This window comes from Homo sapiens, chromosome 17, assembly GCF_000001405.40.
Source record: "Homo sapiens chromosome 17, GRCh38.p14 Primary Assembly".
Taxonomy (NCBI): domain Eukaryota; kingdom Metazoa; phylum Chordata; class Mammalia; order Primates; family Hominidae; genus Homo; species Homo sapiens.
In genome coordinates this window covers 14,289,642-14,359,681 of record NC_000017.11, presented here as the reverse complement: position 1 = coordinate 14,359,681, position 70,040 = coordinate 14,289,642, and the positions used below count along the sequence as shown (strand labels likewise).

The 70,040-nt window shown below is 46.0% G+C and overlaps 1 protein-coding gene and 1 long non-coding RNA gene across 4 annotated transcripts, besides 8 other annotated features; both read right to left on the bottom strand.

The window, feature by feature from the left end:
- Positions 67-136: a silencer, noted in NCBI's record as "silent region_8210". NCBI's record gives its function as "represses an Ori minimal core promoter by ATAC-STARR-seq in GM12878 lymphoblastoid cells {active_cell/tissue: GM12878}" and the evidence as "EXISTENCE:reporter gene assay evidence [ECO:0000049][PMID:35858748]".
- Positions 5,792-6,618: an enhancer, noted in NCBI's record as "H3K4me1 hESC enhancer chr17:14256381-14257207 (GRCh37/hg19 assembly coordinates)". NCBI's record gives its function as "activates a minimal SCP1, AML or CMV promoter by ChIP-STARR-seq in primed H9 embryonic stem cells {active_cell/tissue: H9 hESC(primed)}" and the evidence as "EXISTENCE:reporter gene assay evidence [ECO:0000049][PMID:30033119]".
- On the bottom strand, positions 10,278-58,601 carry HS3ST3B1 (heparan sulfate-glucosamine 3-sulfotransferase 3B1). 3 transcript variants are annotated; one of them, NR_130138.2, is made up of 3 exons: positions 57,610-58,601; positions 13,980-14,654; positions 10,278-11,680 (listed from the first exon to the last, which is right to left on the bottom strand). NR_130138.2 is itself a non-coding variant. In NM_006041.3 (2 exons), the coding sequence occupies exons 1-2, from the start codon at positions 58,161-58,163 to the stop codon at positions 14,036-14,038; spliced, it is 1,173 nt and encodes a 390-aa protein (NP_006032.1). In that variant the 5' UTR covers positions 58,164-58,601; the 3' UTR covers positions 10,278-14,035. The 3 variants fall into 3 exon arrangements, 2 of the variants coding, with proteins under 2 accessions (NP_006032.1, XP_016880968.1); NM_006041.3 differs by having other exon boundaries at positions 10,278-14,654; XM_017025479.3 differs by lacking the exon at positions 57,610-58,601 and adding an exon at positions 28,690-34,841 and having other exon boundaries at positions 10,278-14,654.
- Positions 35,638-36,189: an enhancer, noted in NCBI's record as "NANOG hESC enhancer chr17:14226810-14227361 (GRCh37/hg19 assembly coordinates)". NCBI's record gives its function as "activates a minimal SCP1, AML or CMV promoter by ChIP-STARR-seq in naive H9 embryonic stem cells {active_cell/tissue: H9 hESC(naive)}" and the evidence as "EXISTENCE:reporter gene assay evidence [ECO:0000049][PMID:30033119]".
- Positions 48,856-49,376: an enhancer, noted in NCBI's record as "H3K4me1 hESC enhancer chr17:14213623-14214143 (GRCh37/hg19 assembly coordinates)". NCBI's record gives its function as "activates a minimal SCP1, AML or CMV promoter by ChIP-STARR-seq in naive H9 embryonic stem cells {active_cell/tissue: H9 hESC(naive)}" and the evidence as "EXISTENCE:reporter gene assay evidence [ECO:0000049][PMID:30033119]".
- Positions 49,377-49,897: an enhancer, noted in NCBI's record as "H3K4me1 hESC enhancer chr17:14213102-14213622 (GRCh37/hg19 assembly coordinates)". NCBI's record gives its function as "activates a minimal SCP1, AML or CMV promoter by ChIP-STARR-seq in primed H9 embryonic stem cells {active_cell/tissue: H9 hESC(primed)}" and the evidence as "EXISTENCE:reporter gene assay evidence [ECO:0000049][PMID:30033119]".
- Positions 50,066-50,125: a silencer, noted in NCBI's record as "silent region_8209". NCBI's record gives its function as "represses an Ori minimal core promoter by ATAC-STARR-seq in GM12878 lymphoblastoid cells {active_cell/tissue: GM12878}" and the evidence as "EXISTENCE:reporter gene assay evidence [ECO:0000049][PMID:35858748]".
- Positions 53,937-55,942, bottom strand: MGC12916 (uncharacterized protein). Its single transcript, NR_026880.1, has one exon. It is a non-coding gene; the product is annotated as an uncharacterized protein MGC12916 (long non-coding RNA).
- Positions 55,501-56,001: an enhancer, noted in NCBI's record as "H3K4me1 hESC enhancer chr17:14206998-14207498 (GRCh37/hg19 assembly coordinates)". NCBI's record gives its function as "activates a minimal SCP1, AML or CMV promoter by ChIP-STARR-seq in naive and primed H9 embryonic stem cells {active_cell/tissue: H9 hESC(naive and primed)}" and the evidence as "EXISTENCE:reporter gene assay evidence [ECO:0000049][PMID:30033119]".
- Positions 56,816-57,115: a silencer, noted in NCBI's record as "silent region_8208". NCBI's record gives its function as "represses an Ori minimal core promoter by ATAC-STARR-seq in GM12878 lymphoblastoid cells {active_cell/tissue: GM12878}" and the evidence as "EXISTENCE:reporter gene assay evidence [ECO:0000049][PMID:35858748]".
- Positions 58,602-70,040: the final 11,439 nt, after the last annotated feature.

The window sequence follows — 70,040 nt, the reverse complement described above, 5'->3', positions numbered from 1 at the left end:
GCAGCCAGGGAGGAGCTAACTGTAAGTGTGTCCTTTTGCAGGGTAAAGCAGAGTCCATTGCTTGGGAGAGATCAGACTGCCTCATATTAGTCACTGGCTCCTAGTTCTTCCTCTGTGACCTCAGATTTAACAACTATGCTTCCTCTTTCACAGGCACAGATTGAGTCCCAACGTGCATCATCTCTTCACACCTGGGTGACTGTGTGACCTTCTTGCCCACAACATCCCCACCGTCCTCTCAGTGGTGGGAGGGGAGTGTAGAAGTGAGAGATGCTGAGGGTGCATGGGGTGCATAGGCTGGGGAAACCCACCTGGCCGAGAGCTGGCCTCCAGGTGCCGCTGTGAGGCAGTGCCTCACCAACGCTCATGGGGGTTTAATCCTCAAGAGGTGCTCTGCATGGAGAACAGATGGCTCAGAATGCACAAAGCTGACAGGCAGCAGGATGAGGATTGCAAAGTACCAACTGTCTGTTCAGAGCTGGGCTCAAATCCATGTCTGTGGAGGAACAGAAATCACAGTGGGTATAAGAGCTGTCCAGGGCCTCAGGGACCCAAACAGATTGAAGTCTGGGAAATCTCTAATTCCAGGGGAAACAGGAAATCCCAAAGCAGGTAAACTGAGGCAAAATCTCATTCAGATGGTAAGCCAATGGCACAAGGGCAGAAGGGACTTCCACAGCTCTGAGCCTACAGAGGTTTGAAGGACTTACCCTGGACCATCAAACACCAGGTTTATAAAAATGGGACTGCTTTTAGATACTACCAAAAATGAACCCTAGGCTTTTAATATTCATTTCACCCTGATCAAAATTAACTCAAGAGGAGTGAATGAAGGAAAGCAATGTCTATCAAATATTAACTATGTGCCAGATGGTAGGGGAAGTGTTTTGCAGATGAAATCTCGTTTAATCTTTTTATACTTGTTAGACCTGTATTATGGACTCCAAGCTACTGTTAAGGAATCTTGGGTTCAGAGAGCTTCAGTAATTTTCCCAAGGCTATGCAACTAGTAAATGACAGTGCAGAGCTTCAAATCTGGAGTGGAATGGACTGAGTCTGTGGGTAGAAGGTATAAGGATCTCAGGCCCGGCGCAGTGGCTCACGCCTGTAATCCCAGCACTTTGGGAGGCCGAGGCAGGCAGATCACGAGGTCAAGAGTTCAAGACCAGCCTGGCCAACACCGTGAAATCCCATCTCTACTAAAAAAAAAAAAAAAAATACAAAAAAATTAGCTGGGCGTGGTGGTGTGTGCCTGTAATTCCAGCTACTTGGGAGGTTGAGGCAGAAGAATCGCTTGAACCCAGGAGGTGGAGGTTGCAGTGAGCCAAGATACAGTGCAAGACTTGGTCTCCAAAAAAAAAGGAATCTCATGTTGGGGGAACTGAAGCAACAACAGTCCCTTATTCTTAGACTGTGCATAGATCCCATCCTTACTGGATTCCCTTTCTCCTATTTTCTCACAGAACCAACTTTCAGACCCCAACATGACATAAGTAGAGGGTCATTTGAACCAAAGACAAAGACTCATATGGACATCCACATTCAGGTCTTTAAAATGGCACTTGCAGGCCTCCAATAGAGCTCATTACTCATACATAAATACAGATACAAAAGATAGTCCATCTTATTGAAAGAGCTTGACAGATTTTAATGAGTATCAACTAGATGCCTTAAAATCACCATGTTATAAACAGGGTTAAATTAAATTTGAACCGCACTATACCATGTCAGCAATCACCAGTTCAAATCACTTGACACCCACAATAATTAATTTTATGTGTAAGTTTGACCAAGCTAAAGGATGCCCAGATAGCTGGGACATTATTTCTGGCGTGTCTGTGACCACCTTTCTGGAAGAGATTATCCCCTAAATTAGTAGGCTGAGTGAAGAGGATCTGCCCTCACCAATATAAGTGGGCATCAACCAATCCACTGACAGCCTAATAGAACCAAAAAGTGGAGGAAGGGTGAATTTTCTCTCTTCTTGAGCTGGGACATCCAGCTTCTTGTGCCCTTAAACATTGGAGATATGGATTCTTTGGCCTCAGACTTGGACTTAATTATACCAGCAGCTCTCCTGGTTCTCCAGTTTACATGCAGTAGATGGTGACTTTATGGCCACCATAATCATGTCAGACAATCCCTATAATACACGTGTGTGTGTGTGTGTGTGTGTGTGTGTGTATAAAAATATACCCTGTTGTTTCTGTTTTTCTGGAGAACTCTGCCTAATACAACACCCCATGTAATATGTTGCTTTGATGTACAAATGCCAGGATTTGTAGGAGTCCAAGAATCACTGAAGAATAAACACTTGAAGTGGAAATGTTCTGCAACTATTGAGCATGTTATCAATGTTTATATATTTTCTGGTCCATGGATCATTAATGAGAAAAAGCTAAATTGATACAACATCAGAGTAAAATTTTATAACAAAATAAATGATTATTTTTTAAACTTAATAAAATAATACAATTTTTTCCCCAGAGTCCTCAGTTCAGCCAAGATTTTCTCTGACTTCTAAAGGTTCAACCTGATTTTCTGGGTTCCCAGACACTTAAGGACCTCATGCAATCTAACAGTGGCCATGTTAGAACATTGGGAAAGCAAACCAACTGGAAAAGCAGGGGTTAGTGAGCATGTCGGAACCTTTTCCAGCTACCATCCTGTGTAGGCCCTCATTCTTTTTTTTTTTTTTTTTGAGATGGAGTCTTGCTCTGTCACCCAGGCTGGAGTGCAACGGTGCAGTCTCAGCTCACTGCAACCTCTGCTTACTGGGCGCAAGTGATTCTCTTGCGTCAGCCTCCCGAGTAGCTGTGACTACAGGCATGGGCCACCACACCCAGCTATTTTTTTTTTTTTTTTAATAGAGACAGGGTTTCACTATGTTGGCCAGGCTGATCTCGAACTCCTGACCTCATGATCCCCCGGCGTCGGCCTCCCAAAGTGCTGGGATTACAGGCATGAGCCACCGGGCCCGGCCAGCCCTCATTCTTAAGTGAGTAATGTTGCAGTCTACATTACTGCAACAATGTGTTCCCCCTTGTTAGTTTCCCATCAAAGCTTTAGCATTAATATTCACCCAAGTGTTGAACCTATAAGCCTGTTTGTCCTCCTTCCTGCCTCCTTACCCCCTAAATTCCTTCAGTTTGCTCTATATGGTTCCCAAACTCATTGACTTCCCTCCATCTTCAACACATTACCATAGTCCTGGCCACCATCATTGCCCATCCGGGTCCCTGCAGCTGTGCCGCCAAGGGACCCCTTTGTCTCTACTCCTAATTCTTCCAATCTATTCTCCCCAGAGGCCAACATCATCTTTTAAAAGTGCTAATCTGATAGTAACTTGGGTTTTTCCTAAATTCCACAGCCTTCAGCGCTCATGCTTTTCTTTCATAAACAAATAAAATAACTAGAGCGGAACCGCAGGAAGCCCTTGCTTATCTTTCACTTCTGAGGCTCCCATTTCCTGGGGTTCCATTGTGATGGATCCCTTCCCTCTCTTACACGATTCCCAAATCTTCTCTTCATTTCCCAAGAGCAGAGCCAAGGTCTCCAAAATTCCACTGTCAAGGTTCGCAAAGCCTGTAGCGATTAAGACAGACTTTGGGGTTGCATACCAGAGTGGAATGAGAACACCTCCCAATAACAACTTAACTTAGGTGTCAGGCTGTTATGGGTTGAATTGTAACCCCTAGAAAGATACAATCAAGTGCTAACCCCTAGTACCTGTGAATGTGGGCTTATTTAGAAATAGGATCTTTGCAGAGGTAATCAAGTTAAAATGAGGTCATTAGGTGTCCAATATGATTGGTGTCCTTCTAAGAAGAGGGGGATTTGGACACAGCCCCTGGGAGGAGAATGCCATGTGAAGACACAGACACAGAGGGAAGACAGCCCTGTGACCACAGAGGCAGAGGCTGGAGTTTTGCTGCCAAAAGCCAAGGAATGCCTGGGGCTACCAGAAGCTGCCTCCCTAAATGCCTATCACCAGAGTTCATCACAAGAAAATGAGAATCCCTTAGTTTACTTTTTTTCTGCCCAAGGAAGTCACATTTTACATTATTTCTAGTACACTTTTAACCTCTCTCTGTCTTATCCTTTCTCACCCAAACTATGCCCAAAGTCTTCTCATTTCAGACCCCAATGATCTTATTGTTTCTAAACCATGAGAAAAGCTCTCTTAGAAGCATTGTGCCCTCATTAAAAGCTAGCTTTCCAAATATCATTTTTTTCCTTCCCTGTAAAACTATCTTGTCACTCATCTGTTTAAAACTCTTATCCTTTCCCCCCCAGGATATAATCTAAACGCCTTATTCTTTCATTCAACAGATAATTAAGCAACTCTTAGGTGCTGTTGAAAATACCTTGCTGGCTAATAAGAAGCCATGATCTCTTCCGTCATGGAAATTGCAGACTAGTGCTGAAGAAAGACAATAAGAAAACACACAAATACATACATAACCACAAATGTGACAATTGGTCTGAAGAAAGGGGATTGGATTTTCTGAGCTAAAAAAAAAGAGCAGAAGTTAATTTGACTGGGGATTGTTCCAATTATCTATTATTTGAATTTCAAACCACCCCAAAATTTGGTGGCTTAAAAGAAAAATCAGTTATGATGTCTCTTGATTTTGTTGGTTGCCTGGGCTCAGCTGGGTGGTTCTTTTGTTCCATATGATGGAACCGCAGTCAACTGGGTGCTTAACAAGGCTAGGACACCCAAGAGGGATGATTAATATGGTGGCAGTTGATGCTAGCTGCCAGCTGGGAGCTCAAATGAGACTATTGACCAAAATGCCTATACGTGGTCTCTCTATGTGGTTTGGGCTTCTCAAAGCATAGAAGCAGGCTTCCAAAAGGGAGCATCAGAAGAGAGGAAGCAGAAGTGGGCAGGCCAATTAATGGCTTGTCCAGGAGTGGGCTCAGGAGTGATTCTGTTGTCTTCTGTCACAAGCCCAGCAACTAGATCAGTGTTGGAGAGGGTTACCCCAGGGTGTGAATGCCAGGAGGCAGGGTTCATTGGGGTAGCAGTCTACCATAGGGAGTTAAAGAAGTCCACACTGAGAAAGTCATGGGCAGGCGTGGGGAGGTGTCAAGATTGGAAAGCAGAGTATAAGTTAGCCAGGCAAGGAGTTGGAAGAAATGCATCCAACATGGGAACGTGGCTCCTTCTAGGAGCTGAAAGAAATGATGTGGCTGGAGCAGGGGGACCAAGGAGGCATAAGTATACAACAATGAGCCTGAGTCGAGCCTTCCCAGACACATTAAGGAGTTGACATTTATTTGAAACATAATGGGAGGCTATTTAAGGGCTGATAGCAGGAGGAATACACAGCCCAATTTGAGTTTTAAAAGATCCTTCCAGCTGCTGTGAGTAAACTTGGTTGGAGGAAGTAGGAGGAGGACATCATGGGAGGCTGGGGTAGGCTACCGCAGTGGCTCAGCATATAGGACCATAGCTTATACAGAGCGATAGTGTCAGGGGAGATAGAAAGAAGTGGATGGATTTGGGAAATTTTCTGGAAGTTGTCTTGACAGCACTCAGTGATGGATTGGATGTAAAGAATGTGGGAGAAAAAATGTCAAAAATGACTCCAAGTTTTCTAGCTTGAGCACTCCCAGAAGGAGAGATTAGTGGAGATTTAGGGACGAGAGCTGAGAGTTCAGTTCAGGGCATGTTTATATTTCAGATGCTTAAGGAGACATCCAAATAGAGATGTCAGGTGGGCAACTGGAGAAAGAAGTTGGGAGCTCAAAAGCAGCTGGATTGCTCTTAATTTGCCTGCAGTACGATTTTCTGGGTTTTGTTTATTGGTTTGTGTGTTTTTTGAGACGGAGTCTCGCTCTTTCGCCAGGATGGAGTGCAGTGGTGCGGTCTCGGCTCACTGCAACCTCCAACTCCCTGGTTCAAAGGATTCTCCTGCCTCACCCTCTCGAGTAGCTGGGATTACAAGCGCACACCATCTCGCCCAGCTAATTTTTGTATTTTTAGTAGAGACGGGGTTTCACCATGTTGGCCAGGCTGGTCTCAATCTCCTGACCTTGTGATCCGCCCGCCTCGATCTCCCAAAGTGCTGGGATTACAGGCGAGAGCCACCGCGCGACCGGCCACAATCTTCTGTTTATCCCCTCCAGAGCCGTCCTCCACCCCTCCCACCATCCGCTCCAGGCTGCTTCCCTGCTGAACGGCCTGCAGTTTCCTACAGGCAGTATTTTTCTCACATCTAGATCTTTGCATGGGATAATGTCCCTCTACCACCCCATCCCATGGCTACATCATACCAGATTTATAGGTTTGACCCTTCCTCTACTGTGCACCCCCACCCCCCACCTCTCACCCCACGGCACCTCTTCACGGCCCTTGTCACACTGCATTGTGGTTGCATCTTCCCTTGTCCTTCAACTTCCCCATGGAATGCAAATTCCTTGAAGCAGGAAGTGTTTCTTGTTTAGGGTTGTGTCCCTAGCAGCAGCAGACACTCGGTAAATAATGCTGGATGAATGAATTGACCTCTGACTTCAGCTTCTTCGTGTTCCAATTCACAGAGAATATCATAACGAAAGTACACTACTTTGGACATCCCTCTCCTAAGATGCCTCCCTTCCTCAGCAGCTCTGGAGGCTTCCTGTTGTTTACTGCTTCCAAAAGAGGCTTCATGCCTCTCTCTTCTCTTTTCAAATATATGGAAACAGAAAGCCTGCAAGGCCTGTTTGTTTTGAGGTTACGGTTTCTTAACAAGTGAGGAATTATAGACAGCTTCTACACATCCAAGGAGCCACCAGAGCAGGAGGCGCTGGGGATCAACAGAGAAAATGTAAAGGAGCCTCTAACACCTTCTTTTTTTTTTTTTTTTTTGAGACAGAGTCTCGCTCTGTCGCCCAGGCTGGAGTGCAGTGGCACAATCTCAGCTCACTGCAACCTCCGCCTCCTGGGTTCACACCATTCTCCTGCCTCAGCCTCCCGAGTAGCTGGGACTACAGGTGCCCACCACCACGCCCAGCTAATTTTTTGTATTTTTAGTAGAGACGGGGTTTCACCATGTTAGCCAGGCTGGTCTCGATCTCCTGACCTCGTGATCCGCCTACCTCGGCCTCCCAAAGTGCTGGGATTACAGGCATGAGCCACCATGCCTGGCCCCCTCTAACACCTTCTTGTAGGTATAAAGTCAGGTCCAGGGGGAGGAACTTCAATTCCTCATATGCACCTTTCTCAGGAGACATGGTACGTTGACATCCTTGAGCCACTTTTAGTTCATTAACAAAAGTCTGTTGCGTAGAAGCAAAACTTCCCAAACTCTCAAATGGGGAAGGCTGTCTGTGAGACCACAGATATGTCATTACAGCTGACTTTGTGCAATAAGATGATTACTTAATCATCTTTTGTACATAATAGTAAGTATGAATGGAAAAATGAAACTAGATGCTAATGATAGCAACTGTAGGTTCACATGAGCTTGTTATAATTGAGAACAAGATGGCCAGATGGCCAGGCTAAATCTTTGACCTTGAATGGCCAGCCAGTGTGCTTTAGGTAGCCAACTGTGGGTTCGGTTGTGAAGGATAAGAAGAAATAATGGTTAATCAAGTGCAAAACATTGGGAATACATTGTTGGAAGTTGAATCTACGTGAGGGGAAATTAGGGATGTAAAAGATTTTTTAGCTCTCTTAAAAGAAATGCCTTATGATATACAAGTCTATCGTTTGATTTTCAGGCACTTCCAGAAACATATTACAGATGACAGTTAGAGGCTGACTGATAAAAGTGGGCCCAGCGTCTCGGAACTATTTGAAATGCTGCAACAGCAACTACGCAGGAGTTTCCTTAAAGGAGATCTAGCGTTATATGAAGAGACAGCTTCATAGCTGATCTTACTGGTGAGAAGCATGGTACAGAGGAAAACAGCTGTCATCAGCAGTCCAAGCTCTCTAATTTTAAAAAAATAGGAAGTCTACGCTCTAGCTGGGTGGTTCTCAAACTAGGTGTGAGTCAGAATTACCTAGAATGCTTGTTAAACCCTGTGTTTCTAATTCAGTGGGTCTGAGAAGGGCAGGAATTTGCATGTCTACCAGGCTTCTATGTGATGCTCTGTGGTTCAGGAACCACAATTTGAGAACTACTCCAGACTAATGGCTTTTAACCTTGTATATACATTAGAATCTCTTGGGGAGCTTCTTAAATATACCCAGGTTAAGGCCTCAGCCCTGGTGATTTTAAATGTAATTGGTCTGAATTGTGTTCAGGCTTCAGAATTTTTTTTTCTTCTTTTTTGAGACAGGGTCTCCCTCTGTCACCTAGGCTGGAGTTCAGTGGCACGATCACAGATCACTGCAGCCTTGACTTCTAGGGCTCAAGTGGGCGCCTCAGCTTTATAGGTAGCTGGGATCATGGGTGTGCCACCACACCCGGCTCGTGTTTATATTTTTTGTAGAGATGGGGCTTTGCCATGTTGCCCAGGCTGGTCTTGAACTCCTGGACTCAAGCCATCCACCCACCTTGGCCTCCCAAAGTGCTGGTATTACTTGCGTGAGCCCCCCAGCCAGGCTTTGGAATCTCTTGAGGTTTCTTCAGGTCATTCGAATATTTCCCCAAGCTTGATGACCACTGCTCTAAACTGTGCCATCAGATTAATAAGTAGATTTGTGCCAGGTGTGGTGGCTCACGCCTGTAGTCCCAGCACTTTGGGAGGCCGAGACGGGTGGATCACTTGAGGTCACGAGTTCAAGACTAGCCTGACCAACATGGAGAAACCCCATCTCTACTAAAAATACAAAAAATTAGCCAGGCATGGTGGCACATGGGAGCCTCCCAGCTACTTGGGAGGCTGAGGCAGGAGAATCGCTTGAACCTGGGAGGTGGAGGTTGCGGTGAGCGAGATCACACCATTGCACTCCAGCCTGGGCAACAAGAGCAAAATTCCATCTCAAAAAAAAAAAATAGATTTTAGGTCCATTTTAGTACCTTTCTGTAGAAAAAGCATAAAATTGATGAGTTGGGGTGCAAAGTAAAGTCAACACTTCTATTTCACACACCTATTTCACTAAGTGGCAAATTTCTAGCTTTGAAGAAACTGATCTCCGTAGAATGCTAGCTTTTGAAAACCAAATCTTAAGTAAGGCTTGTTTTCTGACTGACGAACTTACACCCTGTTCTAGTTAAGTCAGGGTTTTCTTTCCACTGCTTTCCCACAATGCTAGACTAATTTTCAACTCCATGCCTCTCCGAGGCATTTTCTTAGTATGAGGCACTGTGTTTCCAAAAATGTCAGAAAACCAAGAGAACTGCGAGAGATGATTTGGAGGTGGGGAGTGGGCGCCCACATTTTAGGCATACATAGAACTAACAATAAATAACATTGAGTAAGTCATTCCTTCACCAAGTCCCATTTATTCTTCATGGCAAGATGCAAATCTCACTTATGTGCCAGTCTTGAACAGTAGAATCTTTGCCAGGAGCAGCGAGTGAGCCTAAGGTAAGGCTAGTGTGGCTTTAGTGATACTACCTGGGCTAGAAATTAACAGCATTGCTTTGCTTTCATTGTGCCTTTTAAAAATGATGATCTCCTCCTGTTGGCAAGACATCATGGCTTTTTACTTAAAATATGTTTCCTTTTAAAGTTAAGTAAAATCAGAGAGTGAATCAAATGGTTAAAGTAGCAAATACTAATTGTACAGATGGTGTGCCAGGTAAAAAGTAAGCAGAAGGTAGTTTGAGACGGATTAAAGACACAGAAATGCTGCCTCGTCTGAGTCCTTTCTGTCTCTGTCTTACAGATAAGGATCTCCACCTAATAGGAGAACACTCTGCAAAAGTGAGAAGAGAAGGCACCTATTATCAAAATCCATCCAGCCATAGGTGCTGTGCTCACATTGCACCTGTCGTGTGACATGTGGCTGCCCATGCACACGAACCTGTGGCACTGAAAGACCGGGGCAGGCAGCGGCTTCAGTATTCTTGGAATCCTGTGTAATAGACAGCACTTCCTGGGGGCTGCGGGGAAGCTCCACCAAGACACACGAGCCCCTCTCGCCGATCTTGTCTTCAGAGTCATTTATAAAAAAAAAATCCACCCTAAATGCTTGTGGATTAGTTGTATATTGGATTGGACCCTTTAAAATCTGAAAGATCAGCTTGCCCTCAGAATGACTCTGTGTGTGTGTGTGTGTGTGTGTGTGTGTGTGTGTGTGTGCGCATGCACGCACATGGGATTATTAAACAAAATATTGCTACCTTGTCCTTCTGTAATACTTAAGAAAACATAAAGGTACCCACATGTTGGCAAAATATATTTTATTTGTTCATACAAAGAAATAGTATGAATTACCAGAATTTCACTTGCCTAGAAACATCTTTCTCTGTGTAAAATTAATTTGTGTTATACATAGGACAAAATACTTGATTTAATTTTTTGTACATATTGGCTATCCTAACATCCAAGTTATCGAAGACATACTGCTAGAATTTGCACAGTATTTTAGATTACTTGGTTGAATGAGACTCAGTGATAAATTAATGTCACAAAAGTGAGAAAACATCTAACCACACCTTTAAGTTTTATTGGCCATCCTCTTGATAAGCTGAAAAGTCACATTAGCTTCTGTGTCAGCATCTTAGATACGTACTGTTTCTAGTTTATTGGAATCTTCCATTTTCCTTTTTTACAAAAATATCCTGGCAGGATCTGAAACTGTTTCTCCAAATGTCTAAAATATATCTGTCACACAAAATGACCCCCAAAGAGAATCCTGGGAAGAAAACAATTTCTCCTCCTCCATCATCCAATTAAGTATTTATTAAACAGTCACTATACTTAAAATACCTTTCCAGGTACCACCTACTAAGTTAACAGACTACTGTTCAAACACCGCAAAGAAAGCATGAACTAGATAGAAACAAGAAAAACCTCAATTTTTTTTTGTTGACCTTTTTGTTTGTTTTTACATGAGAAAAGAAACAAAACTGAGGAAAAAAAATAAAGTACTCCAATGAATATCAGAGCTTTTCGTGTAAATCGGAGGAAGTCCAAAACACGTGCCAGGACAAATTGCCGAAACAGAAAAGGGGGTTTGTCTTCTGGCAGCTAAAAAGTTAAGCCTGGTGGTCTTGCAGATTGCTAGAACAGGAAGAAATCTAAGTCTTATGTTACCTAACTTCTGCAGCAGGAAGATGACCGTCCGATGATGGGGTGCAAGCTCCGGCAGATGCTGCAACCAGATCTGTTAGGAACTTTAAACCATCAGACCCTTGCAGACCCTTATGAGGAGATGCACATGATGTTTGATTTATTTGTCTTACATAGAAAAACTTGCTCTATTCCATCAGTACTGATTATGGACATCTGTTTGAATTCAAGGATTTGACCCAGAATAGAATTTTGACCCACTTCAGTGTTCGTGACTAAATGACCCTCCTTCTACCAGAAAATTTCCTGTTTCAGTTTTAAGGCAGGGAATAAACAACTTAATAAAAAATTGTCCAGCTTGGAAAGAGGGCGGGGACCTGAAGGGGAGGGAAAAGCTCCTGTGTGTTTTCCTATGGCTTTGTTGCATACTCTTCTCTGAACTCTTCTGCAGTTCCACATCAACAGCCACATCAGACCATCAGAATGATCAGAAAGTAGACAGGGCAAGACCAGGTGAAGGACTTGGATACTGCCTTTTACTTCAAGCCATGTTATGCTGTAAACCGAAAAGAGGTGTTCTCAGTTTGATTTCAAATAAATGAAAAAATACACAACCAATTAGCACCCTTATGCAGGTGTTTTTCACAATCACTCATCAAGAAGGCAGAACCACGCTATGATTCTGGTATTCCCCTAAGTGCAGGTCCCACACTACTTTCTGGAGACAGTAAAAAAGCTACGAAATGGATAAAACATTGGAGAACAGGGAGAAACCTAAGAAATACACAGATCCCCCATGAGCTTCCTCCAAAACAGAACCTACACAATGATGGTTTGGCTGCTAAGTGTAAGCTAGCTAGATGTAGGCTAAAACTTTTGGGCAAATACATACTGGATTTTCAAGACATCACTTAAAGACCAGTGACATCTCTGATCAGTTTCTAAAAATGAAGTATCTTTTCATCTTTTCATACAATGTTCCTTATACTATCAGGCAAGTGATCCCATACAACATACAAAAGTGTCCTTTGTAACTATCCCATCCCAACCATTTTGACAATATGTATATCTTCCCACATATTCCTTGATGGAAGTATAACTGAAATCACAATTCTTTTATGGTAGAAGCATTCTGGTTTAAAAAACTGAGGTTAAATTAAACATATCATTATGTGATATTGCTATATGTTTAACCAACTGCCCCTGTATTACTATATGGCTACTCAATTGCCACTATATTGCTATCTGGTTACCCAACTGTTATAAATCAACAGAGAGGCACGGGGAGAGCATTCTGTAGAGCAGTGACAGTGCTGGTAACCCTTCTGTCAAGACCTGGCTAAAACAAGGGACAGCTGTATGAGCATCAGGCTCAAGGGTTTACAGGCAATATGGGCCCAGCTTTCCCAACCTTTTTTTGCAAGGGCCACTCTTAGTTCTTGCTGTTTGGCCACTGGCTACCACCCATATTATCACTCTAAGATATAATTCTGAGATGAGCTAGGAATTCCAAAGACGCATCAAGCTGAGGTGTCAGACTCCTTCCTCTGTCAGGCTGCCTGTCATTTTGAGGCCTTTGTCTTTTCTCCCTATTGAGGCTGTGAGCCTGCTGCCCAACACTGGCTGGCTCTGTACCTAGCAGCACCTTGGTAGACGCTGATGCCGAGGGACACAGCTGACCCCTCTGAGTCTCGACACCCAGCGCCCTTGGTTTGTGCTGGTGGCTCTGCTAGCCTACGGGATTCTTTGGTGTGTCAAAGCAGAACTGTCTGCCTGGGGAACGCAGCATGGTGTAGTTTCATGCAAATTAAAGGAGATCATCTTGATTTCTGAAGCAGCACCCAGGCATCTCACACATGTGACCTGGGAAAGACGGGGCAACAATCTACATACACTTCAAACTGGTTAATGAACCAGGGAATGGGGCAGAGGAGGACACAGGGCCATCCTGCAAAATCAAAAGCTGAAGTCAACAGACCCTACCATTCTGACTCTAGAAGGATGTGGATAGCGGGCGCAGTGGCTCACGCCTATAATCCCAACACTTTGGAGGCCAAGGCAGGCGGATCACCTGAGGTCGGGAGTTTGATACCAGCCTGACCAACATGAAGAAACCCCGTCTCTACTAAAAATACAAAATTAGCCAGGCATGGTGGTGCATGCCTGTAATCCCAGATACTTGGGAGGCTGAGACAGGAGAATCGCTTGAACCGGGAGCCAGAGGTTGTGGTAAGCATATATCACACCATTACGCCCCAGCCTGGGCAACAAGAGCAAGACTCCATCTCAAAAAAAAAAAAAAAAAAAAAAGAAAAAAAAAGGATGTGGATGTCCCTGTAAAGGGAGTGAGAAATTTCCCCATGTGCTGAATGGAGGGAGGGACAGAACCCTAGGGCTGTGGCTTTCAGGCTACATCATTGGACGGGACACCACATCTGCAAGGAGGCTGCTGCATGAGGCCTGCCCTTCAGAATACAGCCCTGTTGAGGCAGCTCAGCGTTCCTACGAGGTACACAGGCAGGAAGAGACAGGGAAGCTGGAATGGGAGACCCAAGACAAGACAAGGAGGCAGCAACTGGAGAACTCAGACGGTGACTGAAGGCTGAATACCCGTAACAACAAAAATCTCAAGTTGTGCTTTTCTTTGTTTTAAATATAACAGGTAGGGGAGAAGAAAAAATAGAAGCACCATCAATTGTGAAGAAGAGAACGAAATACTAGAGTTAAACACTTTGGAATGTTAACAGATTATGAAGCTAACTCTCTAAAGAGTGTGGCTAGGCAGCTTAGTGAATTAATTGCTTATGAATTAAAAATAAATTATTATAAAATAGATTTCTGTACATTTTACATACATATAATCTCTGTCAATAGATAAGCCACGTGGGTAAGGTACATAGCCCGGGTCTGCTCAATCCCAGCCAAAGTCGTGCCCGGTCATCTGGTAGAACTTGAGGTTGAAAGGCCGGTAGAACTCGCGCAGCCTGCGCACCACCTCGCGGTCGATCTCAGGATGGGTCCTGCCCTTGGTCTTGCCCAGGCAATGGGGCCGGCTGCTGCCCTCCGCCTTCTTCAGGCAGGGGAAGCCCTTGGTCTTGTTGAAGTAGAAGTGCTTGTCCGTGATGATCCTCTTGAGGCCCAGGAAGTCTTGCACGCGGCCCAGCTCCCCGGCCGGGTCGCTGATGAGCCGCTCGCCGCTCACGAAGAGCATCTGGCGGATGGGGAAGTGGCGCAGCCAGTGCTCCAGGTGCTTGGCGTAGATGCCGATCTGGATGGCGCTCCACGACGTGTCGATGAGGCCCGCTGTCCTGTTTTTGAACGTCAAGCTCTCGAAGGTGGGGATGTCGGGCCGCTTGGACAGCGTCTGCGTGTAGTCCGAGATGGCCCTGGTCACCGGGTCCCGCACCACCACGATGAGCTTGGTGTCCTTGGACATGGCCGAGATGCGCGCAGGGGCCTCCCGCGTGACGAAGTAACTGGGCGTCTTCTCCATGGTGATCTGCCCGTCCAGGGTTCTGGGCATCAGGTCCCTGAGAAACGCAAGCAAACAAACCGGGATCAGAAGGTGACGCCTCTCTGGCCACACGTCTTAAGGTCACGACTTCTAATCCCAGCTCCCTCTTATTTCTGGAAGCAGTGGTAGAAACATGTAAAATGCAAGTAGAACTTTAGAGCTGAAAGGTAGATTAGCATCCCACCTGGTTTGGAGGGCAGGTACCATCTACCGGAAAACACGAAGGCCCCTTCATGCAAGGTAGAAAGGGCAAGCTATCTGTTTCTCTAAGATCCTCTTGTGGGTATAACCTTTCCCTTATTTTCCCAGCTTTCAGATTGCCCCAAGCATCTGAAGCCAAAATACAAAAGCCTTTGGCCTCTGATAAGTGCCTTTCCTAAAACTATAGCACCCGGGACTCCCAGAGATTTCACTGTCCATGAGTCCTGCCACTAGTCTGCCTTCTCACACTTACCAAACCCAGGCAGATGTGCCATGGGCACTGGAAGGAAAACATCCCTCGGGTCCCGCCCAGTTGTTCCGGCTTTAACACAGTGACTGCTGACAAAGCCTTTACTTCACAAAGCAACAAAGCACACAGCAGCCAAAAAATCCAGTGAAATCAGGTAAGTAAACTGATACAAACATGCCACGAGGAAATTCCCAAGACACAACTCTAGAAGCCTCCAAAAATACTTTAGAGGGGTACTATGCTCACTACCTGGGTGATGGGATCAACGGTACCCCAAACGTCAGCATCATGCAATATACCTATGTAACAAATTCCTGCACATGCATCCCCTGAATCTAAAATAAAAGCTGAAGTTATAAAACAACAACAACGATAATAATAATAAAAAAACCAGGCTGGGCACAGTGGCTCACGCCATTAATCCCAGCACTTTGGGAGGCAGAGGCGGGTGGATCACCTGAGGTCAGGAGATTGAAACCAGCCTGGACAAAATGGCAAAACCCCGTCTCTACTAAAAGCTAAAAAACAATTAACTGGGTGTGGTGGTGCATGTCTGGAATCCCAGCTACTTGGGAGGCTGAGGCAGGAGAATTGCTGGAACCAGGGAGGCAGAGGTTGCAGTGAGTTGAGATGGTGCTATTGCACTCCAGCCTGGGCAACAAGAGGGAAACTCCGTCTCAGAAAAAAAAAAAAAAGAAAGAAATTAAGTGAGGTTAGATCCAGCAATCCCATTTCTGGATAGATATACACAGGAATTGAAATTGGTATGTCAAAGAGATATCTGCATTTTCCTATTCATTTTATAATAGCATTATTCAAAATTGACAAGATATGGAAGCAACTTAAGTGTCTATCAATGGAGAATAGATTTTTTAAGTGTAGTATATATGCACAATGAAATATTATACAGCCTTTAAAAAGAAGGAAATTCTGCCATTTGCAATAACATGAATGCAACTGGAAGACATTATGCTAAGCGAAATAAATCAGGCACAGAAAGACAAATCCTGTGTTATCTCATTTATATGTAGAATCTAAAAAAGTTGATCTCACAGAAAAAGAGTAAAAAGGTGGTTACCAGAGGCTGGTTGGGGGATTAAAGGGAAGATGATGAAAGACAAGATGTTGATCAGGGGGTTCTAAGTTTCAGTTAGACTGGAGAAATAAGTTGTAGGGATCTATTTCACTGCACAGTGACCACAGTTAATAATAATATGTTGTGTATTTCAAATCTTCTTCAAAAACAGATTTTCCAGTTTCTTACCACACACAAAAAATGATAAGTTGGTGAGGTGATGGATATGTTAATTTGCTTGATTGAATCTTTCTTTTCTTTTCTTTTTTTTTTTTTGAGACAGAGTCTCGCTCTGTCACCCAGGCTGGAGTGCAGTGGTGCGATCTCGGCTCACTGCAACCTCCGCCTCTCGGGTTCAAGCAATTCTCCTGCCTCAACCTTCTGAGTACCTGGGACTACAGGCGCCCACCACCACACCTGGCTAATTTTTGTATTTTTGGTAGAGATGGGGTTTCACCATGTTGGCCAGGATGGTCTCAATCTCCTGACCTCGTGATCCACCCGCCTTGGCCTCCCAAAGTGCTGGGATTACAGGCGTGAGCCACTGCTCCCGGCCATTGATTAAATCTTTCTAGAATGTAAACGTAGATCAAAATATCATATTGTACCCCCAAAATATGCACAATTATTTATCACATATATTCTTTTAAAGGAAAAAAATTAAATGAAATTCATAAAGCTGACTCAGTTTAGCTTAAATTAGCTTCTTAAATTAGTTAAGGAATTTGGGATCTAAAGTCAGACTGCCTGGGTTTAAATTCTGGCTCTACCACTTATAAGTTATGTCACTTTGAATACTTTATTTAACTTTTCTGGGCGTCTTTTTCTCATCCACAAAAATGGAGCCACCAATACGTATTCATGGAAGTTTAATGAGGATTAAACAATTAATAATTATAACATGCTTAGAATACACCTGACATATGGAATATACTTAACAAATATCAGCCACTACTACTGTCATTATTATTATCATTATTAAGTTGCTCAATACACAGTTTACGGCATATCATATGACCAAAATTCAGCATATGTGTATAAGCGCTAGTTTGTATACACCAAAAGGAGGTGTGTTAACTAAGTGGATACTAAGCTTTGATCACAGATCTACAATCAGAAAGTTATTATTTACAAGTCGGACAATTTATTGGGTGCCTGCTATTATTCTAGATACCATGTTAGAGGCTATATCATCTATTAGCTATCTACTATGGAATAGAGATTTCCAACTGATTCCTGCCTAGGCACAGGAATTAAAAGGAAAAAAAAAAGAGAATTTCCACATTATTTTTGACCAAATATTTACCTCTCAGTAAGGCATTCTAAGCTTCAAGCCATCTTAATCCACTGAGACCACAATTCCCCTATCTAGCACCGATACGGAAACCATAGAAACTTGATCACAGGAGCCAGAAAAGGCAATTCCCTAGAGGGCGGGCACTCCTTCTTGCAGACTGCCAACAGGGAGTTAGAAGAAGAGTGCTTTTCCCTTAAGGAAGACTGCCTCAGCAGCACTGGAGTCAGCCTTGATTTAAGCTAAAGCTGGATTGACCCACTTTGTCCATTAACCACTTAAATTAATGTAGCAGTGTCATCAGGCTAATGTGATTGAGGATTAAAGAGAGTCTCGGCTCGCAACTTATTTTGCATTTGACTAAAAAGCAGGTCAAGTCAGATAAAGCCCAAGTTCTTTTTCCCCTGTGTTAAGCCATCTGCAACTAGACAGTTTACAAGACATTAATATTCAGAATCAAAGCATTATCACCACGATTGAAGGAATACCAAACCCCAAGGTTCTTCGGGGCCATTGCAGAGAAGGGGGTTTAGGGGTATCTCGCTGTCAGTCTGACTTAGCCTGGGCTTGGAAGTCAGGCCACCGAGTCTGACTCTCAGCACCTCCATTTACTAACGTGTGTGAACCTGGGGAACACATCACTTAATCTGTCCATGCTGCAGTTTTCTCATCTGAATAATGAAAAAAAAAAAAGATGATGTCTGCCTCCTAGGGCTTTTGAAAGAACTGCAAAGTTAGCTTTGGTACCCAGCCTGGTACCTAGTAGGCTGTTACAAAAATGTTATCAATTATCTTCTGTTGACAGGATCTTGGAAAGGATGTAAGGAAGCAAGACTTGTGCACAGGGGACTTGTCACTCATTCAGTTCTACCCCACAGGGGGGCAATGAGGGAGGTTTGGCTCCTGGAAGAGGCTAAGTGCAGGAATGCTGGATTCTGCTCTCAGCCTGCCTGGGGTCCACAACCTTCCCTGAACTCTGCAGCCGGAATTTCCTCACTGGCCCTAGAGAAGGGCTTGTCAGTAGCTGAACAGAATGCTAAATCGGCAATTGTGTATAGGAAACCACATAATAAAGCTAGTAAAAAGGAAATGAGAGATCAACCATAAATAAAGATTCCCTGAGCCGTGGGCAGATTTACTGTGCTCGACCGCCTGCTGGTCCCACAACCCATATGAGGGCCCCTCTCCCCAGGACAGTCTGGTGTTTGTCCACATGTGTCAGAAAGCACTCAAGGAGCCTCAGAATTTATTTTGATTATTGTCAAAATAACTGAGCCAGGGGAACTACTGCTGTGATAAAGAGACTTGGCATCTCCCAAGATGCCAAGAAAAAAATTACTCAGCCGGGCTTGGTGGCTCACGCCTGGAATCCCAGCACTTTAGGAGGCTGAGGTGGGTGGTTCACTTGAGGTCAGGAGTTCAAGACCAGCCTGGCCAACATGGTGAAACCTCGTCTCTCCTAAAAATACAAAAATTAGCTGAGCGTGGTGGCACATGCCTGTAATCCTGGCTACTCGGGAGGCTGAGACAGGAGAATCTCTTGAACCTGGGAGGCGGAGGTTGCAGTGAGCTGAGATCGCGCCACTGCACTCCATCCTGGGCAACAGAGTGAGACTCTGTCTCAAAAGAAAAAAAAGAAAAGAGTAATTAATCACGCTTGTTAAATCACAGCAGCAAAGACTTTATTCAGGACCATCATGATAGGTATAGAGACCCACTGCAGTGGAGTCTTGCAGTGATGGGGAGACAGATTGGCCTCAACTCGGAATACAGCATGGGCAAGTGGGGTTTAGAGCCAAGGAGCAGGGTGGGGGTCAGTGGATAGAAACTTACTACGAGGCGCCATGAGGGGTAAGGGGAATTCTGGCTAAACCGATCTAATAGGACTCTCCCTGAAGACTGGCCAAAGTGACCAGACATCACCTGGGGGCTGGTGGAGGCTGAGGAACCTGATAAGATATCAAGGGTGAGGAGTTCATGCCAAAATGACTTATCAGGGGCCTTTGCTAAGATTGGGTTTTACAAGGAAGTGCACAGGAGGTCCTGGGAGAAGGTTCAGGAGGCGGACTGAAGTTTGGTCAAGCAAAGAACCTTTGTGACCCCAAGTGAGAAGCATGGCAGGCCTGAGAAGTGTGTGAGCGGCTCCTGGCACAGAATCATCCAGGCAAGTCCCTCTTTGCCCCTTTGGCTGCTCTTCTTCTGCCACCCTCACCCTACAACCGCGCAGTCCTGGAGTCAAGTTCTTTCCATTCACTAACTGGGCACACCTTCCTCTTCCTCTGCCCCTCCTCTGGGCACACTTTCCTGCCCTCACTCTCAGAAACCTCTCTGATCTCAACAGTGGCACACAGAAGAAAGGATGAGGATGTGGCCGAGGGTAAGACCCCCTCACATGGAATCTGTGTGCCCATCCCAGCAACCTCAGCAGCCTGTCCAGCCCCAGGCTGGCCTCCAGAGTGAGCACATGATGCAGGTTAATTGAGTCACTCATTATGAAAACCAGTTTCTCAAAGGGATAGTCAGAGCTCATAATTATATAGCGCCCTGGAGCTTGCAAACTTTCACCTGCTTTATCACCTACTTTAACGCCTTTGTGGTAGTTATTGTAATCTCCAATTCAAATGAAGACACTGAGTCTAAAGGAGAGAGGGTGACTTGCTTGGAGATGGGTCACCAGCTGCAGGTCAGAGAGTTGGGACTTGTAGTCAGCTCTCCTGATGGGCCTTCTTCCATTCATGATGATCCTCTCTTAACCCTCCTTTGCTTCTTCTTAATATGATTTAGAACATGTAGAGCTACACACCTGTCCTCTCTTTAAATAGATTCCTGTATTTTTTTCTTTCATTCATACATTAGTAGCCTAATAGGTATTTCAGTGTTAATCAGATCACTGCCGATCATAATTGTTCAAATAGGCGTCCAATTTCGAAACAATAAGGCTCTTTGGTTTACATGATCCCATTGTTAACTGCCTTCTATGAGGCCTGGAAAATCACCAATCATTGCAACAGCACCTCCCCTCCAGCAACCCTGGCCCCGCCTCTTCTTCCCCTCTTTACCACGTGGGCAGGAAGGGATACCTTTTTGAAAAGCACGTAAACCTGGCACATATCACTAATAGATGTTTGTGAGGCTGATGGGGCTAGACAGCATCTCCAGTCCAAAGCTAAGGAAGACACAATGCTCACAGCCCACAAGAGTATTCCTTGGGACAAGCCTAGGAGATACTAACCAGGTATGTGTGCCCACATGAACACAGGGTGACAGAACCCAAGAAAGATCCTACTTCTTTAATTAAACCTAAGGGCAAGGCAGGCTTGTCACCCCATTAAGATTTGGGGATGACAAGCACAATGAACTTCCAGGACCACCAGTGGCCTCAAAAAACTGGGCCACAGTGCATGATTCTGAGAACCAGGAGGATTTGGAGTATTTCAGGCTTTCAATTTGTTTAAGGATATTTCAAGAAAGGTATAAGCCAGGCTGGGTGTGCTGGCTCACACCTGTAATCCCAGCATTATGGGAGGCTAAGGCAGCTGGATCACCTGAGGTCAGGAGTTCGAGACCAGCCTGGCCAACATGTAAAAACCTAATCTCTACTAAAAATACAAAAATTAGCCAGGCGCAGTGGCACACACCTGTAATCTCAGCTACTTGGGAGGCTGAGGCAGGAGAATCACTTGAACCTGGGACGCAGAGGTTGCAGTGAGCCGAGATGGTGCCATTGCACTCCAGCCTGGGCAACAAGAGCAAAACTGCATCTCAAAAAACAAACAAACCAAAACAAAGAAAGGTATATGGGCTGGGCGTGTTGGCTCACATCTGTAATCCTAGCACTTTGGGAGGCCAAGGTGGGCAGATCACAAGGTCAGGAGATCGAGACCGTCCTGGCTAACATGATGAAACCCCATCTCTACTAAAATACAAAAAATTAGCCGGGCGTGGCGGCACGCACCTGTAGTCCCAGTCACTCCGGAGGCTGAGGCAGGAGAATCACTTGAACCTGAGAGGTGGAGGTTGCAGTGAGCTGAGATTGCACCACTGCACTCCAGCCTGGTGACAGAACAAGACTCCGTCTAAAACAAATGGTATACGCCACCTCTGTGGCACTCAGTTCCATCCCTGGAAGCATTTTAAATCATGCAGGGTGCTTTTAACTGGCGTTATATGCCTGGCCCCTCCCCACACCCATTGAATCAGGCCCTGGATGGGTGGGGCTTCAACATGGGATTCTTTTAGATGATTCTAATGTGCAAGCAGGACTGGAAACCATTATGCTGTGGCATCTGTGGGCCTGGAACTTGTCATAATCTAGTCATGTATTCTGCTGATATTCATGTGCACCTAAGTGGAGATACTATGTGGGTATAGAGGTCCACCTTCGTGGGGGGAAAAAATGAGAAGACAACATTGTCAGCAGAACTGAAAGTTGTTCAGCTAATCCAAGACTAGCTATTTGAGTCATGGCTAGAGGAGTGAAGGTCACACGCTCAGCTGCCTGTAGATCACCTCCCAGGGCCAGTGAGGGCTTGTGTCCTGATGGTCTACAAACTGCAGAGAAAAGAACAAATCCATTCCAATCAGGCAGGTCAGGTGCAATGGCTCACACCTGTAATCCCAGCACTTTGGAGGCTGAGGTGGGCAGATTACCTGAGGCCAGGAGTTCAAGACCAGCCTGGCCAACATGACGAAACCCAGTCTCTACTAAAAATACAAAAAAAAAAAAAAATTAGCCAGGCATGATGGCGGGCTCCTGTAATTCCAGCTATTCAGGAGGCTGAGGCAGGAGAGTCACTTGAACCTGGGAGATGGAGGTTGCAGTGAGCCGAGATCCTGACACTGCACTCCAGCCTGGGCAACGGAGAGAGACTCCATCTCAAAAAAAAAAAAATCCAATCAGGATAAGATACTTGTTGCCCCTAAACACACACACACACACCCCTCTGAGAGTTGGTTACCAGATATGAATCAGGCTACCAGTAAAACAAAACAAATGAAAGGAAACTAGAAGAAAGATAAGTCCACCTCTACTGGTGTGATAAAGAAAAGCTAACAGAGGTATCTAATTCTTTCATCATCAAAAGTTAAATAATATTACCCTAAGCAGAAGAAAAACAGACAGGTAAAGAATAATACTAGTATTAGATTGTCTAATTTATGCTTGTATAAGAGTTTGTGGCTGCAAATGAATCTCAGTGCTCTTTTAGAGCATATGAATGCACTCAGCCTCTCGCCATCGGATGCCTTAAGCAGCCTCAGGACTCAACAGAGTCCCCACCAGCAAGAAGGCCCTCACCAGATGTGTCCCCAAAATCTTGGTCTTGTCAGCCTCCAGAACTGTAAGAAATAAACTCCTTTCTTTATAAATGAAAGAAAGAAAGGATGGAAGGAAGGAAAAGGAAAGAAAGACACTAAGTTCTCATTTAAAAGAAAAAAATTCCATGAAAGTAAGATGAATTAATGGCATAAATTCCTGTTTTCCTTTTTCCCAATATTGAGGCAGGATGCTCAGAATCACATTTGAAGATTTAGAATTTTCATCTGCAGTCGGAGATAGCCTCTGCCCCTTGCCTTTCCTCTCCAGAATAGAGTGGTCAGCTGAGAAGATGAGCTGACTTCCTGCCAAGTCAGTTTCCCACTGGGGAATGGCGGTCCCAGGGCTTTGGAGAAACACGAGACTTTACCACTGAACATCCCCACTCTTGCTGGGGCTCTTAAATACTGCAGCTAGAAGTGGACTATTAAAAACCAACCTTGAAGGCTAAAGGCGTAGGAAATTAAAATGAACCAGAGCAGTTCTAAAAAGCCCTATAATTCTGATGTTACCCAGTACCAAATGTTGCCCTAATATCTTCTTCTGCTTCTTCCTTTCCTCGGGTGATATCCCTCCTCCTATAGCCCAGCAATTGAAGTTACTGTTTGAACTGGTAAATTACACAACAATAAAAAAGATTATTGAAATGGGCGTAACCTAACTCACAACAGGCAAACAGATGCCTGGAAATTTACGTAAAACAGATGATGGAAGTTAATGTGCTTTAGAGAGGAGAGCAAGCTGCAGCCCACATTGAGTTGGGGTAGGCCCAGTCTTCCAAGTCAATTGAGGAAAACTGGGAAGAGCAAGGGAAACATTCACCCCACCCACTTCTCCTGGCCCGTTAGGAAAATGACTTCCTTGTTTAGTTGCAGAAATACCCCACGTTTTCTGAACTCCAACAAAGACTCTTTCTCGTTTTTTAAACTTACTGTTTAACTTAGATATAGTAAAAATCATTCTTGGTGTCCAGTTCCAAGAATTTTGACAAATGCATAGAATTGTGTAACCACCACTATCATCAAGATAGAGAACAATTCTAGCATTCCCCCAAATCCACTTATTCAGCCTCTTCCAATGAAGATTTTACAAGTTCCCTTTGAAAGGGCCAAAGGTTGCCCAAATCCTTGTTTTGACACTGCTTTGGGGAAAATATTGATTGACATGAAAGAATCATCAATAGAGACATAGAAATTTTTTTTCCTTTTTTTTTTTTGAGACAGAGTCTTGCTCTGTTGCCCTGGCTGGAGTGCAGTGGTGCGATCTCGGCTCTCTGCAACCTCCGCCTCCTCGGTTCAAGCAATTCTCCTGCCTCAGCTTCCAGAGTAGCTGAGATTACAGGTGTCGCCACCATGCCCAGCTAATTTTTGTATTTTTAGTAGAGATGGAGTTTCATCATGTTGGACAGGCTGGTGTCGAACTCCTGACCTCAACTGATCCACCCTCCTTGGCCTCCCAAAGTGTTGGGATTACAGGCATGAGCCACCGCATCTGGCCAAATTTTCATATAACTGATATATTTACTGTTGCTTTTTTTTCTTTAAAGACAAGTTATTTTTTTGAAGATATCTGCTCCTAATCGGCATGTCCCAGTGGTTACTTTTCTGGGCTTCAGCTTCCTCATCTGTAAAATTAGCTCAGCAGTGGAGTCTCCAGAGGTTTTGCCCATTCTGATAAACTGTTCTCACACCAATCCCAAGAGCTTCAGCTTTTCTGGGCCTTTCTGGGCCTCAGCTTCCTCATCTATAAAATTAGTTCAGCAGTGGAATCTGCAGAAGGTCAGCCCATTCTGATAAACTATTCTCACACCAATCCCAAGAGCACGGGACAGGAAATTGTGACGTCACATCTGCATTACCTTCCAGGAAGCCCAGGTCCAGCCTCTGAGAATTCACAAATCAAAAATGTGACAAAGAGAAATCTTTACAAGATTTCCCCCCTCCCCACTCCAAAGCAAAACATGTTCCCAGCATCTACACAGTCACAAATCTGTCTAGGAAATAAGGATGCCCCCTTAAAAAGAGCAAAGGGAATAGAGAGTGCAGTTTTTTGAGTGCCTGATAAACCGACAAACATCAGCAGCTAAACTCAAAAAGAAAACACTGGGATCCTGGGGGTTGGGTGAGGGGCATAAAGAGATGATTCACAGAATATTTTAGGGCAGTGAAACTACCCTGTAGGAAAATATCATGTAGCTTCCATGTCATTATACGTATGTCCAAACCCATAGATTATGCAACACCACCAGTGAACCCCAGTGTAAACTATGAACTTTGGGTGATAATGAGATGTCAATGTACGCTCATCTATTGTATCACTTTGGTAGGAAATATTGATAATGGGGGAGTTTATGCATGTAGGGGTTGAGTAGGAGTATATAAGAAATCCCTGATGAGCCTGGTGTGCTGGCACGCCTGTAATCTCAGTTCCTCAGAGGCCCTGAGGAAAGAGGATTGCTTAAGCCCAGGAATTTGAGGCTGTACTGGCTATAATTGCTCCTCTGAACATTCACTGCACTACAGCCTAAGCCACATAGTGAGACCATATCTCAATAAATAAATAAATATCTGTACCTTCCCTTCAATCTTGCTGTGAACCTATAAATGCTCTTAAAAATAAAGTCAATTTAAAAAAAAAAAAACCATGAAAAAACACTGGAATCTAGCAAAGATTCTTCTCCCAATCAAACGACTCAGGCTCCCCCAAACTTTTCAACTACGCCTCAACTTTTGTCATTCTCTTTGCCTCTGCAATGTCCCATTTTAGCAATAATTCTCCTGAGTTGGTTTAGCTAGAATACCCCATCCTCCATAGCTGATCACCATCGATATTTAAAGGTTCTCAGCCTTGGCCGGGCGCGGTGGCTCACGCCTGTAATCCCAACACTTTGGGAGGCTGAGGCGGGTGGATCACCTTGAGGTTAGGAGTTCAAGACCAGCCTGACCAACATGAAGAAACCCCTCTACTGAAAATAGAAACGTTAGCTGGTCGTGGTGGCACATGCCTGTAATCCCAGCTACTGGGGAGGCTGAGGCAGGAGAATCGCTTGAACCCGGGAGAGGTTGCGGTGAGCCAAGATCACACCATTGCGAGACTCTGTCTCAGAAAAAAAAGGTTCTCAGCCTCTACTATCCCCCAGGTGATGTTGGGTCACCCTGGCCTGTCTTCAGTAAGAATCTGGCTAGGTGGGTTTAGCCAGAATCCCCCGACCCCTGATGATTCCTCTTAGTAATTTTCCAACCACTGATAACCTCTCACCCCCTGCCCGAAGACATCCCCTACTCCTCCCAACACCCTACCCCGCCCCCTCACCCACAGCACCTTGGCTATAAATCCCCACTTGTCTATGCTGTATTAAGAACTGAGGCCAGTTCTGAGGTCTCTTTTCCTTTGTTGCAATAGTTGTTGAACAAAATCTGTTTTTTTTTGTTGTTTTTTTTTTGAGTCGGAGTCTCACTCGGTCACCCAGGCTGGAGTGCAGTGGTGCCATGTCAGCTCACTGCCACCTGTGCCTCCCCGGGTTCAAGCGATTCTCCTGCCTCAGCCTCCCGAGTAGCTGAGACTACAGGCGCCTGCCACCATGCTCGGCTAATTTTTTGTATTGTTAGTGGAGACGGGGTTTCACCATATTGGCCAGGCGGGTCTCAAACTCCTGACCTCGTGATCCGCCCGCCTCGGCCTCTCAAAGTGCTGGGATTACAGGCATGAGCCACCGTGCCCGGCCTAAAATCTGTTTTTATACCGCTTTGACTACTATGGCTCTGGTTTTCTTTCACAGATCCCATCTCTCTTTAGTTTCTTTCCTACGAGAACAATCATTTTCTCCTCTGGGGACGCACAGGGTCTCACTCCTTAACCAAGACCAACATCATGGGTATTATTCTCATCACCTGGTTTCTTGGAGCTGCGGGCTCTTCCTGGGGAGCAGGGAGCATGCGCAGCTTTGCTGGTCTCGAAACCCCTAGCAACCACCGCCAAGCACTCAGGAAAAAGAAAAACCCTTCTCAGTTTTACAACTGAGATTTGTCAGTTAGCACGTCTTAACCTACGACATTAAAAAAAAAAAAAAAAAAAAAAAAAGATAAAAGGTCCTCTTTTATGAAAGGATGCCCATCAGTTATCAGGGACTCTGCTCTGTACCCTCACCGTGCTGAATGGGGTTGCCCAAGCCGCTCCTTGGCCTCAGCTGCTTGGAGCTGGATCCTTAGCTCCTGCTCTGTTCCTTGGGGAAGGAAGTGCGATAATAAGGGAAATGAGGGACCCAAGAACCGGTGGGATGGAAGCTGAGGGCTTATTTCAGTCTCCGCATTCCGTGGACCAGTTGCTCAATCTTTCCATTCCAGGAAAGATTTCCATTCCACCTACTCAGGTGACCAGCTTGAACGGGCGGTGGGAGCGGTTGCAGACTTTTAGGTTAGCTGCGAATGGGGGAGGGTAGAGGATGCTTCCAAGAAGCAAACTTCCAAGCTGCCAGGCAAGTCCTAGAGGTGGAAGACGCTGGCAGGTTATGGGGGGAGGGCATCTGGTACTTCAGACCAACGTGTTAAAGCATTTTCAAAAGAAAATCCAAGGGAAAAAGAAAGAGTAGGCCGCAAGGTCATTACAGTCCTAATCACAGCATTTTCTGTAATAGCAAGCATGGCCTAAACTACTGTCTTCTCCGAAAGCCAATGTACTAACCTTAAGTATTCACCCCCCAAAAACAGCCTGGGCTCTTTCTACATGACCTTATACATCCCAGGGAACCTCAGGGGTCAAAAAGACAAAGGTTACAGTCTCTCCTCTCCCCTTTCTTCATCTACTGAAAGATAAGACACCCAGCCAGGGATGCGAAAAGGAAGTTTTCCCAGAAAACTTAACATAGACATGGGGACAATGACAGAGGAGAGCTGTAATTTGAACTGCAAGTTGTAACTCCGGGAAGTTTCTTCTTTAAAGCAGCTTTCATCCCAGGGAGTGGGGTTTGGCGGGAGGAGGCTGGGCAGAAGATGTGTATCAGCCCTGCCACTCCTTATCTGGAACCTCCTTCCTTTCCTAGGAAGCCTCAAAGCCACCCTTTCTGAGAACTCCCTTCAAAGGCCCACATCTCCATAAATAATTATCTCCATTTGGGGGAGATGTTTGCATATCAAAGAACTCCTTTGGGAGGGTTTAGAATAATTTGAACTGAAATTGTAAATAGTTACTGGCTCTCAATTTCAGGTTTCGCAGCAGGATCCGTGGGGCTCCCGGAAGTGATGTCATTATTCATTAAAAGTTTACTAGGCCTTTCTCTTTCCTTTTTTAAATGTTTTAAAGGTAATGGGTAGGAAAGAAGAAAAATAACAAGGGATGGACTCCCGAGCCCTCCTCCTCTTCCAGGCCCTCTCTCCTTTCTCCACGCCCAGCCCCCAACCCCCACCACAAGGATTTGGCCTCCATTGTCCTAGAATTTCAATACTGCTCAGAAAATGAAAAGCCCTTGAATACCATAAGGGGGTGGAGCTCAAAAGAGCATCTCGCTTCTCTGGGTCAACTCAAGATCCCTTTCATTGGGGCAGAATCCTCGGTTATAGGCCCCGCTTCACAATGGCCACCTGTTCCTGTTCCTGGAAGGGGCTGGGGGTGGGGGTGGAGGGAGGGTTTCAATTAAAAGCTAATAGTCTTTTGCGGGTGAGCTCTCTGGGGTACTGCTCCTGTTTACAGGACCTTACAAACTCCTGTTTATGCCGGGACAAATCCTGTGAAATCAATGATCCTGTGTCCTATTTCCTAGGGGGAAAAAAAAGCAAAACAAAATCCAACTTAAAAATAAAATCATTATAAAGAAAGAACAAGAGTTTTCTGGGAAGCGGACTTTTTAGAAAGTAAAATCAGTGCTGCCAATGGGCAGGGGCGGGACAGAGCTGAGTACCCAGAAAGAAGGGGAGGAGGGTACCAAAATCCAGCTGCAGTTGAAGTAGTTCTGCTCTTTCCTGCTTGGACAGATTCTTCTCTGCACACGCTGGGCCAACGTTTTGTCTCTGATGAGTCCTAGCTTCCCGGTCTCTAACACCGTTCTTTTTTCTGGGTCGGTGGGGCTCCAGCCCTATGTGGGTTACTTCCCTGGCAACAAAGGGCCATTCCTCCAGCAAGCAGCTTGCAATTCTCTTTTCTTTTTCGCATGCCTCTGTAGTCCCCTCCCTGCTCCCAGCTTCATTCCCAAGAAAAGCAGCCTTCCCTTGTACCCTTGGTAGCACAGTGTAAATGTTTGTAAACTGGCCTTCACCCAGAGAGCTTGCAAAACACTCTGCAACACCAGTCAACACAGAGTTGATGAAAATCACTAAACCTCCACCCGCAAGCAACACACACACACACACACACACACACACACACACCGGGAAACCAGGAGAGAAACAGGACAAGGGGAGGGGCTGCCCAATGCTCAGAATGAAAGCAGAGTGGGCACTGGGCATATGAAACTCTAGGTTCCAGTTCCTGCCCTGCCACAGACAACAGGTACTTGGACAAGACACTCAAAAGCTTGTGCTCAGTTCTCCGCGTGTAAAAATTAATGGATTGGTTTAAAAGGGTGTTCCTCAGCTCTAAAGTTATTATAACCACCCTTTCTCCCACCCCTCCCCACATACCACTTCCTCCTACAGCCAGCAGTAGGGTGGCACAAGCTGGCAGACATTAAGTAGAACCTCTATAAATATTTGGTGTTTGAATACGTACAAAACGCACCCCAAGGGCATTGGTACAGACCACCCCCAGGAGGTGTCATCAGATGATGCTCAATGTCAAATGTACCTTAAAATGAGGCACTCAGCCTGGTGAATCAAAAGAAAAGTGGAGTTCAAGGTCAGGCTGTGTGGCCTCAGGCAAGTGCACAACGTCTCTGTGCCATCTTTCCTCATCTGTAAAAGGATAACATTTGTCCTGCCACTTTTACAAAAAAATTCTTCCAAGAATCCAGTGTAGTTTGTAGATGAATACACTCTGAAAGCAGCAAATTCCTACCTAAGGGTAAGGTGGGATGAATCCCACTTGTGCCCCCTCTTTATGTCTCCGTTGGCATTTGGCTCTGGATGAGAGAAATGCTGTTAAGGAAGAAGAGACATAAAATCGTTTTTTAAATTTAAAGGTTCAAGTAACAACAAATATTTAAAAGAGTTTGGATTTCTTGTAATTTTTCCCTTGTGCTATGAAGCATTCCATTTTTGGTGCCCTCCTTCTTAGTGCCCCTGTAGGATGTTGGAGACAAAGAAAAACTGAGTCTCCTTCTGGGGTTGACATCACTGAATGAATTAGATGATCAGCCAAGGAGGAATGGGAAATTAGGCAGCTTTTAACACAAGCTCTTTCTTTTCTTTTCTTTTCTTCTTTTCTTTCCTTTTCTTTCTTCTTTTCCTTTCTTTTTCTTTCTTCTTTCTCCTTCTCTCTTTCCTTCTTTCTTTTCTTCTTTCTTTTTCTTTCTTTCTCTCTCTCTCCCTCCCTCCCTTCCTTTCCTTCCTTCCTTCCTCTCTCTCTTTCTCTCTTTTCCTTCCTTCCTCTCCTTCCTTCCTTCCTTCCTTCCTTTTCTTTCTTTCTTTCTTTCTTTCTTTCTTTCTTTCTTTCTTTCTTTCTTTCTCTCTTTCTCTCTTTCTTTCTTTATTTCCTCATGGCACACAATTAGGTTGAGAAGGAGAGAAACAGCCCCAGTTTAGGGGCAGGGATCCATCTGAGGCTGCTAAAAAGAAGCAAGCACTGTGGAAAAGACTCAGTATCGTCAGCGACCTTCCCTATCTCCTGAGTGCAGGACCACTAGGAGTTTGGGACAAGAGAAATTTCAATCAGCGCTTGACTTAAGTCTGAGATAATGGCTCCATCCAGCTCTCTGCTTCCCTTGTGCTCAACCAACAGAACCCTACTTCACGGCAATCCACTAAAAACAGTATAAGGTAACTAAGTCAATAAAAATCTGAAGACATAAGCTTGAATTCAACTAAAATGAAGGGAAGTAAGTGCAAATAAACCCCCGTTATCATAGGCTTTAAATAGCTCAACAACGTTTTAGAAAAGCAATGAAGCAGTTGCTCTCTCTTTTTTTGCATTATTTTATTTTATTTTGTAGAGACAGGGTTTTGCCATGTTTCCCAGGCTGGTCTTAAACTTCTGGGCCCAAGCAATCCACCCAGCACAGCCTCTCAAAGTGTTGGGATTACAGGTGTGTGCCACCTTGCCAGGTGGAAAAGAAGCACTTTCTAATCAGAGAGAAGATCCCAGAGACTATAAAACTTGAGATGCTACAGACAAAGAAAAGGCTACTGTTTCTCATCTCACACTCCTTCTTGTCATCAGTACTTACTTCTTCCTAACTGGCTTGTACATATGCTTGAGGGTGACCAAGAGATGTCTCAAGAAAACAAGAGACATGGCAATGTCAATGGAAACTCTAATTGGACATCATCAATTAAAGTCCACACCCCCTTCCCTAGGGGAATTCTTTTTGTGGATTTATTGGAATTCTCAGCTTGTGAAGTTCAGATGCTACCCGGAATCAACTTTCAGCAGGAGAAAAGTAAGCCCAACCTCCCTACATTCTCATCTTTTCATTGTCATGGTCAACCATTTATTCTAAAAGCCCGATACCTTTGCAACAGATCAGTATACAGAGTCCAACCTGCCTTGTGCATTTCACATCCAAAGAGAGAAGGAAAGCATTGGAGGCCTGAAGCTATGGACAAAGGTTCTGCATTATTTGAGTAGGTTCCATGATTATTTGTTACATTCTATGAGAACTTTTTGATAGATGATGTTGCCTGACTGGTGAGTCTTAAAATTTCCAGCAACTCTTCTGTGCTTTAGACAAAGCATTCCCGTTCATCTCCCATTCTTCACCCGTAAGGAACGACACAGTAAACACCAAGGAGATTAAGTAACTAAACCATCAGTGAGAGAGCTGCTAAGAATTACAAGTGAGATTAGCCTTTTACCCTGCATTGGCTTCGTGAAAAACTGACCCTGTGACTATTTTTAAGCCTAATGACCATTTCCAAAAACAAAATCTTTAATTGCAGCTTATTGCCTTCCATGTTTTGTCTCGTATTTGTTTAGACTGTGAGTTTTAAAGACTATCTTTAAAAAAATACAAGAAAAACAGCAAAACACCAGGCATCGCAAGCACTTGAAAATATTTGTTGAATGAACAAATAAATGAATGAAAGAAAATGAATCAACTAGCAAGGCTTAAAGCTAATGACTGGAGGTCATGATGCAAATATGTCAAGAAACTCAGGGGTGAATCAAGGGCAACTTGGAATAATAAACAGGTGGGGCCAGGATTCAAAAGGGTGATGGTCCCAGTATCCTGATGTCCAAAGATGTCCAAAGATGACACATACATGTATCATCACACCCATTACATTAAGTGACGCAATGACATTAAGTGGCTATACCCATAAAAGTCTTGAACTTAAATGCTAAGCAAAAACACACAACAAATGTGATAAGATCAGAGTTCCTTATTTTACCTGTGGATCACAGCAAACTCTGAGCCCATCTCCCCCCATTGAACTTGGGATGCTTTACCTCTGGTGGCCAGTAATCAACATCTGTTCAGACTAATAAATGGTTACAGTTAATAACAATGAGAAAAATTGCACTAATTAGCAGATTTGTGTTAATTATTACTTATTATTTTGCCTTAATTATTATTAAAGTTAGTTTGCATTCCCAAGCATCCCTCAAGTGATGGCAAATGCCTCCTAGGTAGCAGCAAGAGGAAAGGAAACTCGAATTCAACTTTAATATTTGTCATAATGATGAAGGAGTCAGTGATATGGCCAGTGTGTGTTGTTGATCGGGATGATTCTTGCCCTCCAGGGACTTACCGTTTATGTTGAGAGAAATTCCAGACACAGTCAAGAGATATTATACACTTGACTCGAAAATGAGAAACGTGAAAAATTGGCACCCAGAAGTTGTGCTCGGGACAACTGAAGCTTCTTCTTCTTCTTCTTTTTTTTTTTTTTTTTTTTTTTTTGAGACAGAGTTTCACTCTTGTTGCCCAGGCTGGAGTGCAGTGGCACGATCTCTGCTCACTGCAACCTCCACCTCCCGGGTTCAAGCGAGTCTCCTGCCTCAGCCTCCCAAGTAGCTGGGGTTACAGGTGCACACCACCACGTCCAGCTAGTTTTTTTGTATTTGTAGTAGAGATGGGGTTTCATCATGTTGGCCAGGCTGGTCTCAAACCCCTGACCTCAAGTGATCCACCCGCCTCGGCCTCCCAAACTGCTGGGATTACAGGCGTGAGCCACGGCCCCTGAGCCTGCCCCAAGAGTAGGTGGAAGTGAAGAAATCAGGAACAAAAGATGCTCCTATTTAGGAACATGAACAAAGCCTACTCAATGAGACAGCCATTGGGCCACTTAGCCTGGACTGAAGTTTTTGTTTTTTGTTTTTGTATTTGTTTTTAAGACATGATGGCAAATAAGGTTAGAAAAATGGATTGGAAAACAGGCTGGGAATACCCTCATCCACTCTGTCCATCCCTCCATCCCTTGCTTCCACAGACATCTTTCCAAAAGCCAAATCTGGAAATGTTCATAGCTTCTCGTTGTGTTGAGAATGACCTGCAAACTCCCTGGCAGGGCATATATGAATTCACTCCAAGGGAATTCTAAGTTCCTCCCTCGCTCTTTCCAACCCTCCTTCCAACTCTGCTTCACCCCAGCTATCAGGAAGCACCTGTGGTTTCTCCAGTGGATCATGAGGTTTCTTGGCCCCCATGGACTTCCCTCCTCCTGGACTATTCTTTCTGGACCTCCTTCTTCTAATATATTTCTATACACTCCTTGTTCCTTTTTCATAACTATTACATTCCCAACATCCTTCCTGAAAATGCACACACACACGCACACACGTGCGTGCACACACACACACGTACACACACACACACAGAGTCATCATAACCTCTATCCATCTACTATAGCAGTCCTCCAAGGGGGTGAGGACTGGCTTATTTGCACTGTGGCAAAAATAAACAGTTGCTAGATAAAGGAAGAGTAAACAAATGCAGGAACAAATGCTAAGACAGATTTTGGATTTGACCTCTGAGGCAATGAGAAGCCACATAAAATGTAGGAGGTTGGCGGCATCAAAATCTTTTGTTAGGCGTCAGGGAGCCAGCACTTACCAGCAGCGTATCTTAAACAGGCTTAGGCTTTGAGCTGATTATAAACTCCGCGAGCCTACTAAGACCAGTATTTTTAAAATGTAAAGAAATTTGGAATAAGCAAAAAAAGATCACTAGGTGTCTCCAGTGGAAAACTTGCACTGTTTAGAGCACGCTCGCTGATTATCTGACTCCAGCCTTTTATTGCTTTTGAGAGACTCTGCAACTTTCTAAATTATATAGACAGCAATATAGCAATCCAATATAATTCTTGATTCTTGACCAGAGATATACAAATAAGTTCTTTCTGGTGGGAGTTCTCTGGACTTTTTTCTCTACCTCCTACTCAGTGGAAGAAGTCAGTTTCTCATCTATTTGTTAATTAAAGTCCAAGTAAATTTGTATTCTTTTGACTTCTCCTTTGAACCAATGGTAACATTTGCCTGGTTCCATCATTAATAATGAGCGAAATAAGGTTTTTAACACACTCATTGTATACCTTGATGAGAGCATGATTTTACCTTTTTCTAAGAAAAATATCCTTTAACAAAAAGGCTGGATTAACCATGTGCTTCTTGGAGGGGCCCTATCTGTGCCAGTAGCCATTGCCCCATGGCAATCTCTTTATGCCAGCCCCTCGGCTTAATACCAAGAACAGTCATGGTTCCCTTTCAGCAAACAGCTTGTTTTTGTGATTTGTGTAATTAAGGTTTTCTTTTTTTAAAAGCTGTGAGAAAGCTGTGGATCAGGTCCATAGTCATTTGGGGTACATTTCTTAGGACAATTCCTGGGTCCACCTTATATTCCCACTTTTGGTTTTCTTCTTTAACTGTCATGTTTTATGTGCTCTCTGTGCTTTATGTATCATTTTTAAGAATCGCCTTAATGGTGGCTCACACCTATGATTCTGGCACCTTGGAAGGCCAAGATGGGAGGATTGCTTGAGCCCAAGAGCTTAAGACCAACCTGGATAACACAGTGGAGACCCTATCTCTACAAAAATTTTTAAAAATTAGCCAGGTGTGATGGTGTGCCTGTAGTCCCAGCTACTCAGGAGGCTGAAGCGGGAGGATCACTTGAGCCCAGGAGGTGGAGGCTGCAGTGAGCTATGATCACACCATTGTGCTCTAGCCTGGGCAACAGAGCAAGACCCTGTCTCTAAAATATATTTTTAAAAAACAAACGATAGATAAAAATAAACGAAATATGTAGATTTGAATGGGGAGGGGACAGTGGGGATGTAAAAGAAGGGGCAGCTAATTCTAAACATTTTGCTACTCAGGAAGCTAAGGCTGGAGGATTACTTGGGGCCAGGAGTTCGAGACCAGCCTGGGCCACATGGCAAGACCCTTATCTCTAAAAATAAATAAATAAACAAACAAACGTTTTAAAGGAAGATAGAAAGAAAAGCCACTGACAGGTTAGATGTGGAGAAAGAAGTGGGGACAAGGAGCACCCTCAATTTTTAAGCAAAGTTGATGGAGGGCATGACACTGAAGCACTCTGTGTTCACCCACAGAAGTAGCAGTAACCCAGGAAGTTTTGAGGGTGAGGGGTGAGGAAGAATTTAGGTGTTCATCCAAGAAATGTTATAAACAAATGAAGATTTACGTCCTGTCTCCATGTGTAAAAACAGATCAAAACTGAGAGAAGGTAAGAATAACCCCAGATTATAAGCGAGAAAAGGGCTCCTGGGTCCAGAAAGGCTCATTCTGGGCAGACGAATCAGCCTAGGTTGGGGTTGGGGGCAGGGGTCGGGGGTGCACCAAGAATAATTACTGCCTCTCTCTGAAAAGCTCAGCGGTGTTCTCTATTCTCTGACAAAATCAAATAAAGACCTTTAAGCTGTTACTTTCCCAAATGAATCAATTTCCAATTCCCTGGGCTGGGAACATAGGGCACTAAGCTCACAGGCAAACACCACCTGAAGGAGAGAACAAGAGCTGAGCTCTCTATTGCCCCATTAGCACGTTTTGGAGATTAATCAAGCTCAAACCTCTCCAAAGACAATGTTTTCCTGGGTTTGCTAAATGCACATCGATTCACTTGTCACTTGGAGACAGTCAGGACTATCAGGTAACAAACTGAGGAATGGAATCAACTGACCACAAAGCTATAAAGCTGGTGTAGTTATCAGCCTCCTCACACCCAATATGAAGTTATCTCAATGCATCTGGAATTGAGATAGCTTTCTTTATGAGACAAAAAAAAAAGCACATAAAACATGACGGTTAAAGAAGCAAACCAAAAGTGGGGATATAAGATGGACCCAGGAATTGTCCTAAGAAATGTACCCCAAATGACTATGGACCTGATTCACAGCTTTCTCACAGCTTTTAAAAAGGATCCCCTTTCCTGGGCTCCTCCTTCCTCTGAAGATACATGATTCTTCACTTGTTCAGAATAGAAATAGGCCTTGTTAAATATTACGACAGAATGCTACCCTTGCTGACTACAAAAAGGTATGCAAATTCCCCAGTGCAGTACCCAAGGAGCAGAGCTCTGGAGCTTTTATGAGTTGTGGAGAATCCGAGTAAAGGGATGGACCCTCTTTGCAGCAAAATGCAGATATAAGACATATACACGGCCAGGTGCGGTGGCTCACGCCTGTAATCCCAACACTTTGGGAGGCCAAGGCAGGTGGATCACCAGGTTAGGAGTTCGAGACCAGCCTGGCCAACATGGTGAAACCCCGTCTCTACAAAAGATACAAAAAAATTAGCCGGGCATGGTGGCATGTGCCTGTAATTCCAACTACTCAGGAGGCTGAGGCAGGAGAATCGCTTGAACCCAGGAGGCAGAGGTTGCAGTGAGCCGAAATTGCGCCATTGCACTCCAGTCTGGGTTACAGGGTGAGACTCTGTCTCAACAAAAAAAAAAAAAAAAAAAAAAGACATAGACACAAATCTCGCTTCTCAACTTCAGGAGATTCACAGACTCCAGAGCAACTGTGGGCCCAGATTAAGAGCCTTGGCACAGCCCAGCAGCTGTCCACCAGCCACGGGTTGGTTGTTCTGCTGGTCAAAAGCCTGGTTGACATGATCTGTGTTAGGGGTCAGTGAATGGGGGAGAGAGGACATGGACTCTTCCAGGTTTTCTAGATTTCGGCCATCTGGGAGGTTAGCATAACACTTAGGCCCACCCAAACACTCTGCCTGCAATACATACACATGGGATCTGCCTTTATATTTTATTAAGCATTGAAATGATGAGTCGGCACAGTTTTGTGAAGTCGCAAAGATACCAGTCCAATACTCAAAGTTCATGCTACAGAAAAATAAGTTTACCCCTTGGAAAGAGGCAAACCTTTTATCAGAAGATGGTTCTCCCTGCCTTGGCCATCATGATGTCAGCTCTAAGAGTTGCAGAGCGCTTTACCTGCCACAAAGGACTAGACGTTCAGGATCTCACTGGCTCAATGTAATAACAATGAAGGGTTGTTTCCTTCATTTTAGAGAATGGGACGGTGAGGCTGAGAGAGGAGAGATTAAGTGGCCCCAGATCAAATACTGGGCAATGTAACAAAGCAGGGACTCAAAATCCAGAATGTGAAACTCTGAGTCTCATGCTCATCCCACTTCTCTACATTTCTAAGAACCTCCTAGATCAAAATGCTCAAATATAGTAACCATCCCACCTCTGACTCATCTCTAATTACTCACCCCCTTTCTAAAGAGGTTTTTGTCTTCTTTTCCTATCCGACAATTAAAAAAAAAAGGTTTGGGTTTAAATTAATTTTTTGGAATTATAGGGCCTATAAATTATAATGAAATAAACAGCACTTTATATATATATATATAAAAGAGATGATGATGATAATGATAATGATGATGATAATGATGGTGATGTGTGTATATATATATATGAGAGAAAAATTAATTTAGAAAGTGGAAGCTAAATCTCTTACTAGTTCTTTGCACTTCCGCACTAATGCCTTTATTTTAGGAGTTCATTTTTCACTCAGTCCCACTGAAACAAATGATCACAAAACTGAAAATAACTAGATTAGCCTCTCCAAACCACAGCCCTCATTCCTCGTTCCCAATTCTTATTCTGTTTTATGTACTTTAGCCTGTATTTTTTTTTCAACCGCCATCAGTGTTCTATGGAAGAAAAACACCACTTACCCACATCCTGGAACTAATATTACAGGCCAGGGTTGCTCAAGGCAGCTCACCTAAAAGGCTCTGCTGGTGATACAAACCCAGCTGGAAAGAACTGGAATTTCACAATGTGCTTTACAGGTATCGTGAGCTCACGAACCGACCCAGGGCTATCCCCTCTGCCCTCCTTCTTCCCTTTAAATAAACGAAGTGTGTAAATGGAAAAGAGAGCTGATCCTAAAGGTTCAGAGGCCAGAAGTCAAGCTCAATCCATCTTTAGAAGACGGGAGATACATGAAGCTGCGCCAGGCTAAACAAGCCTCTCGAACCAGCAGACAAACAGGCTAATAAATTAGTACTGCTAAACCACTGAGCCGAGGAGCCAGAATCAATCCAATAGGCTGCCTCCTCTTCTAGCTCATTAACTATTTGAGATTACCATCATATGGGGAGTAGCCTCTCAGCTGGAAATTAAATTAGCCTAGCTATAAACCCGGAACGTAGACGGGAAAGTGTCTGATGAGTGAGCAATCCTGGGGAAAAGTCCACCACCAAATGCTTGCCCAAACTCCATCCTCAGACACTCCAAGCTGGCCTTCCTTTACACTTTCTCTTTTGAACAACAACAAAAGGAGTGAGACTTTCTTACTTTGATGTTCAGAAAAAGCACAGTAAATCAAGGTTGTACACACACATCCCACCGTCCCTGCAAATGGTCGGTGCAGAGGGCTGAGCTCAGTAAGAAGGGCGGCAGGCACTAATTGCACACTCGGAACAGGTGTGTGCCTGCAGAGCCACCTCTTAATTACCAGGTTTGGCATTTTGGCACTGGCAGCCTGGAACTGAATGCTGGAACTGAGCGGCCAATGGGGCTGTTCCTATTGTAGGTCTGCGGAGCTGAGAAATGGAATTTCTAATTACATGGCTTCAACTTAATGAAAGACTCCTTCCAGACAGGCAAAAGGCAACCAGATTCGAAGACGTGGAACCTGGAACACAACCTGAGAGGATCTCCAGCACTGGCCCTTTTTTCTGAGTGGCATCTTTTCTGATCACCAGCAAAAGCAATTTCTGTTCAATACTATTCAACAGCATCTGACAATTCCCACTTTTGAGCTGACATACTTGAAAAAGAAAAAAAAATAAGCACAGGATAACCTGTACTAGTTACCCTTCAATGTCATGAGGTTAAGGCTTACTTACAAACATCCTCGACTCCCCTCATGCGGTCACTCTCTTCTGCTGGGTCCTTCCCTGCACCAACCATATTTTTTCCTAGGAACCTCCTTGCCTTTTCACATGCATTCCTTCTGCCATGATCTTCTTTCCCACCTGGTCTGCTCATGAACTCTTATTCATCCATCAAAACTTCACTCCCATGTCACCTCCTCCCTGAAGCCTTCCCAGTGCAGCGCCCCATCCCGCCTAGATAGATTGAAATTCTCCCTCTGTAGGATTTGTTTTTGAACTACTTCTGTTTTTGCATGTATCATGCCATACTGTGTTTAGCCATCTCACCCCTCCCTTTATTCTCATGCTCTACAGTCTGTCTCTGCAAAGCAGTCAGGGTTTTTCTAAAATGTAGGACAGGTCCTGTCCCTTCCACTCATAAAGCCCCACACACGCTGGCGTCTCACATCAAGACCTGCCTCTCTGACCCTCTCAGTCCTCATCTTTCTACCTTTTCATCTTTTTAAAAAGGCCCTCCTGCGCAAAAGCATTAAGAATGATATAATGGACTTTGGGGACTCGGGGGGAGGGTGGTGAGGAATCAAAGACTAAACATTGGGTACAGTGTACATTGCTTGGGTGATGGGTGCATCGAAATCTCAGAAATCACCACTAAAGAACTTATCCATGTAGCCAAACACCACCTTTTCCCCAAAAACTATTGAAATAAAAAAAGGCCCTCCTGACTTCCAGCCTATAGTGTCCCTTTTCTCCCATCATCCTCTCCCACAAAACCGTCTACCCCCTCACTCTTGGTGACATTATATTTTTATTAATCTACTTGTTTATTTCTTTACTGCCCATCTCCCTACTAGAATGTAAGCTACAGGAGGGCAGGAACAGTGTTCATAAAATAGGTACCCAGTGATATTTGTGAAATGAACAAATCTTTGAATCCCAGAGCCTGATACAGAGTAGATGCTCAATACATTAATGTCAGTACTTAAATTCTAAGAAACGAAACGAAAATCAGTGGACATTCAGATACAGAGAAACCAAGAACTAGCTGGAATCAACCTGATTCCTCCCCCTCTTCCCTGTGTCCACTGTTGGCTTCCAAATGGATATAATCAATCCTCAGGGACTGCCCTAATGACAATTTCCTCTGGGAGGAGGGTACACGGTGCCTGTCCTCTCAATACACTCTTATTGAGTAAAGAGAAGCCAAAGGATTTTATAATGGAGACAAAACAGCACCAAATCCAAACCAGAATGTAATTGACAAGCTGCTAGAAAACTGTTTACGGAGGGAATGTGTGAGACAGAATCTAAGTCCACCACTATACTTGAGCTTGCAATCACTTAGGAGGCACCTTTACCTGCAGCCCAGACCGCTGCTGTCTGCTAGTGCCTCTCTCCGCACCTGAGCTTCTGGGACTTACGATCCATCCATCTGCCACATCTGGAGGCTGATCAACCACAAACAACTCACAGCCCTCACTGATGTGCTTTTGCACTTCCCATCCCCCAAACCCACATCCCCAAAAGACACCATCTGGGTAAAATGAGGTGGCTTCCATCAAAGTCCTCAAAACCAACGAAAGCTTCAGTCTTGAGGAAGCCAGTACATCTGCTGCCTGGCAAATGCTCTTTTCGCAGAACACAAAATAGTCATGGGCTTGTTCTGTACTTCTGTTTCCAGCTGGGACTGGAAGAAAACACCATCCCAAAAATAACAGTGAAAGACTGAACATTCCCTTGGAGGAGACAGATGGGAAGGAGACACAGTCAGGGCAGGGAGCCACCCAGCCACAGTGGCAGCCCCCTAACCAGCTGCCTCCTGGCTGTGCCCTCTTGAGTCTACCTCTCAGCCTCTCTTCTCTGTCTCCTCTAAACAGAAACAGGATCTGATCAGGGCAACCCAATTCTGAGCTAGACCTTATCAATAACTGCAGTTACTTTTATATGCTAACATGGAAGGTTCCCAAACTTAGCTGAGTTCCTCCACAGTGAGTGATGGGCCCAGGACTAAATCACACTGGGAGTACCGGCAAGCAGGAGCCAAGCATGGCTTCTTTAGACTGCTTGCAATTCTGAGACAGAGGGCGAAGGTTTGCCCCAACCCTGCCTGGTTGAGCCAGAGAGCCGTGGACACGTGGCAATTCCCTCATCCCCTCTCCCGCTGCGCCTGCTGACATGCCTCTCCCGGAAGAATGACAGGGATCCTCTCTCAGCAGGACTGGTGAAGGGAGAGGAGAGGTGGCAGGGCCCAGCCTGCAGACCACCTGCCTCTCCACACCATCGGGCTGGAGAAGCTGGCCTGGGGAGCCGAGCGGGGAGTTGGAGAAGAATGGCTCTCTTTCCCTCAGTACTTCAAACCACAGAACGAAGGTGCTTAGGACAGTCATCCAAGCTACCCAAGGAGGCAGCAGGGAGGGGGTGTGTGGATTCCGCAGGGGCAATGAGTGGGGATGAGGAAGCATGTCCCAGCCATATTTGCAAACACCATCGGGAACTGCTGCTTGTTCCTTTGGGAGCCTTACTCGAATCACCCAGCAGGGCTAAATGTGGTTCATCTTAGAAAACCATCTATGTGTTTTCTGCTTTCTCTGTCTTGAAATCACAAATTTTTAAATTTTCCCTGAAAATACATGAAAAGAATTTGAATTCACAACTCATATAAAGCTTGTGAATGTCTCTGGTATAGGAGCTCTGCTGGCCTGAAAAACTCCCTTGTCTGTAGGATAAAAGCCCTCTCTTTAATGTGCCATTCCAGCCTCTCCACCTCTGAGCCAGCCTCCTGGCTCCTCTCTCCCCCAATCCCAGGCACCCTCACTGTTTCACCGTTTTGCCCAAGCTGCAGTGCTCTTCTGTGCTTCTCTGGGCCTTTTTCACACAGAGCTTCCCAGCCCTGAATATTCTGATCAGTTTCCAGGACAACCAGCCAGCAAGCTCCTATCCGTGCTTCAGTGCCCAGCTGGATGGTGTCTTTTTCTCTGGGCCTCTTTCTCTCTCTCTGCTCCTACAGCATTTCTTACTTTGTTCTATACACCTCTCACCATGGCCCCTCGACCAAAATGGTGAGTTCTTTGAGGATTTGGACAATGGCTTAAAACCTTGTTTTCCCAATGCCTGCCTACCACCTGACCCATTCTAGGAGTTCCAAAACTGTCTGGTAGAGAAAATCATGAATGAATGAATGAATGGTAGACAAGATGACATTCCACTAGTAGTGCCATCTAGATGCTCTGGTCATACACTGGCAATAAGGCTGTCCTTGTTATTGCCTGATTTTCACAAGGCCGCACAGAAAGCGAAGGTGGGTATTAAATTTCCCTTTAAAAGATACGTAACTTTATAGGAAGGGAAGTGTGATAAGAATGAAAAGCTAGTCGAGTACATGCAATAGAGGATCCCACTCTGGTGTGAAACTATTCACCCACAAACCATGTGAAATGTCCTTGCCAAACGCCTCCTCCTGAGCAAGGGCTCAGGTAGAGGTGAGCAGGCGATCCATGCAGATGTTAGAATTTCCCCAAGTACGAAGAACCTACGGTAAGTGTATCAGGAGATAATAAGATAACTATGGCAAGCTTAGAGTGCTTGCAGGAGAAATCCAGATACTCCTGTAACTTTAGTTTTATACAAACAGGTAAATCAATCCCCATCTCTCTCTGTTAAAAGGCTTCACTAGCCTCCTTCCCCAGTGACACCTAATCTGAAAGTTTCCTTTGTTTCCGGTGCTGTGTGAACTGCAGGACACTTTTCAGTGTTCCCCTTGGCCACACAAAAGGGGGAAAATGCATTTTTTTAAAAAGTTATTGGCTTCGTTTGCAGCTCAAGGCTGCCAATGTTTACATGTGGCACTCACGTTATTTAGTGAAGACCTCAACATTACAACCAGGTTGAGCAATCATCTCGGTGCTAGCATAAAACATACTCAGACCACAAGCGCCACACAGGGCCAGGCAGGGTGGAAAAAAGCTTCACCTTTTCCAACACCATCAAACATCTTGCTCCATAAACACCACCGACACAGAACACTTACCTTTGAAAACAGACATAAGCTGCTTGGAGGAAAGCTGAACCTGCAATTAGCCTGCTTACAGAATAACAGCAAGTGGAGGCAAAGCAAGACCCGACTTGAAATCCTAATCAGCAAGTCTGTTCCCCCGGCCTCGGCCTCAGCCTCAGCCACTTTTTATCCAGGGTCCTTGATTCACTGCAACTCCACTTCTTGCTCTTTATTCTTTTTGCAGCAATCATCTGGGGCCAGGGGGAGGGTGCAGACATATTAGGTTTGAGATGACATCACAGTGGGAGATGTGTGGGAGAGGAATAACTCAAGCTATAGGAACGGGAAGCCTGCTCCAAGGGGTAAAGGTGGATGGAGAGAGAGCGGGAGCACAGGATTAGTGTCAGACTCTTAGAACTGCAAGAAACCTCAGAAACATGTTTGGCGAATATGGCCCAAGCTGGCATCTGGATAGACACAATGCCTCAGGATGCTGGAAGGTATGAATGAAAGGAGGGTTCTGTACTCATGGGGGAAATGCTAGGTGAAACAAACATTTATTTACTTTAATTTATAAATTTGTTTTGTTTTGTTTTTAGCTACAGTATTTCTCAGGGCCTCTAATATGCTAACATGGAACTCTTTTTTTCTACCCTCTACCTATTAATTTTTTTTTTTTTTGAGATGGAGTCTCACTCTTGTTGCCCAGGCTGGAGTGCAATGGTGCAATCTCAGCTCACTACAACCTCTGCCTCCTGGGTTCAAGTGATTCTCCTGCTCCAGCCTCCTGAGTAGCTGGGATTAGAGGCACCCGCCACCACGCCTGGCATTTTTGTATTTTTAGCAGAAACAGGGTTTCACCACGTTGGTCAGGCTGGTCTCGATCTCCTGACCTCAGGTGATCCACCCACCTCGGCCTCCCAAAGTGCTGGGATTACAGGCATGAGCCACCACACCCAGAAGAACTTTGTCTTCACTCAAAGAAACGTGGAATAGCGCATCTCAAAGTGTGGTCTGCAGGACTCCCCACAAACTGTCCTGGAGGAGATACATGCAAAACCTGAGAGGAAGCACTTAAAACTATTATAAGTAATTTGACATTGCGACAGCATCCAAGGCCATGATCAGTAAACTCACTAGCCAGTGTGCGTGTTGCTAATTGTATGGCAGGAGGCACACGGCATGCTCTGTGTGCTCATCACATGCAATAGGACAACATATTGAGCCACAGTGCATTGGGGGAAAACGTGGTCCTACAGGAGAGTTGGCTGAGAACTGGTTTAGGAAACACTGCTGGGTCCAATTTCTATGGTACACATTGGGTATTCTGCTGACACCAGAATGACTGAGTGACCTGACTATCCACAGCAAAAGGCTGACCCTAAGATTTGCCAACTGGGGAATCCGATCAAAGAAAAGCCAGTTAGGGAACTAAAAAAGTAAAAAATAGGAGAAGCATGTCACTGAAAATGATTTCATCAAGGTGATTTCTGATTTTAATTGGCAGCCAGCTAAGCAGACCTCCACACAGCCTCTCTTGGGATCCCTACAAAAGTGTAAAATGAAAAAGTCAAATAGATAAAAGCTCCTGCCCAACTCTAACAAGAATGCCCGTGATGAACTGGATTGGGGAAATTTAATCGTGAAACGTACATACCTGAAAAAAGTGGGAAAACTGTTTGAAGCTCCCCACTCTGGTAACAAATGAGAGAAGCTGCCCAGTGTGAGACAGGAAGGGGCAGGGAGGGCAGAATGTCGGAAGGAGAGACGATTCCCCCATTCACAAGCCCAGGGGCTCACCAGGTCCAGCCATTTGTTGCCATAAGAAAGACAGGCATGGTACTGTCTGATCCTTTATAAAAGCAGCAGGAAATCTGGATTTGTATGTGAAACCTCCCAACCTGTCAACATAGGCAGTAAATGTGCATGTTTTAAAACCCCATGAATATTCACTGTTAGGCTTCCTTTATATTAGATTCAACAACAGGCAAAACTAACTGGTGGTGGTAGAAGGTGAGATAGTGGTTGTCCTCGGGATGGGGACGGTAACCAGAAGGGGATACAGAGGTAGCTTTGGGGGTTTTTGAACTGCCACTTCTTGATCTTGGCGCTTGTTACCAACAACATACTTGTATGTTTGCCTTGTGAAAAGTGTCAGGCTGTGCACTTCTGATTTGTACACTTTTCTATAAGTATGTAAATAAAAATTTAAATAAGAAACCCAGGCCAGGCAGGGTGGCTCATGCCTGTAATCCCAGCATTTCGGGAGGCCGAGGCGGGTGGATCACCTGAGGTCAGGAGTTCAAGACCAGCCTGACCAACATGGAGAAACCCTGTCTCTACTAATAATACAAAATGAGCCGGGCCTGGTGGTGCATGCCTGTAATCCCAGCTACTCGGGAGGCTGAGGCAGGAGAATCGCTTGAACCCGGGAGGCGGAGGTTGCGGTGAGCCGAGATCGTGCCACTGCACTCCAGCCTGGGCAACAAGAGCAAAACTCCATCTCAAAACAAAAACAAAAACAAAAAAAGAAACCCAAACCCCACAGATTTATAAACAATATAATGTCTGAGATTTCTTTCAAATAATACTGAAAAGAGATAACACAGCACCTCCTTAGAAATGATGGAGGGGGCCAGGTGCGGTGGCTCACGCCTGTAATCCCAGCACTTTGTGAGGCCAAGGCTGGTGGATCAGCTGAGGTCAGGAGTTCGAGACCAGCCTGAGCAACATGGTGGAACCCCGCCTCTACTAAAAATACAAAATTAGCCGTGTGTGGTGGCGCATGCCTGTAATCACAGCTACTTGGGAGGCTGAGGCAGGAGAATCACTTGAACCTGGAAGGCGGAGGTTGCAGTGAGCTGAGATCACACCACTGCATTCCAGCCTGGGCAACAAGAGCGAAACTTCGTCTCAAAAAAAAGAAAAGAAATGACGGAGGGAAGTCTTGGGGAAGGTATAAAATAAAGCCATGTCGAGAAGTGGTTAAGAGAGTGGTGTTCATATACAGGCTGCCATCTCTCTGAGGTTTCTCCTTTTGTGTAGGAAGAGCTAAATTAAGTGGTGCTTCGAGCAAGAGGAGGTCCTGCAGAGAAGCAATGCATACAAGTCATCTTGGCACAGGTAAGGGGTGGTGACTAGCAGGGCTAGCAGCTGCAGAGTAAGTAAGGGCCAAGTTCTCAGTGGAGCGCATAAAGTTGGGGTGGGCCAGATCAGCTTTATATAAGACATTTTTGGCCAGGTTCAGTGGCTCACACCTGTAATCCCAGCACTTTGAGAGGCCAAGGCGGGTGGATCACAAGGTCAGGAGTTCGAGACCAGCCTGGCCAATATGGTGAAACCCTGTCTCTACTAAAAATATATATATACACACACACACATATATATATATATACACACACACACACACCACACACACACACACAATAATTAGCTGGGTGTGGTGTGGTGGGCGTCTGTAATCCCAGCTACTCGGGAGGCTGAGGCAGGAGAATTGCTTGAACCCAGGTGGCAGAGGTTGCAGTGAGCCGAGATCATTCCATTGCACTCCAGCCTGGGTGAAAGAGCAAGACTCTGTCTCTGGAAAAAAAAAAAAAAAAAAGACATTTTCACTCACAACTGCTGGGGATGGTACAAAACCCAGTGTCTCCATGGGTGGGGTCCTCATGGTGCTGGACAATACAGCTCAGAAGCAATGGGCCACAGAGTGTAAAATGTGGGGGTGTGTCAATGTGATCCCAAGAGCTGAGACCCTGAGTGGTGTAGTTGTGGGGGGCAGCACAAAGGGCAGGTGGGAGAGAAGGGATGAGTTGGTAGAGGAGGGGATGGGAGCAGGCCTCGGTCAGAGAAGGGGAGTCAAATGCACAGATGTTGGGGCAAGGGCTACAGGGATGGCAGGAAAGTGCTGGGTTGGCACACGGATGGCATGGTTGAAGACCGCCACCATCAACATGGACATCAGAGCAACAGAGACAGGCTAGGAACAAGTGTGGGGAGTGAAAGAGAATAGGGACAGAAAAAAGGATGAAAAAATAGAATCTTGGAAATGCTTTTAAGTGGAAAAGTCTACATCTTTGGGAGGAAAGAAACAACAGAAGAGATGGCTTAAAACTGGTCCAGAAGGAACACGGCATTGAATTTCAGGCAGGTAGACAGCCTCCAAGTTATGGAGTTTGAAGGGCCCTCAGGGAGTCGTTCCCTTCTTCCTTAGGTCCAAGAGGTAGAGCCACCTACAGATACAGCTGTATGACCTTAGGCAATCTCTGTGAGTTTCCGTTTCCTCCCTTGGAAAATAAGGGAAATCACACAGGAAGCATCGCTGTTAAGATTAAGTAAGCGCCTGGCCCACTCGCCTGCACACAGCAAGTTCTTGCATACGGAGGCTAAGACATTTTTTTTTTTAATCACACAGTTGCTGACTTTCTGGCCCCTTCTTACTTCCTTAGCTCTCTTTGGAAAGCTCCTGGAAAAGTAAAATGCAAAAATCACATTTTAAATTTGTACTATCTTATCTCATGCTTCTGCTTCCTCCTTAAATGGTTTTCAGATTTACTAGTAATTTAGTAGGACTAATGATTTCAAAAATAAAAGTAAAAACATCAGGCTTAAATTGCCTACAGATCTCCTCGAGCCTGTTTTAAGTGGTGCTTCAAGGAAGAGGAGGCCCTGCAGAGAAACGATGCATACAAGTTGATGCATACCTGGGATTACAGGTATGCATACAAGCCACCAACTAAAACAGGCTTCTCAGGGACAAGTTCATGGCTCCTGTACTTCCTCAGTGTTTTAAGTGCTGCCTTGTACTTGATAAGAGCAAGTGCACCGACGGGATTTTTGAGGTGGTAAAACTACCCTGAATGATACTATAATGTGGGATACAGGTCATTACCCGTTTGTCCAACCCTAAACAATGTACATCACCAACAGTGAGCCCTAATGTAAACCTACGGACCCTGAGTGATAGCGTGTCAACACAGGTTCATCAGTTGTAACAAATGTGCCAGTCTGGTAGAGGATGGTGATAGTGGCAGACTGTGCATGTGTAGGACTGATGGGTATTTGGGAAATCTGTGTACTTTATTAAATTTTGCTGTGAACCTAAAACGGCTCTAAAAATACGGTCTGGGTCTGGCGTGGTGGCTCACACCTGTAATTCCAGCACTTTGGGAGGTTGAGGAGGACGACCTGCTTGAGCCCAGGAGTTTGAGACCAGCCTGGGTTAACATAGTGAGATCTCATCTCTACAGTTTTTTTTTTTTTTTTTTTAATTAGCCAGGCATGGTGGTGTGCACCTGTAGTCCCTGCTACACGGGAGACTGAGGTGGGAGGATCGCTTGAGCCCAGGAGGTAGAGGTTGTGCCACTGCACTCCAGCCTAGGTGACAGAGCAAGACCCTGTCTTAAAAAAAAAAAATCCTTGTTAGATGAATGAAAAAGTAAGTAAACATGATTTATACGAATGTATTATTCATTGACTATAGAAAAGGATTTTAAATGGTCACCTTTGGCTTCCTCCATTAATAAGTATTTTAAATCAGTGATAAGGTAATGATCACTTCACTGCCTTTCTCTCTTTACCTCATCCCTTCCCACACCCATCCACCCACACACTTGGGGATCTTCGGTGGGAACAGGATGTTTACTGCTTTGTGTATCTGTGTCAACTGGCAGCACTAGCATATGCTAAGTGCCCGCAGGCAGACTGGAACAATCAGAGAAGAGGGCACCAGGGACAAGCCCGACAGCACATCAGGAGGAAGGGCTGGATCCAGCCAAGAGAGTTTCCGGTACACAAGGCCAGGACCGGCAGGGAGAGGCTGCTTAGCTAGGAAAAGGCACCGGGAGCGATCTGGAAGAGAATTACTGGTCTCTAATTGTGTACTTTGTGTGTCTCTCCCCAGGGAGATTGTACTTTAATGGAAGGAAGAACGAAATCTTGTACTTCTTCAACATCTCATGCAACGATGTTCAACGTCTTATGTGCACTTCCCGACGTGCCCTTTTCATAGGCCTTTAGAAACGCGAGGAAAAAGGTTGCCTCTTTCAAATCCACAAGAGTTGTTGGCACCACGGAGGAAACCTATCCGCAAAGGCTGGGGCTGGGGCCTTTGTGGGCTGAGTCCACCTTGGGCAGCACTAGAAATGGGTGGGCTTGTCAGTGCCTGCTCTGGGTAGGGGCGGCTACAGGGCTCTGTGCACAGGACTTAGGGTTAGGAGGACGAGCCTGGCGTGTGTGAACAGCGCGGAAGGTGCTGGGGAGGGGGCGTGCCACTCGGTCTGAGTCCAGGTGAGATTCAGGGATCGGAAGGAGCTTGTGAGATACTGGCCTTTTCCTCTTCCTCCTCTCCATCCCAGTCCTTCCCACTTTCTCTTCGTCCTGTCATTTAATGGGCCAAATTATGGAAATGAAGGTATTTTCTGTTATCCACTGAATCTGCGGAATCGCCTTACAGGCACCCATTATAGAAGTGGGTGGAAAGAGGATTATCCATTTCTTCCCCCCAAAGAGAAACGGGGGCGGAGAAAAGGGAGAAACGAAACGTGCTCGTTGCAAATTGACTCAACTGAATTCACTTTCTTGCCAGCAACCCCTCCCGCTTCCCAGACCCAAAATAAGGTCCGAAAAAGCCGAAGTGTCCTCTTCGGCTGTAAATAATCCACTCGGGCCCACTCGGGTCCTGCCAGCCAGGGCTGCAGAAGGCGAGACGGTCTCCCTGCAGGACTCGGGAGCCGAACATTCGGAGAACAGACATCTCCGCTCCAGAAAACAGGAGAATTTGTGCAGGAGGGTGCAGACAGGACAAAGAGAGAGGAACCAAAGGAAGAGAGCACAATAGAACAGCTGATAGGCTCGACTTGGAAAGCGAAGGCAGCTCAGGACCAAATCAGCAGCACCGAGTGGAAGCTGAGCTGCCAACAGCCAGGCCAACACCGGCGGGGGCGGGGCGCGCCCGCTCAGCCCGCCTCTCTGGGCGGGGTTCTCCTCTCAGGCGGAACACCATTGGTCTCTCCGCAGCCCCTCCACCCAATCAGCGCGAAGACGGGTCCCGCCGGCACCGCCCACCTCTAGCGCGGGCCGCTCAGCCAGGCTCAGCCCAACAGGTGAGGCCGGACGGCGAGGCTGGTCACGTGGCCACGGAGGACTACCCGGCCAGCCTAGGGGCGGGGGAGGCGGCCCCAGTCTCGGCTGCCAGCCCTGCCCCCGCACTGGGAAGCTCCGCCATCTGTCTCCGGCTCAGCGGCCCCCGGGCCAGAGGCGGCGATCCCGCGCGACACCAGGGCCGCGTCGATTGATGCCCGAGGCCGGGTGGCTCGGAGCCATTTTCCCCGCCCGTGGTAGCGCCCCCGGCCACCCTTCCAGAACGGGATGTCCAAGCCAACGCCCCCCTAGCTCCCGAAAGGAGCGGACACGTGGCAACGTCGGGGGCAGCTGGGGCCCTGCTGGACACTTCCGTCCGCAGACCTGAAAAAGGGGGGCGGCTCTCCCCCCAGCTCCATTCATTAAATCAAGAGTGGGATTCTCACTGCTCTTCCCAATGTTTTTTTCACTCTCCATTTGCTTCTCAAACCTCACATTGCCCAGAACCATCTTTCAGCATTTTATGGGTTTCTAAGCAAGTGTAACAGTATTAAGCAGTGTGGGGCAAAGACTTGGGAGAAAACAGGGATTCTGAATCCTACGTGTAAGGTGCTTCATGGACACACATGGAATCGTTCACATTCTGGGCAATGGCGTTTAAAATAGTGACCCCTTGGCGAGAGAGTCTGGGCTGAAACACAATCAACTTGATGTTAAACCAGAGTCTTATTTTTTCACATTTGCCATATTTAGAACAAAAATATCTTATTCCAACAATGTATAGTGTGTGTACTTTTTTTTACTGTCCGGAAAATATAAACTCCTCTCGGACAGTACTCTTTAACCAGCTCTAAATCTAAAGATACGCACTCATAATTTTTACAAACAGCAATCTTTGGGAGGCAAAACCTGTGCAGTACAACTTTGCTATTTAAACATGTTTCATCCATGACACAATGAAGTACATTTTCTGAATGAGCCAGTAACAAGATATTTTTAATATTTTTCAAGTTACCGAAATGTGCGTGAAATTTGTATTTAAAAGAATTTATAAAGGAAATTAATACCACTTTTATCTATGTACAAATAAACTTAATGGTGGGTTTTATTAGCATTAGCAGTATTTTAACACATAGCCTCTTGGCTGCCATAAAAATTATTTATTATCATTTTATTAAGATGGTAATTGCTTCTCACGTCTTAAACTTTTCCCCAAATCTCTTGACAAGAAAAATCAGAAATAAAAATCAGCATGCACGAACATCAGTTTTATTTGATGTTAGTTTTGTTTTGGCATAGTTTGAGAGAAACCCGAGAGTTCCAACAAGGTAATGTTTTAAATATATAAAAAGTTTCATGCTCTACTTACAATTAGTTTTCAAAGATATCAGTATCTCCTTTCTTTTCAGTCATGGTAAATGTTTTCATTCGAGGTAGGCAGCATATTGTTTTCATTAAACTTGAAAATATGCCACATACTTGGGGGACTCATTTTGCTGGAATTCCTGACTATCCCAACAGCCTAGGATTGAAATTTCTCTTACTGTCTGAAATCATCGACTGTTAAATGAGAGAGGTAGCGCCCTGTTTGGAAACTAACTCTATTCACAGCAAAAGAAATGCTCATTATGCCCTGCCTTTAGAGTAGGCATTTTGTGTTTCTGTCAATCAACTTAATTTCCATGTTCATAGAGTGAGAACATAAAGTATTCAAAAAACTACTGACATAGAAACCAGTCGGCAAGCAGCCTGAGTCACGTATTTCAGTTCTGAACCTTGAAATAAATGCCACCTCCCTGATTCATAAAACTAGCTGACTGGTGAGTTTTTAAAAAAATTCCTGGTGTGCTTTTAATTATAAATAATTTTAGTGATTCAAGGAGTCATTTCATATAACCAGAAAACCTTATTCCTACAACATATTATAAACAAAAAGATAAATCAGCATACATATGTGGAATGACGTTATATGACATATTGACTTTTCAAAATATTAAAAAGTTTTTTTTTTTTTTCAGACTAAAACATCAAACTAGAAACACAGAAGCTGTGACAGGTCATTTTAAAGTTTCAAGCAATACAACTCTAGCTGGAAAAATATCTTTCACAAATACTAGTCTATGCTAAATTGTAAATTTTCAATTATCAGTTTCCATTAAAAAACATAATCTAGTTTAGCCAACATGTAATTCCTAATTGTAGTATTCTATTTTGATAAATATTTTTAAGACATGTACTGCAACCTAATTTTTAGAGACCTGTTCAATGATAACATATCATTTGGAAGATAATAAGTGTAATCTAATTCATATATTTTAGCATCATATTTATCTAAAACAAATGGGTTGCTATTAAATTTTGACTATTTTATTAACTCAGAGCATCTGGGAAAACACTTATGATTAGGTTAATTTATGTTATATTTTCCCTTCAACTTGTAAAAGATTAATCAACCATTTTATGGTCTAATTTAGGTGCCTAATTAAAAACAGAGTTCAACACATGCTCCACTGTCTTGCTAATAAATCTTGAGAGCTTTGTAACATGATGGTTTGTATTTCAAATTGTTGCATACAAATGTAGATTTTTTTTTTTTATCTTCACCCAGCATCTTGGAAGTGAGTTACATACTTGGTTTAAACTCTGGGACTAAGAGAGTGTAATTCCTTCAAAATGGATTATCCCCAGCCAGATCTTATCTTAAATTTCCCTCAGTGAAGACAGAAACATTCTTTGCTACCAGGTTTTCTGAAGTAGACTAGAAAAATAGGAGGCAATTTTGTTTTCTCAGCATTTGTTAAATTTAAAATGTGGGGAATATAGCTATTTTCAGCTATTAGCTTTCAAGAGAGAGATTTCTGAAGTTACAGGGTTTTCTATGTTCATTCTAAATGAATCTGCCAAAAGTGTTAGCTATAATTGTCTGCTGGTTAATCAGTACAAGTTAATTATGAACTTGATTTGGGGGCACTCTTTTTATGAATAAATTAATTCCAAGAAGTTCTGGAACGTGTCATTTAACCTCACATCCTCCTCCCAGCCTTAAAAAGGACAAATGGCAGAGGATAAATCTCCTCAAGAGGGACACTTGCTATGTTTTCTCTGTCTGGATGCTTGAGGGATTTTTTGCCATGTCAGTGACTCCCTTGATTCTAACTGTCCTTTGCAGAAAAATGAAACTGACACGGTGGTGTGATTATCCTCACTCTAGTTATTAACCAATGTTAGATGTAGTAACTATCCTGCTTGGGGGCTGATATTCTTTTCAAGTGAATGACAAAATCTGCAGTCTGCGCTGAGACCACTAAAGGCATGTCAGAAAGCTGTCAAACTCTTCTAAAGCAAACTCAGTTTTGGACCCATGCTATATGATAAATATCTTGCTTCAATCACTTAAGCGAGGAAGTGTGATCCAGAATGGTCCAGAACGATCTCTGGAGCAGGACTGCCTGGGTTGGTATATTAGCTTTGGTACTTCCCAGCTGTGAGATCTTGGGCAAATTGCTTAACCTCTCTGTGCCTGTGTTTCCTCACCTGTAAAAGTACCTACTTCACAGAACTGTAATGAGGATTAAATTTGCTAATCCTGTAAAACTTGAAACAGTGCCTGGAACATAGGGAAAACATTCGGTAAGTGTTAGCTACCACCATTTATTATGCCACATACACACACACACACGTACGGTATACTTTGTTTAATGTGGGCCACAGCATTAACGTGTCAGCTTATTTTGTATAACGCAGAATGGAAAGGGGGACCGAGGTGGTAGAGGGAGTTTCTGCCGCTGTACAGTCTAAGGCATATTTTTGTATAACAAACAATAATTACACAATATTTGGCTAACTTAATTCCCAAACTGAGGTCATTACAATTTAAGAATATCTACCAACACTTAAGTAAAATCACAAAGAGAAACTTTAAAAGTTACAGATTTAATTTTTGGTCATTCAAACTTTAAATTAACATCCCAAGCCTAAATGTAAAGGGCAGGTTCTTTCTCCATCTTAGCATATGTGAAATTCTCCTGAACCACAGCCCGGTGTTTCCCAAACACTATGGGGTACCCATGGAACAGGAAGTAACACCCAGTTTCACCAGCCTGCTTGATGAGCCTCTTTGTGAGGTTCTCATTGGTGTCTGCTAAGTTTGGGAGGCCTGCTTCAAGAGGGCTGCATAATGAACTGGAAAAGTCAACCCAGAAGAGTCATCATCGCAGACTAAAACCAACTGGAGTTCCAGTGTGGATGGACAGTGCGTACTAGCACGTTTGATTTTTGCAGGGTTAAGGAGGTAGAAAGGCTGCCACTCTGGCCATTGGCAGCGCCAGCTCTGTACACCACCTCGGTGGGTTCCATCTCACCATGACCCCTCCTGATCCGGCTGATGGTGTCTCCTTTTGCCAAGTGGAAGGAAGAGCAATCAAACTCCGAGATGTCATGCAAATCTGCCAGGCCCTGGGTTACTGGTTAGGCCACTAGCAGGCTGTGTATCAACCGATTAAACCCATTAACGACTCACAGACACAGCCACGACCTCGTTCTCTAACAGATTACGATGCTGATCCTCAGACTCAACCATTCGTCCCCATCGTTTTTTGTTCTTAATGCCTTCAAAATGTCTCCCCACTCTCATATTCTCTAGTTTTTGAGGACTTGTTTTAACTAGGTTTCTGAATTACAACTCTCCCTGGTTAATTACTATTTATACTCTTCTCCAATTGGTTGCCTGACTGCAGGGACAGAGCGGAGGTACAATGGAGCACACCTCTGGCACGGAGCAAAGCTTGGCAGAGAGGAGAGAACTCCAACGAGGGCGAAGGGTGCACTCTGGGTACCAGATTTTAGGTAATGCGCTCTGGGTCAGCAGTCTCCTCCTGGCGTGGTCTGTTTAAAGTTAAAAAGGACGCCTTCAAAATAATTGTGACGTCCATACCTTTGCCCAGACATCCATTCGTTTTTCTTAAGTAATCAACATTTTTAAAGTAAACAGATGGCATTTAAAAGATTTTTTTCCCCCTTGGAAAATATCCACCAACTCTGCGGCCGCGCCAGGAGCTGCTGGTGCAGTCCAGGAACGCAGTGTTTGGGGCCAGTTGCGGCATTTACAGTGGGCTCCTCCGGCAGCCCGATCCGCCGGGTCACCGCCCCGGGCCCTGTGCCCCCTGGACCCGGGAGTCCTGCTTGTCAGTTCAGGGAGATGGCTCGGGAGGACGAAGAACCTCCCGCCTCCCGCGGCCCAGCCAAGCCCTTGCGGCCGCCCGGGTCCAGCCGCCATGCGTGGCCGCTCGCAGCGCAGCCCCCGGGCGCAAGTCGGCAGCCGAACCTCCCGGGCTGCGCTGTCCGCTGCAGGCGCGCGGCGAGGGTTTCCACGCGACTTCGTTCTTCATTCAGCGTTTTTTAGTCAATCAAAAAGAACGTGGCAGGTGGAGGGCAGCCGCCTAAGAGACTGCGTGAGCCTTCCTGTGGGGATTTCCATAGCTTGCCCCAGGTGCTTCAAAACCGCCTGACATTAAGGGTTCAGTCCTTTTCCTGCCAGTTCCTCCCAACCCGGCCCAAGTGTGTCTGATCTCAGAAAATCCTAGGCTGCCTCGGGGCTCTGGCGGGTTCCACCTGGAAGGGCGCTAGTTATAGCCTGCCGCCTGGCCCTGGAATCACCATCCCAGGAGGAGGGGGAGTGGTGGTGGTAGAAGTCATAACAATACAATCGGTGACAATAGCTAACGATTAGAGAGGCCCTCACGTGCCTGCGAGGCACCTTACCGTACCAGCGCATTCACTCTTCCCATCCCTGCCCAGAACCTGCATTATTCCCACTGCACAGATGAGAGCACCAAGGTTCACGCGACTAGCCAGGACGTGAATCCAGGCGTCGGACTCCAGAGACCCCATTCTTATCCACCAGTGTCCCGAGAATGGGTCACAGCCCGGGAACGGTGGGAAAGATGACTGTCACGGTTGGCTAAACCTCGAGACTTGGGCAACTCCTGACAATAATAAAAAACCATTAAGGACAAAGGGGAAGGGGTAGGACGAGGCTGGGAAGGGAGCCGTTTTAATCCGCGGGGTCAGCCCTCTTTTATTCTCCAACCCACCCAGGTCCCGACAGTGGGGTGGGCACAGGGAGAGGGGTTCAGTTATCTTCTCCTCTTTTGTTTTCCCAAGTCTTGAGCGTCTGTGAAGCTAATTGGGCCTGGAGGGGTGTCTGAATGTCGTGCTGGCTGGGGTTACGGGTGGAGACCCCAACGAAAATGTGGGGGTCGTTACCTGGGCCCCTAGTCGAAGACAGTTATCGGAGGCCGAAATCTAGACCTCCTGCCCACTCGCGCCTTACCCGAAGCTCGGGCAACCCAACAGCTCACCCCAAAGACCAGCAGCTGCGGAAAGCAGTGGGCAGAGGTAGTGATTGTGACCCCGGGGCCACTGTCCCTTTGGAACCTGACCCGCAACCCGACTCGAGAACAGAATTTCCGGAAGCCGCGACCTCGAAGCAACCCTCATTTCTCAATCAATGGGCCCCGAATATTCTTTGCTCCGGACGTGTAAAAGCCCCGCGGAGACACGCGTCCTTGCTTTCCCTATCCCAGCACCGAGGGCAGGGAGGCGGAAACGGGCGGCGGTGCCCGGAGGCCCGGACGCCTTCAAAGCCTCGCGCCGCTCCAGCCGGTTGCAGTGCGCGCCTTTGCCCGACAGGGACCAGCACAGCTCCACGCTCCGCGCGCCGCCCGCCCGCCAGGCGGAGGCGCCGGGCCACCCGCCCGGCTCACCCTCCCGAGCCCAGGCGGCTCGCGAGCGAGGCGGGTCTGACACCCTTGGGGTTCCGGTAACCAGGCGGACTGTAACAAAAAGTTAACAGACTCTGCGGCCTCGCCGGGACGCCGCGGCCCCCACCCCCTCTCCCCATCTGGGAAGCAGAAGCTGCTCTAGAAGTTCCTTGAGGGCGGAGACCGACCAAAGGGGCTCAGAACATTCCCAGCGTCTCGGGCTCCGGGAGGAAAAAATTTAAAACGAGTCATAAAATACGATTCGAGTCGGATACCCCCATGGTTAGAGGGTGGCTCGCTTTGCTGAGGGCGGTCTCAGTCGCTGCCCTTCTTCTTTGCGGCGAGGTCGCCTGATGAATTCAAGGGCACCAGTGCTCCGCGAGAACTTTCTGTGGGTTGTGACGAGAACCAAGCGGAGCGCAACCCTCACCGCACCCGGACAGGATGCGCTGCGCAATCTGCCGTAGTTTCCCTGCCCTACCCCGGGTGGTCCGAAGCTGTAACCCTGCCAATTCCCTATCATACGCCATGTCTCCCTTAGCTCAGGGTCTGAATCGACGATGGAGACCCTGCCCCTGGCAGGGAAACTCACCGGTACCAAGCGAGGCCCTTGTCGTAGCTGCGATCGAAGAAATGGGGCTCGGCGCCCACGGCGCGCACGTCGGGGTGCACGCGCAGAAACTCCAGCAGCGCCCGCGTGCCGCCCTTCTTCACGCCGATGATGATGGCCTGCGGCAGCTGCTTGCTCCCAGACCCACTGAAAAAGCTGGAGATGGGGCTTGGGGAGTCCGGCACCTCGGGACTCTGCTCCTCCGGGCTCGCAGCGCCCTCGGCCATCTCCTTGCCTGAAGCCAGTGGGGTGGCTGGCGGCGCCCGGAACGGCAGCCTGGGGGGCGTCCCGTCCGGAGCTGTGGCCAGGGCTGGCGGGTCGTGTGCGGCGCGGGACCCAGAGCCCAGGAGCAGCAGCCCCGGCGCGGCGGCGCAGGAGCCGGCGCACGAGTACAGGAACATATAGAGCCAGACGCAGAGCATGGCGAAGAGCAGCGCGAGCTTCCTCCTCACCGGCGGCGGGGGCGGCGGCGGCTGCGGTAGGAGCCGGCCGGGGACATCGAGGCAAGATCTGCCGCCACTCAGGCGCTGCCCCATGCGCTGCCCGCGGGCGCGGCCAGGGACATGGCTCAGCACATGGCGTGGGTCCCGCCGGGCAGTGAGCGCAGAGAGGGTTCCCCGGCACGCTGGACGCCCGGGTGGCTCGGTTTATTGCCCCCGTGTGCCCGCGGCCGCCGCTGCTGCTGCTGCTCTTCCCCAGGTGGCGGCGGCAGCTGTAGCGGCGGCGGCTCTTGACATGTTGCCCGGCAGGAGCTGCAACTGGAACGGAAAGTCGGGACGGCGGTAACTGCTGGGCGAGGGTCTGCTCCCGGGGCGCGACGACGCGCTCGGGGCCAGGAGGACGTTGCACTCTCGCGCCCTGGCCACTCTAGACTGTGCGCACCGCCGCACGCCGGGGCTGCCTCCTTGCAGTCCTAAGAACTGAGCCTCGAGCAGCCCCGGCACTTCCCCGCAGAGGCTGCAGAGGCGAACTGCGCAGGAAGAGAGCTGTGGACCGAGGTGGAGTGGGCGGTCCCGGCCTTCCAGAGTGACGGGCTGCTCTACCTACCAAAAACCCCGAACGCCATGCAAATACAGGCGCTTCTCCGAGAGCTCAGCAGCCAACCCGCTCCCAGGACGAGGGGGTGTGGAAAGGCTTCTGGGCGGTGTAGGGCGGTCAGGGGTTGCTATTGGCTTCGGAACAAGGGGCGGGCCCAAAGGGGCGGAGTTAGGGGCTGGTGACAGGAGCAGATGGTGGGAAGAATGCTGCAGTGACCTAGCGCTGGGAGAGGTCCTACCCTACTGAGTGGTGCGCTCCCACACCCGCACGCATTTCCGCACTCGTTCCCTAGAAGCCAGCCTTGGCGGTAGTTGCCCAGATGTTGGGACACCAGTCCCCATCCAGATGTTTCGCAGGAGGTTTCGTGATGCTTACGTGTTGCAGAGTAGGGAGGCGGTTGGAGGAGGGAGAGCAGGGTAGGAGATGCACTAGGCACTGGAACCCCCCCCCCAACCCACGCCGGGGACTCATTCGGAGACCCTTCTGGGACAGGCACGGGATTAGGAAGTTTAAGTAGAAAGGATGTTTGGAAATCGCTGTCGTGTGTGTGTGTGTGTGTGTGTGTGTGTGTGTGTGTGTGTGTCTTTCCTTCTTATTCTTTGCCAGGTTAGCTTGGCCTGCCGGTTAACTGAGATTAGTGTAAAGTGTCCTTAACAAAAATCTCCAGCCTTCCAAACTGCCGAAAGTAGGTTGGGGAGGGGAAAAGAGACAGGAGAAATTACCAGGAAGAGAGTCTGGTAAACAAAAGTTTCCTGGTCGAAACATGTGCGTGGGAGTCATGTGTAGGAAGTTTTATCTGGATATGAGTTTGTTGGAGACGTTAGGTTTGAGAAAACTTTCCATCTCCCCCTTTTTCCTGAATAGATATAAAGCCAACATTTGCCTTAATTTAGGAGACAGTGTGATTTGCTAACCTGTGACACTGATTGTTTCGTGTTGTCATTCACCACCGCTTTTTTAAAAGTCAAACATCAATTTGGAACAAATCCATCACTGAGGTGCACTTATTTAATAGTGAAAGTCTACTCGAAGTCACCCCCAACCACATTTTCTTTGGCAAAATGACCCACCCACCCGGGACTGGGGCGGATAAACGCGTCTTCCAAGAAACAGCAACCGCTAGCTGGGGGAAGTGCGGGTGAGCGGTGCTGCGCTTTGCTGAATTCTTGCCCAGGCGTTTGGAGTTCGGAAGCTCGAGATCAAATTCTTACTGGTCGTGTTCAGGAAGTTTTCGATGCCTGCAACCCAGCCTCTGCGGGGCCAGAGGGCCTCCAACTCCTGGCTGCAAGCGGTTCCGGGGACAGAACATTCCTTCCGGCTCCGACCCCAGCGCGACCCCCGGGGCTGAGTGTCACTCACGAAGTGACTCACCGGGAGCCGCCGCCCGCACTGTACTTACTTCACTGTCGGCGACGGCGGGCGCAGCGGAACCGACCTGAGCCCTGGTCCCTCGACCACTCTGTCCAGGACCAGCCACCAGCAGCCGGCCCCTCTCACTTCCTGAGTAAATGTTCCCAAGTGTCCCCGAGTTTACGCAGCCCCACCCTGGGTCCGGTCCCCCCTCGTCGGAAGCAAACGCAGAAAGCCAGATTGACGTTAGCACCCCTGGTTTGAAAATGTGCCTGAGCAGCGGTAATGGCCAGAGAGGATTCAGATAGCACAGCTGCCAGCACCGGACCCGTGCGCCCCGGCTGTGCTACGGGAGACTTCTTTGCAACTACTTTGAGCCCAAGACGTTTTCTTACAAAACTGTTGAGGGAGAAATAAATTAGACAGAGGATTTCCCTCCCGCTTTTATATTCTCAGCAATAACTTCTTTCTAGCTTTTCTTTCCGTGTCTCACTGGAACGTTGTGTTTGTTCTTCGAAGTGACTTATTCGCTCTTAATTTGATAATCTAATCCATTTATTTTAAACTTCTAAAACATGAGAACAAATATATTTCTGAGCACTAGCCCGACTCTATTTGGAAATGTGAGGAGAAAATAGTGTCTCCGTAGGGAGTGTCTTCAAATTTTATGTTATTTAGGTGGAAAATTCATGTTGTATAGGTGTGTGTTGGGCGAACTGTAGCTCCCATGTGGCTAACTTCAGGCTTGCCTGGGTGTGAGTCTTTCAGTGTTTTAAGGATTTTGACAATCCCAATATAAAAGGTCCCTGTCCTGAGGATTAGTAAAGTCTAATAAGTGAGCAATTACAAATTGAGGCAGCTGAATACATTTGGCGTTTCTTTTTTCCGGGGGTGGATTAACGGAAGGAGGGAGTAGAGGTAAAGATGTGGGCGTCGGAAATTGCTCTGACTGCAGCGCAGAGCTGAGCTCCCACAGCTAAGTCTCGGGCCGGACCCACCCGGCGTCCTTTCAATTCCAACTATTGAGAACCACAGGGGAGTTCGCGGTGCGCACCGCGCCGCGGGGCCTTCCCGGCACAAGGTCGGAGGGTCGTCTGGGGCCTGGACAGCGCCTGGGCGGGCTGGGAAGCGGCGCCAGAGGACGACCTGGGCGGCGAACTGACGCTTTGGCCCTTTTGCCCACCTAGCTGATCCTCCCATTGCTCTAGAGAGTCGTAGGCTGTGCCGTGAAATTCCCACGCGCGGCGGTCGCTCTCGGTCCACCCTTGGCAAAGGCCATCTCTCCCAACCGTCTTCCCATTCCGCAGATGCAGAACCCGAGGCTCAAACCTGGACAGAGCTGGTAGCCAAATTAACCGTGAACCCAGTTTGAGCTTCTGCCCTTAACCTTTGCTCAGCAGTGCGGGGTTCCCCACGCTTGGACCCTGGGCATCAGCAAACTGCCACCACTAAAACCGAGGGAAAGGTTTACCTCTGATAAACTCATTCAAAATGTTTGTATTCGGAAATGTAGAAAGGAGAGAATTGTATTTCAGCACGTCTATAAGGTTTATGTTTTATTTTGGTTGGTTTATTTGGTATTACCGAATAGGGTGCGCAGCTAGGGCCTCTCAGGGCTCTCATCTGGGAGGCAGCCCCTCTCCTTTAGGACAGGGCAGGGCCGCCACGGGGGCCCTCTCCTCTCGCTCTTCCCCCAGGTCCTGCTGCCAACAGCCCTCTGTGCGACCCCAGTCGGGTCACTCTAAAATTTCACATCTGTAGAATGGGAGACTTGAGCCAAACCATCCCCGCAGTATTTTCCGCCTGAAATTTCTCCGATTCTAGGCTCGGGATGGGAGGCTCCGCAGCTGCTCCAGCCTGCGGCCAGCTCCGCCTCCCCAACAGCCACCCTCTGGGGCCGAGCTCCTCTATACCCTCTGCGGCACCGCAAAGCAGGCATTTCCTGGGGCAGCCTGAACCGGTGGCCCAGAGCCCCAGTTCCTGCCACCGGAATCCGGACCTTCCTCCCGCTCCCCTCGCCAGCGAGGCGGCCCCTCGGGGGTTAGCAGCTGCGAGCTCGCTCCGCCTTCTCCAGCGGCCCGGGCGCGAAGGGCGGTCGGCGCCGCAGCGGCTCCGATGCCCGCCCGGAAGGGAGCGCTCTGGCCCCGGCCTCGCAGCTGCGGGACAGCCGGGAGCGGAGCAGAGGGCAGCCGCGGCCAGTTGTCTCCCCAGCGGACTGGGAAGGGAACTTTATCTCGGCCTGGACTCCCGCTGTACCTTTGTTGGGGGTTAGTGGTGAGGCTGCGGTCGTCCGAGCTCCTGGGTGTCGCGGGCGCCGCGATCCCCTCTTCCCGTAGAAGGGCCCAGGGCGCTGCTCGAGGCGCGGGAACCCCTGGCCAGAGGCGGGCACTGGCGCAGCCCCGCGGCTGCTGCTGGCCAAGCCGACTGCAGGGATGAGAAATTCCTTGTAAGAGTGGCTGGAAGGCTCCGCGGAGAGGGAAGAAACTCTTCCCAGAGCGAGCTCCCACTGCTCCTTGGGAATGGTGCACTTTCCAGTTCCAGTTGGACCCTCTGGGATTGTCACAGGAAGCGCTGCCATGTATGAGGAGCCCTCTGCAAACTACAGAAGGATGGATGCTCTTAGCTTATAAATAAGATTTTGACGCCCTGGTTGGTTTGATGACTTGTGTCATGAGGAGTAGGGGTGTGCGCTGATTCCAAATTCTTCCACGCGGCATCCTGCTCCGGAGCCTCCCTTGTCTCCTAGAGAAAGGGACAGGGAATCGAAGGATGGGGAGTCTGAGGGAGAGGCCCCTATTCCGCACGCTGTCTCCTGGCTGGCTCCTGAAGGGCTGGCTGCTTCCCCCACCTGGAAGTCCAGGCCCCTGTTCGGAAGTCCTCTCCGCACAGCCTGACAGTCCCTTGGTTCTCTTATGATTGCTCTCCTCCCGCTTCAGGCCTAGGATGGCAAGGACAGCTCCCACTTACCAGAGCCAAGGCACTACGCCGTTCCTGGGTGTCCTCTTCTCCTCCAGCTCCTTTGTAAGTCCCATGCTCCTCTATTTACCTAGTGGAGGGTGTCATGCCAGGACCCTGGCATATGATACACCAGAGCTGCATTGCTTTTCCGAATCTGCTCAAGCTGTACAACATTTCTGAGCCTCAGTACCACCAGCCATCTGTGGTCCTCCATTTGTCCTCTTCTCCTACAAATACCTCCAGCCCCTCTCTTCCTTCATGATGCTTCTAGCATTGGAAATCCTCCAGGACAATTCTGCCTTCAAGTTTCCTAGCCTGAGCCACTGAGTTGATGGAGGAAAATGTGATAGAGATGACTCGTCCTCCTTTAATTTTCCCACTTCTATAAGCATATAAACGTGCCCTGCAACTCTCCTAAGTGTCCCCAGAAGACCCGCTTTCCCAGTCTCTGAGACAAACATTTCTTAGCCTTCTCTCCTGCAAGAGATAACATTTCTCAAAGTTTCTTTGAGCATGTAGATGCTGACAGGGGATGATCTATCCCTTCCACCACCAAACCTCCACACCAGTTGGCACTCCACCCTTGTTATAGTGGAGGAAGCTGCAGGCTAGTTCCAGCACAGTGAACCCCAGTAGTGTTTCGCTTCTCAGCCTTTGCCATCTCCTCATCCCTGAGCCATCTCCCTGTGGCAGACACTGATGGGCCACCAGCACTGCATCAGTGAAGGACTTGCTGCCCCAGCTGCTGGCGTGCTGTCAGCACAGCCTCCTGCAGTCCGCCTCTCCACGATTGCGGAAAGCATCTAGGCTGAAGGGTACGTATGCTGCTTCGCAGGTGACCCCCGGCCAGTGACTGATGTAGAAGCTAAAGGTTTGCTCTTCCCAGCCCAACTTCAGACATCTCTGAAGGGCTGTTCAATCTCCAGAGCTTCTTGTGAGGCGGGCAAAGGGTGTTGGGTTCCACCACAGCTGACCTTCTCCCCCTGCCCACACCTGCTTCCTCCTCCTTCCTTCTACAGGTGCAGGTGCTGTATGCATTGGTTTATATGCTTCCTGTACATTTCCTCAGGAACCCAACCTGCACCCGTCCTTCTCTAAAGTATGGTTACCATCAGCATCCAGACATACTCCTTTTTTTTTTTTTTTTTTTTTTTTTGCTTCTCTTCATAGCAAAATATATGAACAGTTTTTACCTTTCACCTGTCATTTTCTTTTTATTAAGCTAGTTTTATTCTTCAATGATGAAAAATTTATACAAGCCCTGCAAAGGATCAAATGTGTAAGAAATACAGAATATGGCTCTCTCTGACCCCAAACTGCCAAACATTGTTTGCGAATAAAAGCAAAAAAGTGTACATTCCTCTCCTCCCCTCCTTTCTTTTCCCAAATGGCAGCATTAAAGAGCAATGTTCTGTCATATGGGTGATCGCTCTCTATCAGTGTATGTTTCTTAGAAACACTGACTACAGGTAACGTCAACTTAAAAATGATTGAAGTTATAAATGTCTCTTTATCCCTTGGAGCATTTCCTTTCCTTACCTCTAAACACATTTTCCTTTCCGCGGCTGCCCCCTGCTCCGCTCCCGGCTGTCCCGCAGCTGCGATGCCTGGGCCAGAGCGCTCTCTTCCGGGCGGGCATCGGAACCGCTCCAATGTCGCCGGAGTATGGTTTCCTAAATGGTACCTCTAAAGTTAAGAAGAAAGTGCAGGCTGGGCACGGTGGCTCACACCTGTAATCCCAGCTCTTTGGGAGGCCGAGGAGGGCGGATCACGAAGTCAAGAGATAGAGACCATCTTGGCCAACACGGTGAAACCCCGTCTCTACTAAAAATACAAAAATTAGCTGCGCATGGAGGCGCGCATCTATAGTCCCAGTACTTGGGAGGCTGAGGCAGAAGAATCACTTGAACCCTGGAGGCGGAGGTTGCAGTGAGCTGAGATAGCACCACTGCACTCCAGCCTGGGTGACAGAGCGAGACTCCTTCTCAAAAAAAAAAAAAAAAAAAAAAAAGGTACAATGCTTGTGTCTGGACTCATTTTTTAAACTACACATTTTCCTTGTAGACAGCATTTATTCACTCCTTAATTTTAAAAACTGGGTAAATAAGCATACATACTTGTTTTCATCCTTCCAACTTAAAATGAAGCAGTGTACACTTTATTTTACTCTATCAAGATTGATAATATTTGTAGTCTTAACTACCATTCCTGGAGTTCTCTACTTTTAGTTTTATGTTTATGTGACTCACAGGAGCGAAGAAATCTGAGAACTTCATTTTTGATACTAATTTATAGTTGGCTGGAGTTCATGGAATGATTGGTTAATGTTCGATGTTGTTTGAGAAGTATTCATGGATGCTGTACTTTTTGTTGTCTTACCTGCTTGAGAATATCTGTCTGTTGCCTTTAATACTTGATGAAAAATTTGACAGAGTAGAGAATCTTTGGTTATAACGTACTATTTCTTTCCACTTAGAATTGACTGAAACTTGTTTTGTTCTCTACTTGCAAAGGATGTTGCTAGTTCATTCTTTGTATCCATTCCGCATTTTCTCACATCCATTGAATATTTTATTTCAACCAATGTATGTGTTATATCCAGCATGTCTATTTTTTGACTGTTAGTTTGCATGCCTCAATTGTCTATTTTTTTTTCTCAGTGAGCTCATGTTCCTGGGGGCTATCAGCTGCTTAGCAGACAATATTTAGTTGGGAAGGACAAAAATCCCAGGCCATAGCCTGTGCCCCCTCCACTTGTTTTTTTGGGTAACGGGAACTCTGGTGTTGTCAATGAGGCTCAACTACTACCTATGGAACCTTCTTCCTACTAACTTCAGATGACTCCCACTGTCAGGGAAACTTCAAGTACCTGAGCTCAGGGTATATTATTTCTTTTCTTTTCTTTTTTGAGACAGGGTCTCACTCTGTCACCCAGGCTGGAGTGCAGTGTGCCATCATGGCTCATTATAGCCTTGAACTCTGGGTTTAAGCAATGCTCCCGCCTCAGCCTCCTGAGTAGCTGAGACTTCTGGTGTGTGCTACCACACGCAGATAATTTTGCTTATTTTTTGTGGAGACGGAGTCTCACTATGTTGCCCAGGCTGGTCTCTAACTCCTGGACTCAAGCAATCCTCCTGCCTTGGCCTCCCAGAGTGCTGGGATTATAGGTGTGAGCCACCACACCCCAGCTAGCACTGTAATTTCTAATTGCTGCTTCCTTACCTTGTAGTTACATGTAGGGGAGGTGATGGGGGAACAAAGCTCCTCCTTCACCTATTTCCTATGGTGGTAACTGGCCCCCTTCTACTTTAGGTACCATTTTTCTTCCCCACAATGAAATACAAAAACCTTCTACCTTCCTAAGGTTTCTGGTGTTTTCCCCACCCTAAAGTCTGGGATCTCTTGCTTCGGTGGCATCTTTACAGTTGAATTCAAGGGAAGAAGTTTGCAAAACATGCTTTTCCAAAACTGTGACTCAAATTATCTGCTGTTTTTAAAGCTGAATAACTTCACTAGCAGCTATTTTGATGTGGCTTTTCCATATCAGTTTTAATTGAAACATAATATGTTTCCAGCTTTATGGTTTACTCACTACTTAAGGAGTATATTTTTAGGTTTTTTTTTTTTTTCTATTTTGCTTGTTTTGTTCTATTTTTCAGAATGTGGTCATGTGCTGCAAAACAACAAAAGGACCACATATAAGACAGTGGTCCCATAAGATTATAATACTGTGTTTTTGGAACCAACCCAAATGTCCATCAATGATAGACTGGATTAAGAAAATGTGGCACATACACACCATGGAATACTATGCAGCCATAAAAAAGGATGAGTTCATGTCCTTTATAGGGACATGGATGAAGCTGGAAACCATCATTCTGAGCCAACTATCACAGGGACAGAAAATCAAACACCGCACGTTCTCACTCATAGGTGGGAATTGAACAATGATAACACATGGACACAGGGTGGGGAACATCACGCACCAGGGCCTGCTGGGGGATGGGGGGAGGGGGAAGGGATAGCATTAGGAGATATACCTAATGTAAATGATGAGTTAATGGGTGCAGCACACCAACATGGCACATGTATACATATGTAAAAAACCTGCACGTTGTGCACATGTACCCTAGAACTTAAAGTAAAATAATAAAAAAAATAAAAATACTATTCTTACTGTATCTTAGATACACAAACACCCTTGTGCTACGATTGCCTACAGTATTCAGTACAGTAACATGCTCTACAGGTTTGTAGCTTAGAAGCAATAGGCTGTACCATATAGCCTAGGTGTGTAGTAGGCTATGCCATCTAGGTTCATGTAAATACACTCTGTGATGTTTGTATAACAACAAAATGACCAACTACACACTTCTCAGAGGTATTCCTGTCATTAAGCAATATATGACTATACTAATTATGAACCCAATATATCTCCTTTGTCTTTCATGCTTATACTTTTCTGTATAATAGTTTCAAATCTTAGATGTTCTCCAATTTGTAATGTGTGTATCATTTCCTTTGGCCTGTCTAGTTGATCTCTGAACAATTCAATTATTTTCATTCTTTTTTTATTTTGTCATTTTGTTCTTCTCTTTCACTCTTTTCTGCCATCTGTCTGTCAGCAGCTTGCTTTTCTATTTCTTCTGTTGTTTTTTAGCATTTTATATGAACATGTCTATTCTTTAATCTTATTTGTTTTTCAGAAGGGTCATGTTATTTGTAATTCTTTGAGAGTTAGGGAATTATTATTCTTCCTCATCACTTTTTTTTGTAATAAGCTTTATTTTTTAGAGCATTTTACATAAAAATTGAGTGGAAAGTACAGAGAGTTCCCATATATCTCCCTTAACACAGACACACAGACACACACACACACACATACACACACACACACACACACACACTGTATTAGTCTGTTTTCACACTGCTATAAAGAAATACCTGATTGATACTGGGTACTTCATAAAATAAAGAGGTTTAATTGACTCACAGTTCCACATGGGTTGAGAGGCCTCAGGAAACTTACAATCATGGCAGAAGGCGAAGGGGAAAGAAGCACCCTCTTCAGAAGGCGGCAGAAGAGAGAAGAGAGCAGGGAAACCACCACTTATACAACCACCAGATCTTGCAAGAACTCACTCACTATCATGAGAACATCGTGAGAAACCTCCCACCGGGTCCCTCACTTCACATGTGGGGATTATGGGGATTAAAATTTCAGATGAGATTTGGGTGGGGACACAGAGACAAACCATATCTCTCTCTCTCTCTCTCTCTCTCTCTCTCTCTCTCTCACATACACACACAGACACACAGACACACACACACACAGAGTTTCCCCTGTTATTAACTTCTTGCATTAGTGTGGTACATTTGTTAACAACTGATGAGCCAATATTGATAAATTATTACTAATGAAAGTCCACAGTTTACATTAGGGTTCACTTTTGGTGTTGTACATTCTAGGGGTTTGGGCAAATGTATACTGACACGTATCCAGCATACGGAACAGTTTCACTGCCCTAAAAATTGTGCCCTGACTATTCATCCCTCCCTCTCTACTAACCCCTGGCAACCACTGTCTCCATATTTTTGCCTGTTCCAGAATGACATTGCTATGATCTGAATGTGTTCCCCAAATTCATATATTGAAACTTTATGGCCAATGTGATGGTATTAAGTGTGGCCTTTAAGAGGTGATGGAGCTGTGAGGGCTCTACCCTCATGAATGGTACTTGGTGCTCTTATGAGCGTGTCCTTTTTCATCCCTTCTCTCCCTCCCATGGGGGACACTGTGTTCCTCCCATCAGGGGATGCAACAACAAGGCAATGTCATGGAAGTGGAGAGCAGCCCTCACCAGACACCGAACCCATCAACACCTTGATTTTAGACTACCAGCCTCCAGGACAATAAGAAAAAATTTCTGTTCCTTGTAAATTACTCAGTCTCAGGCAGTTTGTTGTAGCAGCATAAATGAACTAAGACAGTCATACGGCTGGAATCATACAAGATGTAGTCTTTTCAGATGGGTCTCTTTCACTCAGTAGTGTGCATTTAAGGTTCCTCTATGTCCTCTTTTCAGGGCTTGATAGTGCATTTATTTTATTGCATTGTAAGGATATGCCACAGTTTGTTTATCCATTTGCTTATTGAAGGATATCTTGGTTGCTTCCAAGTTTTGGCAATTATGAATAAAGCTGCTATAAGCAGCCATGGGTAGTTTTCAGTATTGATGTAAGTTTTCACTCATTTGGGTAAAGATAAAGGAGAGCAATTTCTGGGTCCTATGGTCAGAATATGTAAAAAACTGCCAAACTGTCTTTGAAAGGGGCTGTACCATTTTACATTCCCATGAACAACAAACGGGAGTTCCTGTTGCTCCACATCCTTGCTAGCATTTTGTATTGTCTACTCTTCACTGCTTAATAAAATTTAAAATATAATTCCTCCTTTTTCTTTTACTCAGTTTTAAATGATACATTTTAAAGAAAGTATTCAGAAATAATTAGAAAATAGTTTTTAAAAACACAGAAAGTGATATAACAAACATCTGTGATTCCATTGTCCAATCATTTTCGCTTTATTTATTTATTTATTTATTTATTTATTTATTTATTATTTGAGACAGGGTCTTGCTCTGTTGCCCAGGCTGGAGTGCAGTGGCATTATCTCAGCTCACTGCAGCCTCAACCTTCTGGACTCTAGCAGTCTTCTCATTTCAGCCTCCTGAGTACCTGCGACTACAGGCACACCACCACACCTAATTTTGTTTTTTATTTTTTGTAGAGATAGGGTCTCACTATGTTGCCCAGGCTGGTCTCTAACTCTTGGGCTCAAGCAGTTTACCTGCCTCAGCCTCCTAAAGTGCTGGGATTAAAGGTATGAGCCACTGTGACTGGCCTTCATAACTTATTTTTGAATAAAGTATTACAGAAACAATCGAATCCCTTTTTATATTGCAAATAATGAAATAGTTGGACTTATTTCTGCCATTTTATTTGAGATGTTATTTGCCACCCTTTATATTTGCTCCTTTTCCCCTAACTTTCTACTTTGTGTTGAA

Coding starts and splice junctions, on each gene's coding strand:
- HS3ST3B1 (NM_006041.3), bottom strand. CDS start 58,163: ATGGGGCAGCGCCTGAGTGGCGGCAGATCTTGCCTCGATGTCCCCGGC. Junction 14,655..57,609: donor AAGGGCCTCGCTTGGTACCG/GTGAGTTTCCCT, acceptor TGCGTTTCTCAG/GGACCTGATGCCCAGAACCC.